Source organism: Impatiens glandulifera, chromosome 3 (assembly GCF_907164915.1).
Source record: "Impatiens glandulifera chromosome 3, dImpGla2.1, whole genome shotgun sequence".
Lineage (NCBI taxonomy): Eukaryota > Viridiplantae > Streptophyta > Magnoliopsida > Ericales > Balsaminaceae > Impatiens > Impatiens glandulifera.
The window spans coordinates 59,823,091-59,895,179 of NC_061864.1; the positions used below are offsets into that span (position 1 = coordinate 59,823,091).

General features: G+C 33.9%; 5 protein-coding genes across 5 annotated transcripts; 1 reads left to right on the forward strand and 4 right to left on the reverse strand.

Moving 5' to 3' along the window:
- Positions 1–345: 345 nt before the first annotated feature.
- LOC124929274 (polyprenol reductase 2-like) lies at positions 346–2,932 on the reverse strand. The gene is given in 8 exon segments (XM_047469598.1): positions 346–515; positions 602–673; positions 774–872; positions 952–1,189; positions 2,063–2,369; positions 2,372–2,408; positions 2,492–2,671; positions 2,915–2,932. Coding segments are annotated over 7 exon segments (1,014 nt in total). The 5' UTR covers positions 2,648–2,671; positions 2,915–2,932; the 3' UTR covers positions 346–410.
- Positions 2,933–19,865: 16,933 nt separating this feature from the next.
- On the reverse strand, positions 19,866–26,243 carry LOC124928796. The gene is made up of 7 exons (XM_047469040.1): positions 25,553–26,243; positions 22,832–23,206; positions 21,943–22,317; positions 21,044–21,418; positions 20,279–20,953; positions 20,093–20,172; positions 19,866–20,005 (listed from the first exon to the last, which is right to left on the reverse strand). Exons 1-6 carry the CDS (start codon positions 26,150–26,152, stop codon positions 20,110–20,112), a joined length of 2,463 nt encoding a protein of 820 aa, XP_047324996.1. The 5' UTR covers positions 26,153–26,243; the 3' UTR covers positions 19,866–20,005; positions 20,093–20,109.
- Positions 26,244–45,798: 19,555 nt separating this feature from the next.
- Positions 45,799–47,311, reverse strand: LOC124930525 (disease resistance protein At4g27190-like). The gene is made up of 3 exons (XM_047470860.1): positions 46,588–47,311; positions 46,042–46,153; positions 45,799–45,946 (listed from the first exon to the last, which is right to left on the reverse strand). Exons 1-3 carry the CDS (start codon positions 47,309–47,311, stop codon positions 45,799–45,801), a joined length of 984 nt encoding a protein of 327 aa, XP_047326816.1.
- Positions 47,312–59,378: 12,067 nt separating this feature from the next.
- Positions 59,379–59,942, forward strand: LOC124930526 (zinc finger MYM-type protein 5-like). The gene has a single exon (XM_047470861.1). The coding sequence runs from the start codon at positions 59,379–59,381 to the stop codon at positions 59,940–59,942; it is 564 nt and encodes a 187-aa protein (XP_047326817.1).
- A 5,605-nt stretch (positions 59,943–65,547) lies between these two features.
- LOC124930527 (F-box/kelch-repeat protein At3g23880-like) lies at positions 65,548–69,224 on the reverse strand. The gene is made up of 2 exons (XM_047470862.1): positions 68,991–69,224; positions 65,548–66,717 (listed from the first exon to the last, which is right to left on the reverse strand). Exons 1-2 carry the CDS (start codon positions 69,222–69,224, stop codon positions 65,548–65,550), a joined length of 1,404 nt encoding a protein of 467 aa, XP_047326818.1.
- Between the last annotated feature and the right edge of the window lie 2,865 nt (positions 69,225–72,089).

Genomic DNA, 72,089 nt, shown 5'->3' on the forward strand with positions numbered 1-72,089 from the left:
ACGCTCGAGTGTGCAAAATGTATGTTTTTGTTTAGGTTCGCCCAAATCTCGAGACGGATGGAGTTACTGAAATTTGGATGGAGATGGGAACTGAGAGTCACGCTCTTTGTGAGTATTTCGTCATCACGCTCCAAATCGCTGAAACTATATTCTGAATTATGATAAAAATCACATTTCATTTAAGGAATTTTTAACAAATTGTCATCCTATTATAGATTATGATAAAATATTATGTTCTTAAAACATCCTATTCTTAATTTTTTTTCTTATCTTTTGGCTAAGTTTTATTTTAGTTGCAAGAAACCTGTAAATAGCAACATGTGAAACTATTGAAGGTCACATTACACAAAACCTTAAAATATTAACATCTAACAAACAAACTTTTAAGGTTAATTACAACTCAACTTCAACTACCAAACATAGGGGATAATGGCGAACCGTTTACGAGGATAGTTATTAAACTTGCGGATGTACCATCTATGCGTTTCTGCCGCTGCAAATGCAAGATTCGCTACCTGCAAAAAGCCCTATAATTAAGACACTCGCAAAACAAAAATAAAAAAAAAGGAAAATAAGAAAAGCTCATTTCAGAAGAAAATACCACAAATGCGAGAAGGAGCCAAATAGTGAGATCCGATGAACCGCTAGCAACCACAATCCCAGCATATATGACCTTCATTAGAAATAACCACAGCATAAAATTACATGACTAACAAAACAAAATAAAAAACTTCAGAATTGAAAAAATATGCAGAAAGTGAAATGGGATTTACAATTTCAGACAGATAATGGGGAGATGAAACGTATTTGAACCAGTCTCCATGAGGAATTACATACTCGTCTTCTTGACCCGGTCTCTTCCTCAACGAACCCTGATTAAGAGATCAAACTTCTTTTGAGCACATTCTCTTCCAAATACGCTAATAATTATAAATGTCAAATGACACTTACAAGAATTTCGTGACAAGTGCGCTGATGAAGCCAACCCCAGAAGAAAATCACCATTCCAATCCAAGAATACCATTTTACAGTCAGAATTAGAATCAGGAGTTCCCATAAGTTAAATTCAGTTGTTGATGTGACATGGCTTTCTCTAACCATAATAAACTGAAACACTTGATTCTTCATAAACTTAAATACTTCTGGTGCAACTGAACAGCAAAGTGACAAAGGTGCAGCAATATAAAAACTAAACCAAGAAACAACCCCAAAAAAAGAGAAGATTAGTGAAGGTTTTTGACAACAACAATGCATATACGTTAGTGAAGACGACATTAGCTAAAAATACTTGTATAAGCCATTTAACTATAGGGCCTTGAAAACACTTTCTGGAGCTGGGTTTGAACCAGAAAACATCTAACAAATTTATCAATATATGTTATAAAGTGATGTTCCATAACATTATGTCATCTAAATAAAACATTTTCTAGTCCAAACCCAGCTCCAGATCCAGATGGGCATGTTCAACCTAAGGAGACTATAATGAAATATGAACGACACGTCACATATAGGCAAGAGAATCATTTCTCTATAGGATAACTCTGCATTACAACTGGAGGTTGATCTTATTGACTATATGGGAGATTAGAGAGGATTGAGGTTTTTATGTCTCCGGGGTCATCCTCATGAGTTGGGTCTTGATTCCGTTTTTTTGCATTCTATTTTTGTTATATGGATTCTACTTTGGAAGGGTAAAGATTTGTTCAATTATATAGATTTACCCTTTTTCATATCTCACTTTTGGAGGTCATGTGTTGTAATTGATCATACTAATTTCTTCCATAGATTCTTCTCAAAAAGCTATAGTCAACCTAAACCCTACAAAATGACTTGATTTGTAATGGTCTCTTATCAAGATACTTCTACTTCTGATTTCACTATCAGATTCTACAGTAACCCTGATTTTCAATAATAACAGATATCCTAAAAGAACTCTCACATGTGATAATATCTACACTCAATGATGAAAACAGAACTTTCTCCAAAATCAAACCACTAATCAAACAATTCTAATAAACTTCAAACCACTAATCAAACAATGTTTAACAAGAAAAAGACTCACAATATGCCGGCGAGGAATGCAAAGATGTGCATCCGAGCTTTAGGACTATAGTTGAACACATATATTGTTTCAATGAGACGTCTCACTACTTGAGTTTCCATCAATACAAGCAGGAATATAGACCGCACAACAATATCCCTATGATCAACCGAGGTTGCAGCATATACGTGGTGTTTAGAGCTGCTCGATCCAGTCAGATGGCTTGCAACAGAAGATAATTCCAATGGCTCATACAGAAACAGAATAGTCTGATATGCATAAAAGGAAGTGGTTGCAAGCAAGAAGGTAGTCCAAGTCACCCCCAAGTATAGAAAAGGCAGAAATGTTTTTGTGGCAAAGTGAAGCTCTGAAAAAACCCAACAATTGGAGTATGACAATGAATTAGCAAAATCATGAAAATCAAGTCATAAATGATCAAGAAAAACATACATATGAAGATGATTGCATGATCTTCCCCCTCTTAGCAAATCCGAGCAAGAGTTGGTGAAATGATTGAAGCTTAGATGATGGTAAGGATGCAACAAGGATAGGAAGTATGGCTGCAACCCATAATGCTCTCAATAAAAAGGTTAATCCAATCTCCATCACCAAATTAGAGAATTGTGTTTCCTGCAAATTGGGTTATTGGGTTAGGTCAAGTAGTGTAAGCCCTAGAATAGAAATATAGAGAATGGCCTGACATCATCTTCTTTATATGTAAACCTAACATCATTGACAATCCCAACATAAGAAGACCTAGACAAAAAAAGACAACTAATTCAAAGAACCCATAAAAATGAAGCAACTCAAACAGAGAGAGTGATATACCATACAGAAGGAAAAGGGAAATTTGTACAGATCTGTCTGGAGTACCTTAGTGATTGTTAGTGAGATTCAAATCATGGGGTTTCAGTATCATCGTCTTCAACAAGGTAGGGAAAAGAAATGAATAGTGATAGTGTTGTTAATTTCCGCAGCTGGGTAATAAAAAGGAGAAGGGGGGGTTGATTTTACTCTTCGCCATTGTCTGTTGAGGAAGAAATCAATACTGAGAGGGATGTGAACAAGACGGAAGACGATCGCCTTTAATATTTTTTATTTATTTATTTTTTCTGTAAACTTAATAAATATAATGTTTTTATTAAGCAGAAAACAAAATAAAACACGCGGCAGTGAATTAAAAATGACGTGTTACTTTTCAGTGTACTTCAAAACAGAGTATGAAAAGTCTAGTCAGATGGATTAGTTACACTTATTTTTTATTTTATTGGGTAGTGAAATAAAGAGCGGTGGTTAACCCATAGACGGGTTTGTCTATCAAAACCCATCGTTTGACGGGTCGACGGTGGGACGACCCACCATTCTGACGGGCTGAAAATCCCCAACTCGAACAGTTTTCCAAACTAACCTTGTTTGGCGTTCACTTTCCCAAACTAACCTAGTTTGTTCATTTATTCCCAAACTAACCTAGTTTACTATTCAAACTAATTTTTTTTTTTTTTTTTTTTTTTACATTTCAAATTTAAATTATTATTTATATAAACTAAATTATTTATATTTTGATATATATTTTAAATTATTATTTTTATAAATTTGATTATTTATATTTTGATATATAATTTAAATTATTTTTTTATAAATTTAATTATATATATTTTAATATAAATATATATATATATATATATATTTACATTTCAATTCTCATTTATATAGTGTAATAAATATTTTCTTTAATATTTTAATAAATAATTGATAAATACTAATAAATTTAAAATATTTTAACCATAATAATATAATAATTAAATATTCTTAAAAACTATTACAATCATCATTTATCTAAATTATTGACGATTTTGCTCAGGACAACGTTGGCTACGTCTCGTATGACCTTCTTGGCCACATCTCCCACAAATGATGGTTCTTCGTGGGTTATCCATTTCGGTTCGAATACGCTGGCTTTGATCTCGTTGGTTTTCTTCTTTCTCAAATTTTCATTGGGAACAAGATTACCATATTTCTACCAATCATGTGCTATTGGGAACGTCCAATATGATTCATTAGGTATGGGGTGAAAATCATACTGCCACATCTCAGAAAGTGTTGTTAGATTGTGATATGTATCGATGTATTTAACCCAATCGAGATTGCACACTATACAACCAGCAACTATATGTGAACATGGAGAGTGATACCGGCACCAGGGGCGGAGCCAGGATGAAAAATTACCCGGGGCTGACTCCAACTTTAATCTCAGATTTAACTTTTATGTTTTGCTTTTTTTTCAATAAAATTTCTACGATTATTAGAAGATGAAAACTCGTCATGCCCTCTCAATGCACACGTTTACAAAGTGAGCCACCAGGTACTTTCAATAGTTGCTGTAAGCCGTAATCTGTTATTTTGTTTCTCATATGAAGACTATGCATTTAGTACTTTGTCAATATGACAAGGATATTCATTAGATTATCAAGATATTCAACTTTCCTATTATGCGGTGAAATATTATATCCTATATGCATAACAAAAGAGCATCTATCCTCATCATTAACTCGCTTTCAATATTTGAATCCATCTATTGTAAATGTAGGTTTTTGGGGTTGCTTATGTTAAAACAAGAAATATGGGAAAGAAAAAGCAGCATCTTTCAAAGGAGAGTATTCTAACTAAGTAAATTTCTTAATCAATGACTTTGGAACCGTCGATTTTGATTTCCAAATTTGGTCGGCGGGTACTCATCCTTAATAGGTTGATATGACCCCATCTTGATATAAGCTCGTCTAATTTCATCCCTTTGATTAAAAGGATATTTCCATATCGGAATACGTAATGTTGGATCAAGTTTAAGAGAACTTACATCAACATCAATTTTAAGAGATTTGTTAAGTTCTTGAGTAGGGATATCAAATTCTTTATTTTAACTTGTTTATTTATTATATAAATATAATTTTAAAATAAATAATATTATTATATGATTTACAAAATATAAATAAATCTTATTTATATATTAATTAAAATAAAATAAATGTGAGGTCAGGGTTTGATCACTTGACCTCATATTCACATTTCAATAACATAGCCAACTGGACTAAGACTCACATGTCAAACACATATATAAAATTTTTCTTTTAGTATTTTAGGTGGGGCTGGAGCCCACCCTAGCCCATGGGTGGCTCCGCCCCTGACCGGCACCATTTTCCACAAGAACAAAAACCTGTACATAGGTCAATGATATGTTTGTTGCCACCTTTCCAAAAACCATTATTAGTTCTGTAACGTGCAGTAGTCACCTCAAAGATTCCAGTTTGCTCATTGTATGGAATAACTGTGTGTGATGATGCCTTACTTTCTATATTTTCAAATAATTTTCTTGACATATTGCAATAAGTATGTCCATTTTGAAGATCATTCAAAGTTTGAGTACGCCTTTCTGCAACAAGTTTTACAGAGCGATAATATATATATTCCACCATTGACGTGATCGGAAGAAAACGAGCAGACCTTAAGATACCATTGAAACTTTCGACCATATTTGTTGTTGCTTGACCGTAACGATATCCTCCATCGTGAAACATAGTCCACATCTCTAATGGAATATTTCGTAACCATTTTTCAGCATCGGGATTAAGCTCTTTGATTTGTCTCATCGCATCTTCGAATTTTTTCACTTGACTATTATTTCCGGCCACCCAACATAACATCTTCAAATGTGATCCAGGATAAGCTGAACTAAAATTACTACGGACATGGTAGAGACAAAAACGATGTATACCAATGTCTCCAGTGAAGCCATTTTGTTCTTTCTTCATTGCTTCAATGATTCCAGCATGACGGTCTGAAATTATGCACACTCCCGTTCTACTTCGACATATAAATCTACGAAGGCGACGTAGAAACCATGACCAGTTGGCAGTTGTTTCTTCATTGATTATAACATAAGCAAGTGGGTATTGATGGTTATTAGAATCAGATCCCATTACAATTAATAATTTCCTGTTATATCTTCCTTTCAAGAATGTACCATCAATACTGATAACTGGCCGAGCATGTTGCCACCCATCAGCTATCGGTTTGAATGCCCACCATACACGCTTAAACACCGACGTGTGGAGTTTTGTAACATCGACCACAGCTTCAATCGAAGCACTCGTTCCTGGATTAAAATGCATCAAAGCACTTAAAAATTTAGGAAGTTTAGAATAAGATCGTCCAATCACCATACACCTCCGATATTGCCTTTTGTTTTGCCAACCAAGCCTTCTTGTAGCTAACATGATATTTATACATTGCCAGTATTTGATTCCTTATGTTATTTACTTTCTAGTATGGCCCCTCCATTATCTAAATATGTAAATTTAAAATAATAAATAACAACTCAAAATATATAAAAGATCAACAATATTAAATATAAAAAATATTCTTACTTGTTGCTTTATAACACTTCCAATCATTTTTGAACTAAGTTTCTTGTGGCCTCTTTGGATTGTTCTCAAAAGGCAGTTATGTTGAGCAGGAAGTTTAGTGATTTGAAAGTATCCAGATCGCTTACTTTTTATAACTCGAATTTTCCACGGACATGTAACTATAGTACATTTTGCCTCATAAAGCACCGTAGTGCTCTTTAAAACATGATAATTTCTTGATTCTCTTATGTGGCTTGATTTTATTGCATCTATTGCAGTTTGTTTATCTACAAAACATTGACCTTCAAAAAGATCATTGTTAAGCGAATTAAAATTAGGAAAATGACCTGAATTATTCATGGCAACATTGTTGAGGATCTCCTCTATTGTAAACCATGGCACATTAGGAATATGTCCATCCATATTTGTTGGGTCATTAGTCTGAATATTCTCTTCTTCACCGTCACTATTACTTGTTGAATCCGAGTCCTCTGCATTGTAATCACTACCACTTTCATCGCTTTCCATCTCCGGGTTTGAATTAAATCCACCAGCTTCACTTAAATTGTAAAGTGCATTAGATATTGTCACTCCATCATTAATAATTTCTTCCATCTGAATTTGTTGTGACTCATGAAAACTTGTCGAGAAATCAATTCTTATTTCATTAGTTTGACTAGGACCAACATCAGTATATTGTGTTTGGAAAAGATTATAATCACCATAATTAGAGTAATTGCATCATTTGTTTGAATTTTCCATCTACAAAAATACAATAATAATCATTATTAGTAATAAGTATTAAATAAATTAAAAAAACACCAAAACAACTAAAAGTTAGAGAGAAGAACCTCTTTGTTTGCTTGCTTTCTTGTTTTCTTGTTTTTTCTTGTTTGCTTTTTTGTTAATATTTTTATGTAACGGTTTAATATTTCCATTGCACTACATTAATTACATAGCATATAACCACCACATTTAATGTTTTATTAACTTTCCTACTAACTACCCAATATATTTAATGATTCATTAACCTTCCTACTAACCAACTAACATATTTAATGATTCATTAACTTAACACATATTTTTTTACAACCTTTAAGTTAGGAAGACAACATATTAAAAATTGATAAAATTTTTATTGTAAAATTATATCACAATGAAAAGTTGTCAAAATTATTTTAATAAAAGACAGCCCAATAAATATAAATAATAATTTGAATAATAATAAAAAAATTTTATAGGGATGAAAATCATACTTCCACATATATATATATATGTAAATATATATATAATAAATTTGAAATTTAAATATATATATATATATTTATATTAAATTATAAATAATTAAATTTATAAAAAAATAATTTAAATTATATATCAAAATATAAATAATCAAATTTATAAAAATAATAATTTAAAATATATATCAAAATATAAATAATTTAGTTTATATAAATAATAATTTAAATTTGAAATGTAAAAAAAAAAAAAAAAAAACTGAGTTTGAATAGTAAACTCGGTTAGTTTGGGAATAAATGAACAAACTAGGTTAGTTTGGGAAAGTGAACGGTAAACAAGGTTAGTTTGGGAAACTGTTCCCCCAACTCAACCCAACTCAACTCAATCCAAGGTGAGTTGCGGGTTAAGCGGGCCTCTCACTACAAATAAAAATAAATAAAAATCATTAATAGTTTTAGAAAATAAGAGTTCAAGAACATGATTAAATAGTCAAAATACACACCAAACAAAATTTTTGTCTATCGTTACACATTAACTGACCAAATAATTCAACAAAGTAACTAAAATTTGAAAAATTCATAAAATAAAAATTTCAGTAAAGTCAACATTTTTTAAATATCATCAATCGAGATATAATCCATGTCAAATCCTTTTCCTTCACCGCATTTCTCTTCAATGTCTGCATCAACATCCTCTAGAACATTTGATCATTATTTGGACAATATTGATGTAACTATTACATATGAAATACACAAAATGAAGATAGTTAAAAATTCAAATCAAAATAAACTAATATATGAAGTCACAAGTCACAAATAAGTCAAGAACATAATTAAAATTTGTAAATAAAATTATCGTCCCGATGGACGAAGAATTGAGTATTGACTACTGCAGTGCTTCCTGGGAGAGAAAAAAATAGGGCTATGCGGCATATGCCTATAAGGCTATAAATGATAAATCATATTAGATTTTTTCGCCAACCTACGGGTCAACCCAAGCCCGACCCGCATAGGCCCACGACCCGAGCGGGCTGATCTGTGTAGGCTCACTTCCAAATGGGTTGCTAATATTTCAACCCAACCCGTCTAAATTGTTTGGCGGGGAGGCCAACCCAACGGGCCTAACAATTAACGGCTCTATTGAGATACAATATTTGGAGTGTGGAAGTCTTTTCGTGGATAATACAAATTTTCGGTTGGCGAAGACTCTTCAACTAGTTTTTTGGATGACGTATAGTGTAGTGTCATAAAGTCTTTCGCCCTTTCCTCGATTGCTATATGTAGAGATGTTATAATCAATGAAATGTTTGACGCGAATACTAATAGTTTAACAATGAGAATCAGGCATATAAGAAGACTAAATGTTGAAGAGTTAGCTTCACATGATAAAATGTTGATCTTGGTGCGCGGGGCATAAAGAAGTGAATAATTCTTTGTGTAATATTTTGCGATGACAAAATATTGATAATTTTAAGGTTAGTCAATGTTACTCTTTAATTGCGGAAAATGATCTTTACGATCTCATATGAGAGAAGTTGTGGGACTCTAAGTTCTTATCGAAAATCTCGTTCTTTAGATGGAGTGTCATGCATGGAGGGATTTTGACGGATGATAGATGCATGAAAAAAATGGTATATTATGGCAAGTTGTTGTAGAATGTGTCATAAAGAGGTGGAGTCGACGCATCACTTGCTCTTACATAGTGATGGAGTGATTGTGATTTGAAGCTTATTATGAAACATGACTGATATTCAGTGGGTTATGATAGAATTTATCGTTTGTTGTTGAGAAATGTGAATAGAGACGATGAACTCAATTGATCCGAGTCGTTGGGCCCCTATCCCCCTTATATTCTAGTGGATCATTTGACTTGAAAGGAACCGTAGAACGTTCAATGATTGTTATCGATCGACACTTTTAATTCATAATTCTATTATGTGGTTAAAAACTATCACAATGAAAACAAAATAATAGCAACCATAGTGCAATAAAGACCACAATATCGAAAAATAAGAAAGAACGAAATAACGACACGCGAATCTTACCGCGATTCAGACCAATAATGTCCTACGTTCTGTTTTCGAAGAATCGATTCAATAGAGTTATAATAGGGATTACAAATTCTAACTTTTTATGTTTGTTCTAGACTTTAGTCTCATTCCCTTCTCGTTTAATATATATATGATTTTAAAATCGACAATTTAGGGAAAAGATCATTTTATATCTTTGACATTTCTACCATGATATGATCTCGTGGCGATTAGTTGACATTTCTATAATAATACGATTTGATTGACATCTTTACCATTATATTATTTAATGTCTTTTTTGAATCCAACAGATAATCGTACAAAACCCTAGGTCTAATTCTACATATTATTATGACAATCGGTGAGATTTCATTGGGTAAACCAGTTGAGGCAACTGCGGAACTCATTAATTTTCTTGAAAATCTCTTTGCTTGTTAAAATTTGTTCTTTTTGTTTGATCATTGGTGAATTAGTGTTTTTTTTAAAATATTTTTCTTTCATTTTTTTAATGTTTTTGTCGTTAAGCTTAAACGACTCTAATTTATATTATTTTGCATTAACCATTTAAAAAAAAAATTAAGCTTTCAGAACAATTGAACTATTTAAAACATTTTAAAATATAATTTATTATCTTTAAATAATTAATTTAATTTATAATATGTTATTTTAAACTTTTATTTAAATTTAGATGATTATTGGATAAATTAAATAGAATTTTCTGTTATATTTATTTAAAGTCTTACACAATTAAAATTAAAATGTAAATTTTATTATCTTAATAAATATTATTGACACTTAAATTAATCTAGAAAGTTTTTTTTAATATTAATTATTATCTTAAAGGTTTTTATTAAATTTTACTTTGTTAATGTGAGATTTTTGAATCTTTAATTTATTTCTACAATTTCATTTATATTTGACCATATTTCAAATTTAAATTAGTATTAAATACTTTTTTTAATCCTTATTATATAAATATAATGATTAACAAAATGGTCTATTATTATACTGAATTTATCTATTTCAATAAATTTTATTGATCCATTTAATCGTGAAATATCAACCATATTGGTGACACTACAACAAAAAAGACATATGGCGACGCTTAAAAAGACTTTTGCCAACCCTTAATAGCATCGCTAAAATATTACCGACACTTATTTTTGCGTCGCCAGAAGCAGGGTGGGCGTAAGTTTTAACAACGCTTATTTAAGCGTCGGTACAACTAATTTAAGCGTTGCTAGAAGATAGGACTTTTAACCACGCTTATTAAGCATTGGCAATAGTAACTCAAACGTCACCAAAAGTCTAGGTTATTTTTAAACTATTCTTTTAACAATTCTTTTAAAATTTTATTTATTTACTTTATTTCTAATTTTTTTAAATATTTTGATTTTTTAATTTTTTTTTTATAAATTAAATAAAACACCAACATTTCATAGATAATAAAAAAAAAACTTAAATTATAAAATAAAAGAATATTAATAAGTTAACTTACATATTAATAAATAACATACATGCATTAATTTTTAAATAGTTAATTCCTTTGAGAAGACCTTTACTACTTTCTTTTTTACACTTTAAGACATTTAAGACAGAATCTTTAAGCGATTATCCATCTTTTACAGCATCAACAGGCGATTATTCATCTTTTATAGCATCAACAGTTTGATCAATCTTACACAATATTGCTTACTTGAGTGCTTATATAGTTGTCTCAACTTCTATTAATGCGTCCCCAATTGCTTACTTGAGTGCTTATATAGTTGTATCCTCAGCTTGCTTCTCAACTTCAACTTCTATTAATGTATCCACAATTCTCATTTTCAAGTCAAATAAGTACACAAAAAATGTTGGCAATGGTTTCTAAAAGTTCTATTAAAAAACAAAGTGACATGCATACCTTATTGCACACAAATGCTAGCAATGTTTTCAACTTTTGAACTACAAATGTTGGAAATAGTTTCAACTGTAACAAAAGCTATTTTTAAGTCACATGAGTACACAATAAAAACTTTGCTCTTCTTGGATAGATGATTAACTACCTTTAATAAGACAAGTTCTAATAAGATGAAATCTCAATACTTACTGCCTCAACTTGCTTTCTCCTAATATCATTCAACTCCAAATTAAGGTGTCCCCTGCATATATAAATAAAAATAAAAACTAATTTATGAAACAAAAATAAGGAGTTAATGTTTGCTACGTGTATGTGACAAATATAAGATTCTACCAGAAAACTTTCTATGAAAAATATTATATGACAGAAGCATATTTCACTAAGTTTTTCACTATTTACGTTATTTAGTTTTTTCTCAATTGGCATAACTGTAACCACCACTTGTTAGTATTTCTTTACACTATTAAGTTGAAGACACCTCTACAAATGCTTAGACATGACACTAAGAAATAGTAATAAGTTAACACACTAATTATTCAACAAACACTTATCAGTTCATTAATTATTTTCTTTTATTTAAGAGACTAAGGTTTTCTTCAAGAATCTTACGAATACGTCGTTCTCGATAATGACTTGTGTAAGGTTTACGATATTCGGATGGTTCATTTTTTGTAGTGACTACAAATATTAAGAGAACATTAGAATCAAACATCAATATAAATGAGAAGTAAGAACAAATCGAAGAATTACATACCTTAACTTCCTTCAAATCAAGACATTCTTCCTAAGAGTTATATTTTCTCTTCAATTTCTTGATAGAAATCTACACAAACATACACATCAGACTAATAACAAAAATAATTTTTTGTGTTTAAAGGCACAATGTTGTCAGTTCCTACACCTAGAACTATATGTCACTACACTTATTCATCATCATTGTTCAATATCCCAATTGATTACATTGCATTCTATTTATACTACTATTTTAACCAACTATACTAACTAAACTATCTACCACATACACGTGACATAACCCACCAACGTGATAGTTTTTTATGTTGTGGTTAAACACCAACGTGATAGTTTTTTATGTTATGGTTAAACACCAGTAAAAGAATTAAATAACACACGAAATATTATTTAAAATCAAACCTGGCATCAAATACTGGCCGGTAGTTTTTCTTTTTAAAGTAAAAATTTACATCATAAAAATTGTATGTGTCAAATAATGTAAGTTAGCATTGTGAAGGGGAACTGATAAAATAAGTCATTCTTTTAACCATTTGAAAGTTCAATTGAGTGAGGATTCAGAATAACCTGCGCTCTCATCTTGGACTGAGCATAAACATTCTCCGAGCAATTCAGCTTACTTAACATCGCTTTCCACGTCGTGTTCTTGTGCCCTTGTCTTGTTTCCATTTATTGACAATACCAATTGAGGTTCTATAGCAGGCTTATTATTATTATTATATCTGGTTTCCTATTCATAAATAAAAATTGGATGTTCATCATTAGTATATATGAAACAAAAATTAATTAACAATAAAATCTGATTGATTACCATAGCCTTGATTTTGATGGGTCTAATTGATTCTATCTCTAGTATGGCCCTTCGAACTTCTGGACTTTCTCTTACAAATATTGAATGTACTCAATTACTCAATAACCTGCTTATATATTTTAGATTTTTTTGGTCAATAAGTTTTTAGAGAATTATAATACATAGTCATGAATTTGTTGTTTTCATATACCTCTAATAAGCTCTAATAAGAACGATGCTTTATCTATCTTTTGATCATTTCTGGGGATTAGTTCTCTCAAACTCTGAAATCTGCATGATCCCTATTTCTGATATACTTTATTTGGTAAAAATAAATCGTTACTAAATGTTCTCAGTTAAGTGTTAGTTATACCTATCATTTATATTGCTTCTTCTACAATGCTCTGTTGCGAGATGCTTTGATCTTGGAGTGCTAAGTTTCTGATCATCTCGTTTAGTATCAACAATCACTGTTAAATCACATAATTTAATTAGGTGTATAAAAACAATAAACATAAAAAAATATGTACTTAGTTACTTGTGGGGTTAGAAAAAGGTTCTTCTTTAATGATGAACTCTTGTTCAGCTTCATCATCTTCATCATGGGAGATTTTTGCAGATTTTAACATATCCATGAAACTTTTATTCTTGTTTGCTGACAAGTGTCTGTTTAATATCATCATTACTAATTAATTAAAAAAGAGATTATGGCTAATATAATAAAGCAAGAGAGAAATATGGAAAATTGAGAATAATACATATAAGAAGAGAAAAAAACATATTTAACTGATATTTTACAAGTTCAGATTAACCTAAAATTATCTCTAGAATTTTGTAGAGGATGAAAATAAAAACAACTAATGAAATCTTTATCTTGAAGAAAATTATATGAATTTTGAAGTACAAATACTTGTTAATAAATAGAGTAGTCTGACCCTATTAAAGAATAATTAAAATTAAAATGAATCATTATCTTCTTATTCTCTTTTGTCATTATCTAGTTGTTGTTCTCATCTCTTTTATCCTTTTAAATTTTTATTTCTTGTGTTCTTACTTCTTAGTTAACATGAGACTTAGTAAGAACTTTTTCATTGAGCTACTCGGTTAGGTTCTAAATTATTTCATTTCTTCTTCACTATATACTATTATTCTTCCACAATTCCCCAACAGACCCTACTAGTCACTATATAATCTTCTATTTTTTCTTCTTGTATAATTATGGAAAAAGTTTCCCACTTATACTAAATATTTCAGAAAGTTTCTAATTTTAAGACAAACAAAGAGCACAATAAACAAGTAACACAGACCAAGTAAATCCAGCAATTTAATAAATCAATGTAAATTGGGGAACCAAATAGTTGGGTAAAATTACAGTTAGATATGTCAGCAATTTTAACATAAATTTGTGACTTTGTCAATTCCTAGCATAACTAGAACATACAATATTATGAACTTGTGACTTTCTTCAATTTTGATTTGAGTATAACAAATGATTAACAACTTATTTCAAGTAGACTAATGAAGGGACTAACCTTTTTAGTAGTAGAACCTGTTTTTCGTTGAATGTTCCGCAAAGGTAACTCATTCTTTTTGTGACACTTGTAATAAACGGTTACTGCTGGACACAAGACCCTGCAAAATCAAGCTCTCATATCTCATAACTAAACAACTCTGAAACTACAATATTAATACATCATCTGGCTGAATAATCACTAGGTTTAATTTTAGAACGGTAAGATTTTATTAGTATAATTTTTTGAAACTTCATATACAAGTATTGTGAAAACACTCTGTATAATCACTAAATCGGAACACTAGATAAATCTATAAGGTCTAGGAAAATAAGCATACTGATTATAAATTGAATATTAAGAAAAACTTTTATGTTTTTCACAATTTCTACTGAAGTTAAACCTGTAGTTCAATTTATCCCAATCAGTACGATTATACTAAATAAATCAAGATGTTACTCCAAAGAAGCATTGGAATTCATTTGCTTAAAATTAGTAAAAGCATTTGATGATTAATGAAAGATCCAGTAGAGAAGATGAGAAAATAAATAGCAAGAGAGGTAAGAAATATATGCCTTGGCATCACCGACGGGTAATAATGCACATAACTTCGCTCCTCATGAACTCCCTCAAGCAAGACTAAACCTGCTGAGAAGATTCAACATCCTTATAAACAAAAAAATTTACTCTGGGCTATAGCCCACCCTGGCCCCTTGTGTAGCTCTGCCCCTGGTAGTCATGAAGGTTAGATTAGGGCTTCGGAGATAGAAAGAAAACAAGTGGATAGGTAGCTGACCAGGAGAAGTTGTGATGATATAAATGCATGGACCACAACAGCAACGCATCCATCGAATTTTCAGTAAGGAAAGTAGGTATCGATTTTCAAGCTGCAACAACAGCAACACAACCAGCGATCAACAAAGAATGTGATCGATAAAGAGTGAGACATAATTGAAAAACTCAGAAACGTCCCAAGCAACAATACCTCTCTTCATATTTCTTCTAACATTATTCAAATTTCAATCCATAAACGATACACATACATACATACAAAAACAACAACAACCAAGAAATTTACTCCATAGAACAACAACAATGAAAGAAGAATATTCAGCTTATGAACAAACTATTTTATGCAGTGGCTTGATAATAAGCTTATTAAAATGTGGATCCTCCTAAATTGCATATTTGTCTTACTAGATTTACACAGGCCCTTCCTACTCTACAAACATAACTAAGAACAATTTAAAAAATTGATGAACCAGTTTCATCTAAACCCCTTCCTATCAAAATTTTTCTTCTATCTGCAATCAAACTCCTCTAGAAATAAACGCCAGAATGATCAAATCTAAACAAAGCGATTCCTTATGACACAATAATGAATGTTCAAACCTTTCAATCAATCGATTAAGAAGAAAGCATATGAAAAGAATAAATGAGATGCAAAAATGGACTGATGTAGGAATGGATTGAGATCATCTTAACGTTTCCTTCCTATCTTTGATCTTTCATCTTAACGTTTCCTTCCTATCTTTGATCTTACCATTGTTTATCCTTTCTTTTGTCAGCAATGCCGGTACCTTCGATCTCTGTCTTCGTTGTCTTTCCAGAAGCCTCCTTATAATGTGTTGTTGTTTGGCGATGGAATCTGCTTAGGTTTATGGAGAGAGAAAAGGGAATTGAGTTTTTCTACGAATAGGCTTCTACTTAGGTTTTATGGAGAGAAAAGGGAATTAGGCTTTTCTACTAATAAGCTGATACTCTATATTCCAATTTAAAAAATGGTATAAATTCAATTTTTATTGTTAAACATAATATAATATTTAATTAATTTAATTTTAGTTTATATTATTTTTACTTTTAATTAAAATTAAATAATAATTAATCTAAAGACATTTGTTATTAAAAAAATTAATAATATTATAAAAAAATAACAATTAAATTTTACCGTTAATAAAATTTTAAGTCAAATTTAATTTTAAAAATTTAAATAGTGAAATAAAATATTTATAAAATTAAAAAATGAAACATTAAAATAATAGTTAAATTATAAGGTTGTCAATAAATAGGTATAAAAAAATTAATAATAAAGGTAGTTGAATATGTATAAAGGTTGGCAAAAGTTTTTTTGTTTGACTTTTACCAACACTTAATATGGGTTGGCATATAAGGGTTGCCGAATGCATGTTTTGTTGTAGTGTGAACAAACCCATCAAAAAAAATTCAGTAATATTATGACACATAATTAAGAGACTCAGACAAGTGAATCGGAAGAGTATAAAATATCCGGTCTTTGGTCAGGTCGGTACCATTCATGTCACTATTTTACCGATTTTTGAGGGAGATTTGTTTCCGGTTCAGGGCGATTCTCATTCGAGTCCAGATGCCAGGAATTTTGGCATGGCTAGTGTTACAAGGGAGAATATAGCGAAAAGGATTTTTGCTTAATTTTTTAACCCTTGCACGACTTGTTTCGCGCACCAAAACAATCAACCAACTACCGAGGTTTATTTCTTGCACAGAAATAAACAACTAACTCACAATAATCAATAAGTATGCAAGAAAGAGAACACACAATTACGGCCGTGCCCAACTTTATACTTGTATTAAATCTCACTCAAGACAATATAAAGGGCTCTAAATGCTCAAGGATGCACACAAAATAGACACTCACTAGCTAGGCGGTATTTATCTATCAAAGTCTCTCATAATCGTCTTGTGCAGTTCAAGGGTTATATTTATAGCTAAAGAATAACAATCTGCCTAAGAAAATAACGAACTCAAGGTGTGGGGAATAACTGCTAGGCGGTTGCTGCTAAATCGTGGTTCCTAACTGCCAGTAGTGGCTGCCCACTACTCCAGTCTCACGTTCTTCCTCGGTTTAGTTGCGCCTCAAACTGATGGACATGGGTATAACTGCAAGTAGTGGGCTGTAACCATCCACTATACCCACGTTCTCCCTCGGTTCAACCGCTGCTGACTTTTTCCATCACATCTGCCTATTATGCCGACTTTTCCGGTCCTCAACCCATCATGCTGATATTTTCGGGTTCTCAACATCATGCCGACATTTCCGGGTCCCTCATCTGGTCGCCACCGGTCCTCATTTAACCATCACCAGTCGACTCCGTCTTTTCCGCACTCTATGCACGCATTCTCTCAATGCACTAGACATTGTCACTCTTATGCCCACGTCGCACGCACACGACTCCTCCTAGGCATTCCTTTGGTCATGACCTTCCGCAATCATGCCACGACAAACGCTTGGCTCCAACCTTGTGCCTATGTCGCACGCACACGACCACTCTTCGACACCCTTCTCTCGGTCCTAGCACTCCGCAATCATGCCACGACAGAAGGCTGGTTGCTTTTGCACTTCTCATTACCAGTGCCATGTCGCACATCCGCGACTCTTTTTAGGCACCTCTCGGTCCTGGCCATCCACAATCAAGCCAAGACCGATGCCATATATTTAAGGTTGTAACAGCTAGTACTAAAGCCTACATTCACAACACAAAAAACTACATTCTAGTTCTAGTAAAAACTTTTATAATCATTAAATTAAACAGATTATATTAATAATGCAAACTATCAATTACTCTTCTCATTTCATTAAGACAAATGATTTAAAAAAATAATACATATATCCTGTATAACTGTAGAAAAAATAAAAATTAACTTATGACAAGTAAAATGACGAATGCCACAAACATCCATTACAACAAATTATATGTTCGGCGACGAATAAAAAGATTTTTATCGACGCATAAAACCGTCGCTAGTGATTTTCCAACGTGTATTTTGCGTCAATAGTTGATGTAATTTTTAGCGACGCTTAATTATGCGTCGTCGGTAAATTTAAATTAATTGTCGCCAAATCTTTTTTATTTTAGAATTTTATTTAATCAAATCCAAGAATTGATTCAGCATTGTTTTAAAGCTTCATAATTTGTTTTTTACTTTCCAATAGGATGGTTTAGTCAAACCTAGAAAACAACCTTTTGTCTATTTCAAAAGATGAAAACTAATAAAAAAAACTCATAATCTAATTAAATGAAATTGAATAATTTTGACAATTTCTCACAAACTCATAATCTATTTACATTTTCTTTAGATAAATATAAACATAACACATTCCACATCCCAAATCAATAAACTCATAATCTGATTAAGGAGCAATGATGTTACTTTCTTTTTCAACGTCCCATTTGAATGTTCCATCTGCACTTACCTAACAATAAAACGAAAAATATGCAATTATTTTTCAATCAATTCCTATTATTTTACTCTAACAAGCTTCGTCTAGGAAAATTAACCATTAAATTGTTAAGCTTTTGTGAACTTGGAAGAAACAAAAAACAGAGGATACCGACATCTTCCATGGCGGATCCTTCTGACCTTCAAAGACGGACTCACTCATCCTAAATCATTGCAATGTTAGTGAAGAGATAAATATCGAAAGCCTCAAGTACAAATCCATAATAGTTAATATGGAATTATTTGACTTGATATTTCTCTTTAATTTGGCATGATGAAAATATGGATTGATATATTGTGTGTACTCCATTTACTATCATTTTCCATAATAAAAACATCATATTTATGTTATCTCTGTGATTTGATTCTCTTACAAAAATATATCCATTTGTTAAATTGGGATTATGACAAGGTAATGTGTGTTTTGAAATTCAATCATATCTAAAAATTGAAAAATAACAATAAATATATATATATACAAAAACCAAATGACTTAATGCTTTGATTAAAATTTTGACATTTGTGTTGAACTTGATGGTAGGCAATTATTTGATGAGCTTTGTTTTTAAAAAGGGATTGTTTGCATTTTAATTTGAAATCACACTGAAAAACGAACAAAACAGTAGGCTGCAGTTCATTTTCTGTTTCTGGGTAGGCTCTGTTTTGCAAGACTCAAAAACCAAACAATTTTTGTCATTTCGAGCTAAAAACCATAGTTTAGACAACAATGAAGGTCAAGTTAAAAGTTTACTGAGAATGGAAAGAAATGACTATTCCCGAGAGAAATAGTTCTTTCTCATCCTCCGGATTTTATCAAATAAACATAACGACAAGAATATTACGAACACAGAGTATCAAAACTATCACCAAACATAACAAAATTAAACGTTAAGAGAACAGAAGCAGTGAAACATAAACAAAAAAATATGCCTCTAGCAGAGAGCATTACTAATTATGATGATTATGTCTCTAGCTATTAATTGTAAGGATGTAAAGACATTAGTATTATTTAATAGACACGATCGAAGCTGCAACTTATTTGATGGTATCTGGCACGAAAACTATAATGTGTTGCAGATTAAGCAGCCCTGAAAAGGAGGAACACTTACACAGTAAGATGAGAAATCAGCCATATATACTTTTATCATTAGTAATCATAACAGAACAAATCATACTTCCTCATTAATATTCCTCAATCTTCTGATTCTTCATCTTCTTCATTCATGTTATCTAGTCTCTTTTCTTGTGTTTCTTTCTGTGTGTACAAATTAATAATAATGCAGTAAACTTAACTTAAAAAGCTTAATTTATAAGAAAGAAACCAACACAAAATAAAATAGAAATAGAGAGGGAGAGGGTACCTTGATAAATAAATGACGCAATGCAGCGTTAATGTCACCTTTCCAAGTATTCTTTACATTTACTTTTTCTCTAACAATATCATATTGGAGATCGTCCAGCATTGGAGAATCCAAATAGTCGGGAGAGAGTGCCTCTAGCTTGGGGCATTGATACACTGCTAGGTTTCTTAGTAATGGCAAGGCCCAAGTATAAGCAACCTCACTAAAGCTCCTCAAACCTGATAGTTCCCCGAGGTACAATGTCTCAAGGAGTGGAAAATTACTTCCTCCAGCTTTATCATCATCATCATCATGATCCTCAATTATTAATTCCTCCTTAATATTCTTCATCACCACTTCCATCATCCCACATTTACAGATTTCTAGAAAATCAAGGTGCTTGGCAGCGACTCTACCTATATTCTCCGAAAACAAATATCTCAATTTCCCACATCCACCAACTCTCAGGTATGTCAAGTTTTGAAATAAAAGCACTCCTAGGTCTGGCTGGTTGATTTCATACACATGTATTAAATTGCTTAATTCATACAACATCAATGAACTTAATACATGAAATATCTTATCAGGATGATGATGATGTCCTTCACCCTGTCTCCTTCCCTCTTTCCATCCTACTATATAATTTATCTTTGGCAATTCAAATATATACAACACATCTAAGCAAGGAAACGATACCTGCATACAATATAACTAAGAATTATACTAAGAACAATTTAATTAAACTACCCTAAAATTAACTAAGAACAATTATCCATTTACTATTACCTCATCATGATCAAATAGTGTTCTTTGCTGCAACTTTTCCTCTTCATCATCCAAATTGTTAATCTCCATGACAAAACTTGTTAATTTGTCTAAGGATGCGAGATCCAATCTCTTCAAATTAGAGAATTCAATTGATTTTTTCGACTCCTCTTCTACACACTTCGACACTCCTATTAGTCCCTTCAACATTTTGCATTTTTTAATGGATAATTTTTCAAGATCAGAAATACTCATCAAGAAGCTTTCCGTGAAGACGTATCTTAAGCTGTCACAACCATCAATATCCAACTTGTTTAGGGATGGAGCCATGATGTGCAAAGATTCAATATTTAGAAGAGATGAGATATTCAGAACCTCCAAGCAAAGTATTTTCACCTACAAAATAATAAATATAATAAAAAATTACTCATATTGATAGAATATGTAATTGTTTTCTTCTTGAATTAATTAGTTGATCATTTTCTTTTATAAGTAAAGGTAAAAGTTGGGTACGTTGTAATCATGAAATTTATATATGTTACTACCTTATTAGAAAGATAAATTGTTTCAATCTTTTTATCTTCAATGTTTGTAGTTATAAAAATAAATCTCGTTTATTCCCTTGCCAAAACATTTTAGTCTAGATAAGTCACGAATTTCTAAAGTTTCCAAAACATTGAACTCAATTTTCTTGATTTGTTCGTCTCATCACAAATATTAACTATCTCTTCCATCACTTCACATTTTTTAAGAACAATAATTTGAAGATTTTTGAGATGCCTCTTCCTATACACATATATAATCCTATAAATTATAATATATTATATTTATTCATCCAGTACTTTTTATTAATAAAGTTATTCCCAATTTAATTATACTACCATAAAATTAACAAAGAACAAATTTCCACTTACTATTACCTCATCATGACCAAATACTGTTTTTTGCTGCGACTTTTTCTCTTCATCATCCAAATTGTTGATGTCCATGACAAAACTCGTTAATTTGTCTAAGGATGCGAGATCCAATCTCTTCAAATTAGGGAATTCAATTGATTTTTTCGACTCATCTTCTACACCCTTCGACACTCCTATTAATCCCTTCAAAATTTTGCATTTTTTAATGGATAAACTTTCAAGATGAGAAATACTTATCAATAAGCTCTCTGAGAAGACATATCTTAAGCTGTCACAACTATTAATGTACAAATTGTTTAGGGATGGAGCCACGATGTGCAAAGTTTCAATATTTGGAATAGATAAGATATTCAGAATCTCCAAGCAAGGTATTTTCACCTACAAAATAATAAATATAATAAAAAATTACTCATAAATATATAATTGTTTTCTTCTTGAATTAATTAATTGATCATTTTCTTGCATAACTAAAAGTTGTGTACATTGTAATCATAAAATTTATATATGTTCCTACCTTGATAGGAAAGATAAATTGTTTAAATCCTTTAGCTTCAATGTTTTTAATTATGAAAATAAATCTTGTTTATTCTTTTGCAAAAATATTTAGGCCAAGACAAGTCAGGAATCTCTAGAGTTTTAGAGTTTTCAAAACATTGAACTCAATTTTCTTAATTTGTTTATCCTCATCACAAATATTAATAATCTCTTCCATTGTTTCACATTTTTTTAGAACAAGAATTTGAAGATTTTTGTTACGTCTTTTCCTATACACATATATAATCCTATATATTATATTATACTTATTCATCCAGTAATTTTTATTAATAAAGTTATTCCCAATTTAATTATACTACTATAAAATAACAAAGAACAAATTTCCACTTACTATTACCTCATCATGATCAAATAGTGTTTTTTGCTGCGACTTTTTCTCTTCAACGTCCAAATTGTTAATGTCCATGACAAAACTTGTTAATTTGTCTAAGGATGCGAGATCCAATCTCTTCAAATTGGGGAATTCAATTGATATTTTCGACTCCTCTTCTACACCCTTCGACACTCCTATTAGTCCCTTCAACATTTTGCAGTTTGTAATGGATAAATTTTCAAGATGAGAAATACTTATCAAGAAAATCTCCGAGAAGACATATCTTAAGCTTCCGCAACTATCAATGTGCAAGATGCTTAGGGATGGAGCCACTATAGGCAAAGTTTCAATATTTGGAATAAATAAGATATTCAGAAACTCCAAGCAAGGTATTTCCACCTACAAAATATTAAATATAATAAAAATTTACTCATATGGATAGAATATGTAATTGTTTTCTTCTTGAATTAATTAGTAGATCATTTTATTTTATAACTAAAAGTTGTACATAGTAATAATGAAATTTATATGTGCGCGTACCTTTGTATGAAATATAAAATTCTTCAGTCCTGTTAGCTGCAATGTTTTTAGTTTATGAAAATAACTTTCATTTATTCCTTTGCAAAAACTTTTCAGCCTAGACAAGTCACGTAGCACAAGAGTTTCCAAAGCATTGAACTCAACTTTATTGAGTTGTTCAGTCTTATCGCAAAAATTAACAACTTCTTCGATCATTTCACAGTCTCGGAGAACAAGAATTTTAAGATTTGTGAGATTCCTTGATATTGATGTAGAACATAAATACCTCATTTTATTGCATTTATATATTTCGATACGCCACAAATAACGCCCAAGTCCATTGATCTCTTCTATTTCCATCGATGATTGTGACGGTGGGAAAAGAGTAATTATTGATCCACAATTTGTAAGAACAACTTCTCTCAATGATAGAAAACCGTTTAAAGGCATTTTCTCCCACGTGCCAAGATCATTGCTTATACATAAATTGGTAATGCCCTTTTTTATTAAATCCCCAAGTTCATTTAAGAAACTGGTGGTACTGTCTCTAACATTCTCCAACCACAGTTGTCTTTTCCCACTTTCAAATCGAGTATCTCCCTTATATTCTCCTCCTATTCTTATCTTGAAATGTTCCAATAATGTTGAAGAAGAAAATAGTCTAACACCTCTCGGCACTGATTCAATGTTGGATATCTCCAGTTCCAATTTCCATAATTTAGGTAAACAATTTAACTCATCTAGTCCTCCTGCATGACTGTCTCCACCATTAACGTCTTCTTTGTGTATCCTCCAATCTTGAAAGCTATCCCACATGTACAACTCTTGCAAATTAGTAAGCTTCGAAAGAACACCATTGTTTATGAAACATTTGCACCGAGTCAAATCCAACAATCTTAAGTTTGTTAACTCACTTATTTCGTTTGGCAAATCTTTCATGGTTGAACCTCGAAGGCTAAGGATCTCCAAACACTTAATATGTCCAATGGTAGATACATTTGTTGTTATATTCAAATTCAATCCCTCTAGAGATAACATCTTCAACTTGGCTAAAGAAGAAAATAATGGAAACTCACTAATCTGGCCGAAAGTGCCAATTATATCCAGAACTTTGAGATAATCCCCTCCTTGAAATAAATTTCCTGACATTTTAATATTTGATCCGTGAAAATGTGAAGCATCCAACCGTAGTAGTTCCAATTTTGAGCCTCCAAGTTCCATTCTATCAGGGCTTTTCACATCTCTCTCCTGCAATAATATAGAAATAATCTTAATGTGTGGGCCGAAGACAATCTCTTGTTCATGCACACCATGGCACTCTAGAAAACTAAAACCGTTCTGTTCTTGTTTAGCAATTGAAATTCCCACATCTCTCACCACGTCATGCATCTTCACTACACTTTCTTTGTCGTCGCCATCTTCAACCTTTATCAGCAAATTTTTCAATATTAAGTTGTCAACAACAGTGTGCACACCAGCACATATTTCTTTTGGATCACTCGTATCTTTGAAGAGATTCAATCCCATTGCATAACGATACAGCGTTTCAACAAGAATATTTGCATCTTCTTGGAATAAGCAGCAGAGTAAAAACAAGAACCTTTCATTGTGTCCTTCTAAGAAGTCGTAACTTGTCTTCAAAATCTCATATATCACATGGTCATGTTCATGGTGTTTCTTCAACCGGTTTAGCATATTATCCCATTGATGTGTGCTTTTTTCGATGAGAGCGCCTCCTGCAACATTAAGCGCCAGGGGAAGTCCTTTACATTCATCAACAATTTTTGTCGCTATTTTATTCTTTTCTTGGAAATCACTATCAACAATCTTTAGATCAACTTTTTTCTGAAACAAATTCAAGGCTTCTTCAGGTGACAATACTTCAAGAGGGAATTCTTGTTTGATGCTTCGTTCACCTAACCATAAACCTTTGTTTCTAGATGTGTAAATAATTTTGCAGCAACACCCAACAAAATCTGATTTTGTTAATGGAAAACCAAACGCATTTAAATCAAACTCTTCCCAAACATCATCCAACAAGACAACAACTCTCGTGTTACTAAAAGCATCTCGTAAACGTTCTGCTCTTACAATCTCACTATCAACGTCCTTAAGGGAAAACCCTAACATCTCCGCGACTTCTTGTTGGATAGTATTGAAATTGGGACTACTAGAGACAGTAGTAATAACTTGAATAGTAAATAAAGGCTTAAGGAAGTCTTGTACCTTTTGGAGGACTTGCTTGGCCAATGTAGTCTTTCCAATGCCTCCCATCCCGCATATCCCAATTAACATTGTCTTTTCATCCCTTAACTTCTCAATGATGTCTTCCACAATCTGACCTCGGCTGTTGAAATCACGAGCATCTCCATTGTAATCGCGCATATTTATGGGTGGCATGGTTAAGGCGTGACCCGTCTGTGGCAACTGAGCACCAGCTTGAACAAGTTCAATGATAACGAGAGATAACTTCTTCCCCTTCCTGCCTAAAGAAAAGCGCAAGCTTATATTAGGACACCATTTGATGGAGAAACACCCTTTCTGAACCTTGGCCTTCTCATTGAGAAGGCTCTCTGCTTCTACAACTATTCCGTCTGCATTCACAATCCACAACTTGACGGATTCACCCAGGGTGTTACGCTTCCTCATTTCTGCATCTTCCCTTGTTTGTACATCGTTTTTCATTGCTATTAGTTTTTCTAGTTGAGTTTGGAGCTCTTGAAAGTTATTGTTGAAACAGAAGAGATAGCCAAGTTCTCGTTGAATTGGCTCAATCAGCAACTCCCCGATCTTTCCTAGTACACTCAAACCAACCTCTGCTGCCATTTGTATGCCTTGTTCTTTCTTTCTTTCTGTGTTCTTGTTTCTTAAAAAAGAATGCACATAATACAGAAGATCTAGAAATGATATACCAAGCAAGCATTATTAAAAATTATTATTAAAAACATAAAGTTATGTAACATCAACTAAAGATGAATGATTCGATTGTCATTAAAGTAATATGATTCGCTTGCTTTAGCCTTTTCTTTTCAAAATATGAAATTCTAATAATTGAATTACACTTCATTGAATTTATTCAGATCATTCTTGTCCTACCAAGAAAGCAATATTAAAAATTATTATTAAAAACATAAAGTTATGTAACATCAACTAAAGATAAAGATGAATGATTCGATTGTCATTAAAGTAATATGATTCGTTTGCTTTAGCTTTTTCTTTTCAAAATATGAAATTCTAATAATTGAATTTATTCAGATTATTCTTGTCCCAATTCCTAATCCTTATATTGTGTAAATTAATTTTTTGCCAAGTAGAAGAAAATATGGGTATTCAATTATTCATCATAAATTTTATCATCACCTTATCTTTATATGTCGAGGCCTTGGAATATGAATTATTTGATAAAAAAAAGGAGAGAAAAAGATTTTATGAATATATTTGTGGGGACATCGAATAGGAATTATTGTAAAAAGTAGAGAAAAATATTTTATGAATATATTTGCGGGACCTTGAATATGAACTATTGAAAAAAAGGAAAAATATTTTATAAATTTATTTATGGGGAATTAATAAGAATTATTGTTGAAAAAAAGGAAGGATTTTTTTTTTATGTATAGACAAATGTCATCAGCATTCTTTTCTTTTGCATTATAAATGAGTCTACATGTAACCACGACAATTAGCCAAGGTTGTAAAATACTGGTCGGATCGTATCAGGTGAATAACCTCTTCGGATTTTGACTTCAATACGTCTAACTTTCTAATCGGCCAAGATCCAACCGGAATATTCATCCAAAAATTTAACCCGGAAATTTCGGGTTGAAAATGTCTGTATTTCTTTTTCTCTCCCAATAAATTGGAGATTTTTATTGGGGTCAATTGGATTTTGATTTTTTTTAAACCTCACAAATTGGGGCATTTTAATGTTAAAGTTATACAAACAGGTGTTTTCTTTTAGCGGTTTTAAACGTCTTTAATCTAAATTACATGACATTTATAAATAAATTTTATTACCATTAATTTAACTGCTGAATTTTCTACGAATTAAGGGTTTTGAATACCAAATTTTAGAGAATCGGAAGTCAAAACACGTGTTCAAATTCGATAATTAAATTAGTGAAATGAATATTTTATTTATTTATTTATAAATTTCACATGCATAATAAATTAACAACATTTTAAATTGTTAAAACAAAACATCATCATATAAATTTAACAATAATGAGTCCAAATTGTAAGAATTAAAAGAAAATGTCCGAAATCTCAATTGATAATTCCCAATTTGACAATTCAAACTAAAAAAATATGGGTGCAGAAGTAAAATATGAACTACAAAAAAAGAAAATACAAGAATTACCGAATACTTAAGTTTTATGTAATGCGATGAGATCGCTAACAGATGCACTCACACTCTCAATCAAGCCTCAATTAACGATGCACCCACACTCTCAATCAAGCCTCAAAGTTCATTGGTATATGGCGCTATTGATAAAATTATTAGGTCGGTGATACCATTGATTTTTTTTAATATAGGAATCTAGCATGATTCCTATTGCCATGATCTTCATTTTAACTTAAAACGTTTGAAGTGGAAATCAAACTCATGATTTTTGTTCTCTTAAGAACGAGTCTAGACACTTTGAGCTACTTTATTGAATTCCTTAAAAGCCATATAATACACCAAAAAATAATATGAAGAATGAACCAATATTTCACGATGCCACACAATTTCACGGAGATCCATGCCTCATAACTAGTAGGCCACAATGGTTCCGGGCATAAATATCCAACTAATAATGATGACCAATTTCCAATGGAAGATCCAAATACAATTTATGTCTGGAAATTGAGCAAAAGGTCGCGACCAGACTCTACGTACCTTCTTACAATACATACTATCCAAAACGAACCCCTTACTCATACATCTGTTGTCGGGATGCTACTACAATGGATACCACTACAATGAGAAAATGAGATCTTAGAAGGAACATCCCACAAAACTTCACTATATGATTTTGGCCTTAAAAATGAAATGAATAATTAAAATGAGTTTTACCCTAAAAAAACATTAAAAAACTTAGTGCATTTTTTATGTGAACATGTACAGCATATATTGTGTGTTTATTAATGATTTTCAATGTAAGGTCCATATATAGTATTAGCATGAAGTCGTAAACTATCTTTGGAACATGTTTTAATATGAAATGCATTAATCTATTTAAGTCATTAATATCGGTACATCAAAACATACATGATATTTAAGTATATACATAATACCCTACAAACATAAGAATATGTTCCCAATATATATGGAACAGTACTGTACTAAAGAAGAGATAAGATATTGTGTGGTTTAGCATTGGCATTCCCATTGAATAATAATAAACAACTCAAAAGTTAATTATCACCTTTTCTTATACCATTTGTCTAAATTATTGAATGGTAGAAGATGAATTGTCTTTGCCACTGCAAGTTCTTAGGCAGCCATCTTGAATGATCTCTGTGTTAGTTTCCTTCAAGGCTTCTTACTGTCTTACAAACATCTTTTCCCTCATCCAAATGATCTAGTTTCTTTCTTTTCAAATTCCATAAAAAATGCTAAAAAGCACACATGAAAACACCATCTCTAAAATTGACTTTTTGAGCTTCCTTACAACTTAGTCTTTGATTTTGTGTCATTCTGTTGGCACCTTTCCAAAGATCATCGCTCAATCTAGTAAGAAAATTATTCCAGTTTCTGTTAGAAATGAACAAATAGAGAATACATGATCCAAAGTTTTTTGGATAGAAAACGCGAGCTCGGTTCAATTGAGTCGATGGACTCCTAACCCGATTACTTTCTTGTGAATTATTTGTTTCGAAATAAACAATAGGATATTCAGTGATCCCAGTCAACCGATGCGTTTACTCTACAATGCTGTTATTATGACGATATAAGAGATATTTTTTTCTGAAAAAATAGTTGCAGCGGTTGTTGAAATTATTTATTTCTTGAGGATCTACGAGCTCGTTAACGTTATATTTTATGTCGTGTTATTTTGTTGGTTAATTTTTCTGACTTATGTTTTAATTATTGCTCTCAAATAATTAATCACGTTTTGTTTCGGTTGTATATGCTTAAATAATTATCATATTTCATTCACTTTCAAATTCAAGTATTTGTAATGTTTTTCCCATTGTTGTTTATCCTCTTGATTTTTTTTTTAATCTCAAATTCAAGTTTAAGGCTTTTTAAGAATGATTTGTCCTTATGTAGTCTTATTTAACTCATCATTCCACAACACTGGCCAAATATCCTCAATTGTAACTTTTTAAATTCAAAGTCTATAAGTTTAATTCCTTAAGCTAATTAGTAATATTGAAAATGGGTCCAGTTTCTAGTGGTCTAACCAGAAGCATGTGTCCTTCTCATTGTCACTTTGGTATTCGATGAACTTCTAACGATCATTTCTTAACTCAAATAATCTTCCTTATAGAACATGCAACACTGGGATAGGGTTAGTTTGATCTACCTTTACAGTCACGGCCTGAAGCCACTCCGACAACACCACCTGTATACAAAGGGAAGCATTTTCTACGGGTGGCGCAGCTGTACCTATACACGCAAGATCGAATGAACCCTCATTTGGAAACATTTGAATTGCCAAAATTTCGACCTTTAATGAATACAGCTGACCCTAGGGTAAGGGCATGGGCTAGGGAAGACCAACCACAGGGGTCAACCCATCCAAAAATAATCACTATAGTTTATCAATTTACCCACAAGTCAAAAAATTCTTTTTAATAACAGTTAGAAGGATTTGGTCTCAAATGTTATTCTCAATCTTTGGCCCCGATAAGATCATATCACATCCGGAATTATTTGGATACAAGTTAAGCCATTTTAAAATGAAAAGGAACTTTTCTTTTTGAGATGTTTTGGATGAATGAAGATGAGTGCAGACCAGTTGTCAAAAATTCCTGGCAGAAATTAAATCATCTCAATGGCTGGATTGCAAACGTTAAAAATCTCTCAAATTGGAATCTGAATATTCTGAAAAATTCCAAAAGAGAAACTGATCGACTGAATGTTTTTTTTTTTAAAAACAACTTACCGTCATTTCATTAAAAACTCCCCAAAACGAAAAAAAAACCGCGAGTTTAAGAGATTATTCTAGAAAGACCTAGAATAATTTTGAAGTCGTATCATTTTAAATAAAAGCAAAAAAATAAATGAACTATCTGATTACAATGTTTTCGTTTATAATGATTTTAGTAAACGGTAAATCCAATTCCTACTGATATTCCAATTCTGCTCCGTACTTGGAACTTTTCTCCACGTTCCCGCCAAATGTTGTAAACTACTGCTCCACAGCCGCACTTGAATACGTTTGTTGTGAATCTATTTCCTTTGGCTTTGAGTAGTGCTTCTTCTTTGATTTCTTTTCATTCCTTCGGGAAACTGATAAGCTCCCGACTTTTAGAAAATATGTTCCAAATTTCCAATGCTATATTGCAACTCCCAAACAAGTGATGAATGGTTTCTTCACTTCCGTTGCATAGAAGACATCTCACGTTTGTTAAGATCGGGGACGCCCTTGGAGGACCGGGGTGTTTCCGGTTTCTGAAAGGGTGGCCGCTTACAACACACAACACTCTTTGGTGATAGTCCGGTTAGAGACTATAACCGTTCTCAGCACTACACAAACTGTCACAGACTCTTGAACCGAGTTCAAGGGCGGAAATGTCTGTTTCAGGTTGAAGCAACGTATGCGACTTTAGATGATGTTTTAGAAGGAGTCGGTTTTATGCATATGAGTGACTGGTTTACGGAGTACGATTAGATTGAGGTTAGGTTAAGTAAGTAATGAAAGCGAAAGAAAGAACACGAGACAAGGATTTTTATGGATGTTCGGAGCAAACCCTCCTACGTCACCCCTTCTTCTCAGGTTATGAGAAGGATCTCCACTAACTTTTATAGTTACAACAATACTGCCGGTCGAGCCCAACTTCGCTACTCGCCGGTTACACCAAACTCACTCTTTGATGTAATACAACAACTCAACACAACACAATATAGAAAGCTTCCGGTTTTAGACACACTGGTTTTGGAATATAGAAGTTTATCTCTCTAACTTAATGCTTTGATGATTTGTTTTTCGTAATCTGTAATTTCATAATTGTGTTGGTAACTTGCATTAAATGAAGACGTTTCGTCTTCCTTTTATAGCTGAGAAGAGCCAACGGTCATTTTCTTCTCTCTCTTCTGGATTGGTCGATCATTATCACGCCTGGTGCAGAGAGGTTGCTTGCACGCTTCATCTTCCTCAACACCTGGCAGTCATGCAGGCAGCTCTGAGCAGAAGATGACATAATCGGTTTTCAGATTTGGACACGTGTTGGACATCCACCTCAGGTTGTCAACTTCGGATCAATAAAGCATCATTGCTTTCCTCGCATGCTTCCGATCGGATCTGATCTTCTTTTATTCTTTTAAGACACGTTTCTTTCGTCATGGTACGTCACTCTTGAAGTTTGAATCTTCCAGTTTTGTGTCTTGTGCAGTATGATCCGGATGGTATGTAAGTTTTTGTCTTTGCGGACCGGTCGCTTGAGAAAGTAAAAACCGGTTCCTCTGATCTTTAACTTGATCACTTGAAACTGGTTTCTTTGAAGTATAGCAGCAACCGGTTTTGATACGCCAACCGGTTCATACGGTTTTGATCTGTATCTGCACATGAAAGTTAACAACTGTTTAGTTCGTCTGGCCGGTTCCAAAAATTAACTTAGTTAATTTTTCTATCAATTTCTCCCTTTTTGATTATTTAGAATAAATATTCAAAACTTGTAATGAGTGGCCGGTTTAAAAATTAACTTAAATTTTCTATCAATTTCTCCCTTTTTGATTATTTAGAATAAATATTCAAAACTTGTAATGAGTGGCCGGTTTGAAAATTAACTTACTTAATTTTTCTATCAATTTCTCCCTTTTTGATTATTTAAAATAAATATTCAAAACTTGCAATGTGTGGCCGGTTTGAAGAACTTTATTTAGAGACTTGAGTATTTATTATTATTGAGTTTGAAGAAAATGTTGCAAAGACGTGTGTTTGATTTTTGAAGAAGGTGTGTGAAAACTAGAGGAGAGAAATATGATAAAGTATCCGAGTTCAGAAACATAGTTAAACACAGACTGTTTTGAAGGATGAAAATAGAAAGATTAAGGCTTGGATGGTCCCCCCTTGTGAAGCTCTTTTTCCAGCTCTTTCTCAAGCCGTCTTCTTTCTTCCTCTTCTCTTGCCTTCCACTCCCTGTCGCGTCTTTCAGCGTCAATCAGCATTCCGGCCCATACACTTGAATGACCGGGAGTCTTTTTGCTGAACCCAAAATTGGCACAGACTGGTTTTGGTGGAGGAAGCGGTGGAGCAATAATTGGTCTGAAGCTTGGAGTTGCGGTTGAGCCTTCAATTGCCCTTCTCTTCCGCTGGTTAAGTTCCTTAGTGTCTTCTTCTTCTTCTTCATCAAGCGGTTGCACATTTAGCACGATTGGTACAACTGCTCTTTGTTCTGCCAGCTTGATTACTTTCGCAACTGCGCTCCGTTTCTTCTTATTCCTTGTGTTCATTGAATGGGACGGTTGAGCCGGTGAAGGTTCCTGTATATTTGCATGTTCCTCCTCGTTGCATTTCTGGGCAAACTCATAGTCTTTGTCCTCAATTTCCTTCTGCAACCGTTCCCTTTCTCTTTCTTCATCTTGCAGCCTCTTAGCGGTTTCAACATCAGACTCGATTTACTCTTGAGTTTTGCTGACTTGGAGTTTGGACATCTCCCCAATTTGAATGGCCATTTCCTGCAGCATGTCTAATAATGGAGCGGTTGCGGTTTGGATGGACTCGGCGATCATGGATTTTACGGAGGTCTGCACAGCCGCATCTATCATGGACCTTATAGTGTTTGACAGATTAGCTTCAGCCGTTGCAATCCTCTCATCGGTTGCGGTTTTATAACTTCCAAGGCATGAATCAATTGTATCGACCACCGCTTGCTTAATTTGATCGATTTCCGGAGCTTTAGCAGTTTGAGAAGAGTCTTGTTCCAGGTTTTCCGTTGTTCCGGATGTCTCACCGATCACATAGAATGGCTTACTTTGATGTAGGTCGGCATTATTGAGTTGGCTTCGGCAACCTTTCCTCCATTGTATATCAAAATGATCGAGATTTTGTACGAGTTTTTCTCGCACCGCAATGAACCGTTCGGCCATTCTCATTTCAATCGGAGTTAGCGTCGCTCCTTCAGTTTCTTGAAAAGCATTCTCCACTGCTTGTAACCGAGCGTTTTCAAGAATTACTACGGTTTTGATAAAGGCAGGTTGAATAAGGTTGGTGTGAGCTAACTGGAGGGCCCTCTCTTCCAGCCTGATGAGCCTGTCCCAATGTTTGTTGCCGCTCAATCCTGGAGCCATGTCGGATAACTTTGTTTCACACCTGAGCTTCACCCACATGAGGTATGGAGCTATCGCATCACTTGCACCCTTGTTCATGTCCTTGAGAAGTTCCTCGAAAACTTCATCTTCTTGCTCTGCGGTAAAGGGAACCTCGTCCCCGGTTATGACTTCTGGTTGAGAACCGGTCTGCAGCGTACCTTTTCCTATTACCGTCGAATCCTCGATGAGAACCCCTATTCCTTTGTTGACCTGAACAGAACCTTCAGGTATTGCGGCTGAGTCAGATGGCCCATCTTGAGCCGATTGGTTTTCTTGAGCTGTCTTTCCCCCTGCGGAACCGGATGGTTCCTGTTCTTCAAGATTACCCTCCTGAGCCGGAGGTGTAATTTCTGCTATTTTGGTCGTTTCTTCGACCGGTTGTACTTCACCCTGATCAGGTATTTCAACCTGATCAACTGATTTACGACGACTTGACACGTCGTCTTCTGTTTCCCTTGCAATGTCTTGGATAACATCCTCAATTGCTTCAAAGGTATTTAAGCCCACATTGGCTATTACCTCTTCGATTCGTTTGCTTGGAGACTTGGAGGTTTCAGAGTGAATACTGACCTCTACTTCCTCCTTGGACGCTGATTCGGTTTTCTGGCTCCCCGAGGATTCGGTTTTCCTTGGTGAGTTAGATGGAACGGGGGTAGGAATGACGGTGTTGATGGGAATGGGTTGAAAGACGTCTGCGGTTCTTTCTGGTGGATTATCCGAGGAAAGAGTTTTCTCGGAGTCCGCCGGTTTGTTGGAACTCTTCCTTGCAGCCGCCTTCTTCCTCCCCTTCGGTTCTTGCGGGGCTTCGGTTTCAACCGCTTTTCTTTTCGGTTTCTTTTGCTTGGTTACTTCTTCAGCGGAGCGGAAGAGCTGGTCCCTTTGGACGACTTTGTTCTAGATGACTTGGGTTTGATCGCCTTCTCCGGTTTCTCAATCATTGACTCTGAGTCAAGAATATTGATGATTGGGAGCGGTTTACCTTCACCCAGTTCCATATTAAGGAACTTAAGGATTTTGACGATCTGCATTGCGAAGGCCTGAACCCTGCTATCCTTCTTAATCACCATCTGGCAAAATTCTTCGAAAATGACGTATCCCCAATCCACCTTGTCACCGCGGATAATGGCCATCAGCATCTTGAGTTTAAGTTTCGTCAGGTTATCGAAGTTATCTCCTCTTCCCTAGAGTGAGCGGGCGATGACAGTCAGCAACCATCTGAATTCCGATTTTAGCTTATTCCTTCGGCTAGAGTGGATCACCAGATCCTGATCTGAGAAAGAAACCACCAACCGGACAGCGTTTGATTCTGCAGCGGTTAGGTCAATCTTTAGGTCCAGACCGGTGTTGGGCAGACCGAGAGCTTCAGCAAATAACTCTTCGGTGATTAGAATGTCCTTCCCGTTGACTGTGGTTGAGACCTTTCTCTTTGTGAGCGTCGCCGTCGCCAGAAACTCCGTCACGGCCGCCGGATAAATGATGAACGGACCAGATAGAAACTTCTCCAACCCAGAATCTCTTAAAGATTGAAGAACAACCTTGTTTTTGTCATCGGCGTGTTCATCAATGTCTGCGAAATCAACTTGCAACATCCATTGGAAAGGGGCTTTGCTTAGATCCATGATAGTTTTGAAAAGAGAGGAATAAAGAACGATGATGATCGGAGATAAGAAATCCTTTGAAGATCTGGAAATTTGTAGAGAGAGAAAGCACAAGTGTCGAATGAGATGATGTGAACTTATATAGATGGCGGTTTCGAACGGTTAGAAGATGAACCGTCGTTTGATGTTTTTGGCGCCAACTTTCCCTCCAAAAGTTACTGCAGTAACTTTCGGCGATAAATGCGGAAAACCCATGGGCGGTAAATTTTGGGAGGTAAAACCGTGGGCGGTTAAGTTTTTCAAACTTTTCTCTTTTGCTCGAAGTTCCGGTTTTACTTGAAGACTTGCTAACCGGAAGTTTTTAAGTTAACCTTAAGTGTTTTGTGTATAAGTTTAAGAAACCGGAAAGAAAGATATGAATGAAAAACCGGAGACTTTGAAGATTAAATATTTCATAAATAAGAATATTGAACATTGAGCGGTTTTGGTCGTACAACAAAATGACCAAAAACCGGAAAGGAAAGACAGATAACTTAGTCTTCTTTGAACCAATCCCCTTCCACCATCCTTTCGTACCACTTTTCCACGGTATTTTTGGGTGACCGTTCCTCAATTCTTGCTATCCACCTGTGCATCATGAGCATGGTGATGGTGTTGGACGGTCCAACCGGAATACCGGTTCCAAGGTTGCGGAGTTTAGACATCAGGAACCGGGTGATTTGAGGAGAGAAACTGGTCCTTCCCCTTGCAGCGGTCATGAGCCGCTTCAGTTTGTTGAAGAGGTAGGTTGCCTAGTTGATCGACGAGTTTCGAATGATGGCGATCATGATGTCGAAAGCCTCCCGGTTGTAGTTCTGGTTAGGCATTTGGCCCATGATAGACCTTTGAACCAAGTCATGCAAGACTTGGTAGTGAGGAGCGAGTGTTTCTTTCTTCCCAAAGTCCTTGATCGAAGTGTTGAAAGAAGAGAACATATGGAAAAAGTCTTCCTTAGCCGGCAGGAACAGCTTTGGGAAGTCCGAAAAACCTTCGGTTTGGAAGGTGAAAGAAGTTGGCGAATTCCTCTTCGGTAAACCGAAGGAATTGACCGTCGACGATGGTGCGAATGCTGCCATCATCTAGAACATGACCGTTGTTGAAAAATTCACATACCTCCTCCACGAGGATAGTGTCTGAACCTTTAAGAAAACCTTGAAGCCCCGAATCTATGATATGTTGAAAAATACATTCATAGTATGCCCTGTCTTTGATGTCTTCGAAATCGACGATAAGGGTATTTCTGAGTTCTGCCAACATTATGCGGAGGATTGAGGAAGATTTTGGAAGGATTTTCTGAACTTTCAAGTTTTAGAGAGAGGGAATGCTGGAAGCATGTTTTGAAAAATGGAGGAATGAATCCCCTTTTATAGCTTTGAACAGTTGAGATCATTTAATGAGGATATTTGAAAAATCTAGCCGTTTATGTCTAGTCATTAATGACTTTGTGATTTTTCAAGGGAATAAAGACATGTCTTGTCGAATCACGTCAGGCATGCTTATTGAGAATGAATATTTGTATTTCCAAGAGTGATCTGATTTTATTTTGATACGGCACATTAAATGTTTGATCATTTATGATTTTGGATTTTGGATTTTGGATTAAAAGAGGAAGGAAATATGTTTCATTAATTGAGGTGCAAAACCGGTAGTACATCAAAATTACCGGTTTTGGAAAGAAGATAAAATAGGACAGAGGAAAGGACAGGCTAGACGTTAGATGACTCAGCCGCTTGATTTCTTTTAGCCTTGACTGCTTCCCACCGGTCGATCATCTCTTGTACTCTTTCCTTGGTGAGCACATGCCTTGGATGGAGGGTTACGAACGGTCCGGAGTGGATGTCCAGACTTGCACAAAAACCGCTCAGCTGAGGGGCGTAGCCGGTTTTGTTGGAGAGGAGCATCTTCTTCGGGTTACTGAAGATGATCCAGGACCAGTTAACCAGTGTCCCAACCGTTACATCGATCATCATCTCGAAGAGCCTTTGGGTGTAGTAGTAACTTTTCTCTCTGCCCAAGACGGACTTTCCCAGAATCTCACAGAGAAGCTGGTACTTATGAGAAAGTTGGCTTTTAGCACCCCAGGGTTTAACCGGGATGTCAGATCCTGAGAACCGGCGACACATCTCTTCCATGGTCACCGGGGAGTATGTTAAGTCGGTTACCCCTTCATTGGGCAAACCGCAGTATACAGCGAAATCCGTCTCGCTGAATAAGAACTTCTGACCGTAGACTTGTGCAACGATTATATCTCGATGCACTTCTTTTCCGGTCTGGAAGAATTCTTCGACTACTAGGTAGTCAAGAATGAATCTGTTTTCGAGGAAGCTTCTTAGCCTGCTTCTTTCTACGGCTAAGAACATTTCTTTGACTTCGTGATCTTCATATTGGTAGATTGAATTAAAATCTGCCAATAGAATCTTCTTTGCTAGGGAGTTGGTGTTCATGTTCTTGAGAGAGAGGGTTTATCTCAAGAATGATACTTGTGAATAGTGATCTTGTGAAGTTTTGTGAATGTTTAAGGGTGGTTTATATAGCCAGGGGTTCGGCTAGATTAATGAGTTTTAAGCATGCTTGATGATGTCATCAGTCATTTAATAGACTTTAACTTGTTGAAGTAACTAATGTTTATTTCCAAGGTAAAATCTAATTATTACCAAGATAATAATGATGACAAATATCTATTGACAAGATGTGAGTCTCCCTCTCTTGATGATGGACACATGTCGTCATCTCGATTGTGGTAGACTTGTTTTTATTGATTACATGCTTCATTTTTCAAAATATGCATGAAAACTCAGTCAGTCATCCCAGGTTAGCCGGAGAAGTTCATTCCATTAGACCAGAATGCATTTGTACTAAGCGGTTTTCTATGACCGGTTTTAGTAGGATATTTTGTTCCGATTGTGAAGAAACGTTGATTTATGTCAACATTTGCTCAACTTTGGATTTATCATATCTACTCCAACCTGGTTATTTCAACCGTATAGTAAATATACATGTGATTTGAAATTATGAAGTAATCGGGCATAACCGGAGATTTCCTCCCGGTTAGCATTTTTGATTTATCAATGGCCTATTTGAATATAGTTTGAGAAGCGAGAGCTTCTCCCTGAACACATATCCCGGTTTTATGCAAGCATAATTATGATATGAGTTGACTAAGATTAGTAAGTCCCAAGATATTTCGAAAGTGAGAAAACTTAGCTTCCTGTAGCGGTTTTGTGAATATATCCGCTACTTGTTGCTCGGTCGAGACATATTCCAGCCGGATGTGTTTCTCCTGAACATGCTCCCGGATGAAATGGTGTCGGATATCGATATGCTTTGTTCTTGAGTGCAACACCGGATTGTATGTAATCGCTATAGCGCTGGTGTTGTCACAGAAGATTGGAGATTCCTTGGCTTCTATCCCGAAGTCTCTTAGTTTCTGTTGGATCCAGAGAAGTTGTGCACAGTAGCTTCCAGCCGCTAGGTACTCTGCCTCTGCAGTTGATGTTGCAACAGATGTTTGTTTCTTGCTGCTCCAAGTGACTAACCGGTCTCCTAGGAACTGACAGGTTCCACTTGTGCTCTTTCTATCGATTTTGCATCCTGCGTAATCGGCATCTGAGTAGCTTATGAGGTTGAAGCTTGAGTCTTTTGGGTACCAAAGTCCCACTTCTTGAGTTCCCTTCAGATATTTTAGAATTCTTTTGGCCGCCGTATAATGAGATTGCTTTGGATTTGCTTGGAACCTTCCGCTCACTCCAACCGCAAACAAAATGTCAGGTCGACTGGCTGTGAGATACAACAATGATCCGATCATTCCTCGATAGGCTGTGATGTCAACGGCTTGACCATCATCATCTTTGTCCAGTTTTACGGAAGGACTCATTGGCGTAGCCGCTTCGGCACATGTATCCATTCCAAATTTCTTCAGCAGTTCGGCTGTGTACTTCGTTTGACTTATGAAAGTTCCGGCTTCAATCTGCTTAACCTAGAGTCCTAGAAAGAAACTCAATTCTCCCATCATACTCATTTGAAATCTATCAGTCATCATTTTCGAAAACTTGTCACATAATTTTGGATCGGTTGATCCGAATATAATATCATCAACGTAAATCTGAACAAGTAATATTTGTTCCTTCCTTTCAAATTTGAAAAGTGTTTTGTCTACCGAACCTATTGTGAATTTGTGATCAAATAAAAATTGTGTCAAAGTATCATACCAAGCTCTTGGAGCTTGTTTTAGACCGTAAAGGGCTTTATTCAGCCGGTAAACATGATTTTCGTGTTCTGGATTTTTGAAACCTGGAGGTTGATTGACGTACACCTCTTCATTTACCTTACCATTTAGAAAAGCACTCTTCACATCCATTTGAAAAACTTTGAAGTTTTTAAAAGCTGCATATGCTAAAAATATTCTAATGGCCTCAAGTCTAGCTACAGGGGAAAATGATTCTTCAAAATCAACGCCTTCTTCCTGTTTATAGCCTTGAGCCACTAACCGGGCTTTGTTCCTCGTAACTAAATCGTCTTCATTGAGATTATTTCTAAATACCCATCGTGTTCCTATAACCGGTTTATTCTTCGGTCTAGGGACTAGGTACCAGACTTTATTTCTCTCAAACTCGTTTAATTCCTCTTGCATTGCTAAGATCCAATCTGGATTTGACAATGCTTCATCCACCTTTTTCGGCTCAATTTGTGATATGAAAGCTGAGTTTTCATAGTGATCCAAATTTTGTTGCCTAGTTCAGACGGGTGAGGATATGTTACCTATTACTAGTTCAAGAGGATGATTTTTGTTCCTTCTGAGGTTAATCCGAGACGTGTCTATCAAGCTTTCGGTTGGCTGATCAAGGTTAGACTGATCGGTAGGTTGAACAGAGTCAGACCGACCAATTTCTTCAGTAGAAACTGAAGCGTCAACTTTCTGCGATAAGGCAGCTTGATCAGGCTGAGGTTCAGCATCAACCGCTTGGTCCTTGACAAATCGTCTAAAAACCGGAACCTCGTCTTCATCATCAGAATAGATATTAAAATTTTCCATTCTGTTGTGAAGGTCGAAGGGTAATGCAGTGTTTCGTTCAACCGATTAATCGAAAACAACGTGTGCGGTTTCTTCAACTTTTAAAGTCCTAGTATTGTATATTCTGTAGGCTTTACTCACAGCTGAATATCCCAACATTATTCCCTCATCGGATTTAGCATCAAAAGCGGTCAAGTAATTCTTGCCGTTATTGTGAACAAAACATTTGCTACCAAAAATTCGAAAATACTGTACACTTGGAATTTGATCAAAGTAAATTTCAAAAGGAGATTTAGAAAACCGTTTAGTTACTAAAGATCGATTTTGTGTATAGCAAGCGGTGTTGATAGCTTCAACCCAAAACTTTTGAGCAATACCCGAATCAGCTATCATTGACCTTGCGGCTTCCTTGAGAGTTCGATTTCTTCTCTCAGCCAGGCCGTTTTGTTGAGGAGTTCTGGCACTAGACAACTCGTGTCTAATACCGGAATCATCAAGAAAAGTAGTTAAATTGCTGTTTATAAACTTAGTTCCTCTATCACTTCTGATTTTGTTCACTCGAATGAATTTTTCATTTTGTATTCTCAAAATCAGTTTAATCAGGTTTGGAGTTGCTTGGTTTTTAGAGGCTAGAAATGTAACCCAAGTAAATTTAGAATAATCATCAATAACTACCATAGTATAATGCATGCCTCCTAAACTAGTTACTTTGACCGGAACAAACAGATCCATATGCAGGAGTTCTAAGCATCGTTCAGATTGATAATTTCCTTTACTTTTGAAAGATGATTTTACTTGTTTGCCCATTTGACATGCAGCACATACTTTATCTTTTGAGAATTTAACGTTTGGAAAACCGTGAACTAGTTCCTTGGAACAAATGAAGTTAATCGTTTTGAAATTCAAATGGTTTAACCGTTTATGCCAAAGCCAGTTTGGATCATTTTCGGCTATCATGCACACAGGTTTTTCAAAATCAGTTTTCCAATCAACTTTGTAAATGTTTCCCATCCGGTTATCGGTTAATAGAATGTCATTATCTTGGTTTTTAACTAAACATGAGTTTTTATGAAATTTAACTTTGTAACCCACATCACACATTTGACTTATGCTTAACAAGTTAAAACGCAGTTCTTCTACTAAGAGTACATTACTTATAGATAGATTACCATGGACAATCTTACCCTTGCCCACGGTTTTACCTTTCGAGTTGTCCCCGAATGTGATGATTGCTCCGGTTTCGTACTTGATGTCGGTTAGTAGCTCTTTGTTTCCGGTCATATGCCTTGAGCATCCACTATCCAGGTACTATTCTGAATTTTTAGCCGGTTGCTCCTCCTAACCTGCAACAAATAATTATTTACACCTTTTTGGTACCCACATTCAGTTGGGTCCATGGTTGATTAGTCCCTTTGGGATCCAGACTTGAATAAGTCGGATCACTTTCCCGGTATCTGTTTTTATAATGTTTGGCTTAACTTCTTGGTTGTTGCTCAAGAATGTCTTATGTTGTGATGTGTTTCTTTGATGTCGAGTTTTATTGGTTTATTCGGTTTCCGGTTGACTTTCCTTCTCTCAGGATGAAGCCATTTTTCTGATTCGGTAGGGCTTACATATTTAAGCGTTTCTTCCGGTTTTAAGTCATTTTCGGTTTGTGAACTCTTGACAAATTTTATAAACGGAAGATTGTTCTTCGTGAGTTTTATCCCGTTAGGTTGTTTTGATTCGTTTTGTTTATTTGGTTCATAACCGATACCATACCTACACTTAGGGTGTCTTTTATAGTTACACATTTGTTTTACCGCTTGACGTGATCTCTCCCACGCAGCCGTGACGTACATTGCTCGTTCATCGGTTTCGGTTACCAGTTGAACTGTCTTCTCATTATCGGAGAATAGTTCATCCGGTTCATACATTTCGATTTCACATGTTTTATCATATACATTATTTATTTGTTCGGTTTTAGATTCTATTAGAGTTGGTATGTATGCAGATATGTTTCTGAACTCAGCAACCATTTGGTTGAGTGCAGAAATCAAATCTTCTTTGGTAAACTCGTCAGAAGAGAAATCAAATACCTCTTCGTCGTTTGCCATGAAGCATGTTACTTTTTCTTCACCGTCTTCATTATCGGAGTATGCCCACTCGCTTCCACCGTCGGATGCAATGAGTGTCTTTTGAATCTCCTTTCCTTCGTCTGCATGCTGATCATCGTTTCTCCGGTAGTCATTTCGTTGGTTGTTGTTTCCTCGGTAGTTGTTCCCTTGATAGTTGTTTCCCTGGTACCGGTTGCTTTGATAGTTGTTCCCCTGATAGTTGTTTCCATGATAGTTCCCTTCCGGTTTTCTATCGTCTCTCCTTGGTTTTCTACACTCTGACCTGAAATGTCCAAAGCCGTCACAGTTATAGCATCTTTTATTTGATTTGTCTACATAATTATAATTAAAATCATTGTTAGATGGTGGCTGACTCTTCTTCATGAATTTCCCGAATTTCTGAGCTAACATCGCCATCACATCTTCAGTAATTTGATCGGTGTTTTTGACTAGAGCCGGAACGGTTGATACTTGGACCGCCGGTTCCACCGATGTAACCAAAGCTCTGGTTACGGTTGATGTGGATGCTTCGTCTTCGATCCGAGACTTGATCTCGAACTCGTAGGCTTTTAGATCCTTGAACACATCATGCAACTTCATCTACCCAAGGGTGCTCGATTCCCTCATCACCATGGTCTTGATATCCCACGTGCTTGGTAGAGATCTTAGGGCTTTGATGATTACTTCTCGGTTGTCATACTTCTTTCCGAGTGTTTGAAGCTCGTTGACTACACTGGTGAACCGGTTGCTGAATTCCTTCATGTTTTCCCCCGGTTTCATCCTTATGTTTTCATATTTCTGTGTAGCCACTAAGATTTTGTTCTCCTTAGTTCTTTCGTTTCCCTCATGGATCTGAATGATCGTTTCCCAGGCTTCCTTTGCATTTTCACACTCTGATATTTTGTTCAAAGTGTTATCATCTATGGCCTTGTAGATGTGCCTCATGCAATGGTTGTCCAGGTTACTCCGTCTTCGATCTTCATTCGTCCATAGGTCTGCCTCCTTGTTGATCTTGATCGGTCCCTCTTTCAGGACTCGACTCATCTCATCATCTAACGTAATCAGATGTAGATACATCTGTTTCTTCCAACTGCTAAACGCTTCGCTGTTTAGCATTGGCGGCTTGTCGCTGTGGGTCATGCTTCCCATCTTCTTCGGTTGCTTGAGTGCTAAGAACCTCACTCTGATACCACTTGTTAGGATCGGGGACGCCCTTGGAGGACCGGGGTGTTTCCGGTTTCTGAAAGGATGGCCGCTTACAACACACAACACTCTTTGGTGATAGTCCGGTTAGAGACTATAACCGTTCTCAGCACTACACAAACTGTCACAGACTCTTGAACCGAGTTCAAGGGCGGAAATGTCTGTTTCAGGTTGAAGCAACGTATGCGACTTTAGATGATGTTTTAGAAAGAGTCGGTTTTATGGATATGAGTGACCGGTTTACGGAGTATGATTAGATTGAGGTTAGGTTAAGTAAGTAATGAAAGCGAAAGAAAGAACACGAGACAAGGATTTTTATGGATGTTCGGAGCAAACCCTCCTACGTCACCCCTTCTTCTCAGGTTATGAGAAGGATCTCCACTAACTTTTATAGTTACAACAATACTGCCGGTCGAGCCCAACTTCGCTCCTCGCCGGTTACACCAAACTCACTCTTTGATGTAATACAATAACTCAACACAACACAATATAGAAAGCTTCCGGTTTTAGACACACCGGTTTTGGAATATAGAAGTTTATCTCTCTAACTTAATGCTTTGATGATTTGTTTTTCGTAATCTGTAATTTCACAATTGTGTTGGTAACTTGCATTAAATGAAGACGTTTCGTCTTCCTTTTATAGTTGAGAAGAGCCAACGGTCATTTTCTTCTCTCTCTTCTGGATTGGTCGATCATTATCACGCCTGGTGCAGAGAGGTTGCTTGCACGCTTCATCTTCCTCAACACCTGGCAGTCATGCAGGAAGCTCTGAGCAGAAGATGACATAATCGGTTTTCTGATTTGGACACGTGTTGGACATCCACCTCAGGTTGTCAACTTCGGATCAATAAAGCATCATTGCTTTCCTCGCATGCTTCCGATCAGATCTGATCTTCTTTTATTCTTTCAAGACACGTTTCTTTCGTCATGGTACGTCACTCTTGAAGTTTGAATCTTCCGGTTTTGTGTCTTGTGCAGTATGATCCGGCTGGTATGTAAGTTTTTGTCTTTGCAGACCGGTCGCTTGAGAAAGTAAAAACCGGTTCCTCTGATCTTTAACTTGATCACTTGAAACTGGTTTCTTTGAAGTATAGTAGCAACCAGTTTTGATACGCCAACCGGTTCATACGGTTTTGATCTGTATCTGCACATGAAAGTTAACAACTGTTTAGTTTGTCTGGCCGGTTCCAAAAATTAACTTACTTAATTTTTCTATCACTTTTCATTCCTTCGGGAAACTGATAAGCTCCCGACTTTTAGAAAATATGTTCCAAATTTCCAATGCTATATTGCAACTCCCAAACAAGTGATCAATGGTTTCTTCACTTCCGTTGCATAGAAGACATCTCACGTCTGGGATGCTCATATACTTGTTGATACGGTCACGAGTGCTGAGTCTTTCCCAGAAGGCAAGCCATAAGATGAACTGGTGTTGAGGGATGATCTTGGTTGACCATACGAGAGGAGCCCATTCTACTTTCTGCTTTTTTTCTCGGATTACCTTCCATATTCTCTTTGAGACCAAGTTCCCATTGTCTTCTGCATTCCATTTATGAATGTCGAGTCTGTCTCGGAGTTGTATGTTACTGATGTGATCTAGTATCCCTTGTCCTTCTAGATTTCTTCTCAAAAGAGATTCTCAGTCCCCGTCTTTTACGTCTCTGATTTTCGCCACTACGTAGTCCCTTCTGATACGTGTAATTTTGAACTCCTCTTTGTGAATGATTGGTTGGTTTTCGATCCAGAGATCGTGCCAGAATAGAGTGCATTTCCCGTTCCTTAGCCAAATGTCATAAAGGTCTGCAATATCACTTCTCAATTTAAGAATTTTCTTTAGTGACCAGTTCATACCTTCATTGATTTTACACGTCTAGATACTGGTTTCCTGCTTCATAAATCACGTGTGTACCCATTTGATCTATAATGATTCCTGGTTGCGTTCCAATGCCCACAAATTCTTGAAGGTTAAAGTCTTGTTCCACTCGACACATTTCTTCAAGCTAATATCTCCCTCCTCTTTCAGCTTACAGAGATCAGTCCATTTGATTTTCTTTCCTCTCCCTCTACTGCCCTAGATGAATTTCCTCATTAGCGTGTTTAACTCCTTCATTACCTTCTTCGAAATGACCATCTACTGCGCTCGGTATCCAATTATGCCCATGACTACGGTTTTGATAAGCTCGATGCTTCCTACATGAGGAAGTTTCTTCGCTGCCCAACCAGATATCGTGTTTTTTACCTTTTCAATTAGTGACTTATAGTGTGAGATCTCGATCTGTTTCGCAGTTAACGGAATCCCCAAGTACCTTACGGGAAAGCTGCCTTCCGTAATACCAATGATGTTGAATATGTCATACTTTTTTTCGTCCTTCACTCCTCCATAAAATGCCACACTTTTGCTTTTATTAATTGTAAGACCTGTAACCTCAGAGAAAAATGTTAGTGTAGCCCTAATAGTTTTAATGGAATCGACGTCTGCATGCGCTAGAATGAACAATTCGTCAGCAAAGCATAAATGGGTTACCTTCTCTACCTCACAGAAAATGTGAAAGATGTATAGACGATTCTTTCGGAACATCGCAAAGATGCTCTCAAAGATTTCCATGATAGTTACGAAAAGGTAAGAAGAGAGGGGGTTCATTTGCCTTACCCCGTTTTCACCCTTGAAGTAGCCTCAGTGGACTCCATTGACGCTAACAACAAAACATGATGAAGAAACGATTACATAATCCAATCAATAAAAATCATAGAAAAGAAGATACAACCAGAAAATCCCGAATGGCTTCCCATCTAACAGAGTTGAAATCTTTCATGATATCTAATTTCTAATCGTTCTGCTCTTACAATCTCACTATCAACGTCCTTAAGGGAAAACCCTAACATCTCTTCGACTTCTTGTTGGATAGTATTGAAATTGGGACTACTAGAGACAGTAGTAATAACTTGAATAGTAAATAAAGGCTTATGGAAGTCTTGTACCTTTTGGAGAGCTTGCTTAGCGAGAGTGGTCTTTCCAATCCCTCCCATTCCGCATATCCCTATTAACATTGTCTTTTCGTTCCGTAACTTCTCAATGATGTCTTCCACGATCTGACTTCGGCTGTCGAAATCACAAGCATCTCCATTGTAATCGCGCATATTTATGGGTGGCATGGTTAAGACGTGACCCGTGTGTGGCAACTCACCACCGGATTGAAGAAGCTCGATGAGAACGAGAGATAACTTCTTCCCCTTCCTGCCCAAAGAAAAGCGCAAGATTATATTAGGACACCATTTGATAGAGAAACACCCTTTCTGAACCTCGGCCTTCTCATTGAGAAGGCTCTCTGTTTCTACAACTATTCCATCTGCATTCACAATCCACAACTTGACGGATTCACCCAGGGTGTTCCGCTTCCTTATTTCTGCATCTTCCCTTGCTTGTACATCGTTTTTCATTGCTATTAGTTTTTCTAGTTGAGTTTGGAGCTCTTGAAAGTTATTGTTGAAACAGAAGAGATAGCCAAGTTCTCGTTGAATTGGCTCCATCAGCAACTCTGCAATCTTTCCTAGTACACTCAAACCAACCTCTGCCATTTGTATGCCTTGTTCTTTCGTTCCTTCTTTCTTTCTGTGTTCTTGTTTCTTAAAAAATGAATGCACATAATACCGAAGATCAAGAAATGATATACCAAGCAAGCAATATTAAAAATTATTATTAAAAACATAAAGTTATGTAACATCAACTAAAGATGAATGATTCGATTGTCATTAAAGTAATATGATTCGCTTGCTTTAGCCTTTTCTTTTCAAAATATGAAATTCTAATAATTGAATTACACTTCATTGAATTCATTCAGATCATTCTTGTCCTACCAAGCAAGCAATATTAAAAATTATTATTAAAAACATAAAGTTATGTAACATCAACTAAAGATGAATGATTCGATTGTCATTAAAGTAATATGATTCGTTTGCTTTAGCTTTTTCTTTTCAAAATATGAAATTTTAATAATTGAATTACACTTCATTGAATTTATTCAGATCATTCTTGTCCCAATTCCTAATCCCTATATTATGTAAATCAATTTTTTGCCAAGTAGAAGAAAATATGGGTATTCAATTATTCATCATAAAAGTTATCATCACCATATCTTTATACGTCGAGGCCTTGGATTTTTTATTGGCTTAAACTACTTTCTTTGTGCTTTTTTTCACTGCTCATCTCATCCAATCAAATTGACCTGTGTATAATGTATTAAAGTATGCTTTTATTATGGAAATTTCACGAAATGACTTTAAAGATTCACATATTTGTATCCGTGGTCACCGCTTAATTTTAATTGCTCTAATGACCATTTTAGTTATTTTTAACGAAAAAACCTTCATCGCGTAACGCGAAGGGCCTTCGCGTCACGCGAAGTGGAAAATATAAAAAAATCCAGAATACTCTTACTATTTAATATAACTTCGGCATTTTTTTTTTCATTTCTCTTCTTCTCCTTCTCTCTTTCCGCTATTCTCCTTCTTCTCTCTAACCTTAAACAGCGGCGACGATCTTCGACGACGGCGGCGGAGATATTCGACGACGGACACCACAATGAGCACGACGAGCACGAGCACTATGGCAACTGGTACGTTTGTTATTTATTTACACCATCATGATGCTCGACTCATTTCTATTTCTCGATGGGAGTTCCCTTTACACGAAGGACTTCCTGTTACGCAAAGGACTTCACGTTACGCGAAAGACTTCCTTTTTCACTTAAAATAGTATTATTTATTCATTCATTCATTCATGTTTTCTATTGCAGCTGAAGTATTCGTTTTCTATAATGGAGAGTGAAAATTTGTTGTTGATGGTATAATGTATTTTCATGCAACTTTAATCAAAACATTGGATTTACCCCAAAATACTACGTTTGCCGAATTAGTTGCTATCATCTATGATAGACTTAACATGCAAAAATCTACATATGATTTAGTGCTGCAAGTCAAGTATGATATTACACGTATCACAAATCCTCCCCCTATTGTTATTGATCAAGATGAGAATGTGAGCACATATTTATCACGGTTGATTTCGGGTCAAACTGTGTCACTATTGTGTGTCTCTATAGTAGAGAAGTCACCACTTACTCAAGAAAAGATACCACTACTTACATATCCAACTCAAGAAAAGTATACTACCACCATCACTTACTCAAAAAATTGTACCAAAAGTTGTACCCTCGGATGTCTTTGAAAGTCAAAATGAAGCAAGAGAAAACTCTTTGCCTCATTATGGGATACTTACTCAGGACTTGCATGCTAGTGCAATATCTACACCATCTAGTGCAAGAGAATCAATTGTTACACCATCTAATGCAAGAGCATCAATACCTACACCATCTACTGCAAGAAGAGCATCAATGGGTACACCAACTAGTGCAAGAAAAGCATCAATGGGTACACCAACTAGTGCAAGAGCATCAATAGGGACAACACCATCTAGTGCAAGAAGAGCATCAATGGGTACACCATCGACATACCTGACAGACACATCACCGACAGACCCCTCATTTGCAATAGCATTAAGTAGTGAAACCTTATTGGAAGTCGGTGCGTTGTTTGATAATAAAAAAGAACTTCAATTGAGACTATATAAATATGCAATGACTAATCATTTTGATTTCAAAGTGGAGAAGTCAAGAAAACATCTTTGGTATGTGAAATGTTTGGATGAGAAATGCAAGTGGAGATTGCATGTTGTGAAAGGTAAATTATCTGATATGTTTGAGATCCGAAAATTCGACCAACAACACTCATTCTCAGTTTTGTCAAGGGTAGAGAAAAAAAATGCAAATACCAGCATGGGTTATTGGGCAGTGCATGAAGAGTAAGTATATGAACCATCACAATAACCACTTGCCTAAGAAAATAATTGAAGACATGCAGACAACTTATGTGATATATTTGACTTATAATAAGGTTTGAAGGACAAGGGAAAGGCTTTAATGACGGTGCGAGGAACGATAGAGAACTCCTATGGAAAATTGTCATCATACTTTTACATGTTGGAGAAGAATAATCTGAGTACCATACCAGACATCCAAACAGACGAGCTCGACCCACTAGTAAAAAAAGAACTTATAGCGATTGGTAAACCAATCACTATTAACCTCCAAAACAATTGCTATAAGCCTATAGCGATTGGTCATATACCAATCTCTCTCAATCGACAAAAGTCTTCTCGTTGTTACCTTAATTGGCAACGACGATTGGTATATAATCAATCGCTATAGGTCTACAGCGATTGGTTTATTAACCAATCGCCCTTCCTTTAGCAAAAATAAAATAGCGATTGGTTTATTAACCAATCGCCACTTCCTTTAGCGAAAACAAAAAAAATTAATTAATTATTTTATTTTATAATTTTATTTCTTTAACAAGAAAGTCTTTTATACATACATTTTACCTACTACCACATACACAAACAAGAAAATCTTGGTAACTTAATCAAGTTACCATACAATTTCTGCTTCACCGTAAACATGAAAATCGCCGCCATTCTAAACCCTGGGATGCTTCTGGTCGATGTTGCTGTAAATGCGATTAGCAATTTCTTGAGCCTTCTACTTTGCGAGCTCAACGCCATCGACGATTGGGAGAACAATGTTGTAAGAAGGCTGCAGTTGGTGAGTTACAAGCATGAATAGTTTAAATGTGTGGGCTGCTAACAGAAAATGAAGCCTATGGTCATTTAACATATAGGATAGAGATGAATAACATTTTCCCGTTTTCAACTAATTTTCCTTTGATTTCAAATCCTTCTGGTTGTCGCATATAAATCTCTTCATCTAAATCACCATGAAGAAAATAAGTTTTGACATCTATTTGTTGAAGATGAAGGTCTTCTTTTACAATCAAACTCAAAATAGTTCTGATTGTCATCAATTTAACTACTAGAGAGAAGATCTCATTGTAGTCAATACATTCTTTCTGTTGAAATCCTTTCACAACCAACCTTTCCTTGTACCTCATGGTTTTATCATGTTCTTCTTTAATCGTGAAGATCCATTTGTTGTGAAGTGCTTTATTTCCCTTTGGTATCTCAGTGAGCTCCTAAGTATGATTCAACGTTAAAAAGTCCATCTCATCTTTCATCGCAGACTCCCACTTAACCGATTCATCAGATTGTATAACTTCCTTATAGCATTCAGGTTCACCTCTATCTGTCAACAAGATATAGTTCAAAGATGGAGACCACCTCTCAACTAGTTTTCGATTCCTTGACGATCTTCTCAACTGTATAACTAGTGTTTGCTGATTTACCTCTAGGGTCACATTCTCAATGATTTCATCTTCAACAACACATTGTTCTTCTTCGACAGTTGGTATATATTTAGCTGAAAATTCTCTCAAATCGACTGTATCAGTTTCTTCCAACTTGGAATCACCATGTGATGTCTTTCCAACATAATCTTTGTAGAGAACATATTCATTGAAGATAACATTTCTGCTATGAATGATCTTCCTATTTTGATTATCCCAGAAACGATAACCAAACTCGATATCATCATAACCAATGAAAAAACATTTATTAGACTTTGGATCAAACTTTCTCCTATCACATTCATTAATATGAACATATGATAAACAACCAAACACTTTCAAATAAGAAATGTTTACCTTTTTATTGCTCCAGGTTTCTTCAGGAATTCTAAATTCAAGAGGAACAGAGGGTCCCCTATTTATCAAATAGGCAACAATATTGATAGCTTCTGCCTATAAGGTTTTAGGCAACCCTACATGCAATCTCATGCTTCTAGCACGCTTGTTCAATGTTCGATTCATTCATTCAGCTACTCCATTCTCTTGAGACATTCGGGGAATAGTCTTCACCATACTGATCTCATTCACATCACAAAACTATTTGAAATCTGAATTGATATATTCACCTCCGTTGTCGGATCTCTAGTACTTAACTTTCTGATTTGTTTCATTTTCAACCAAAGCCTTCCGTTTCTTGAAAATAGAAAATATTTCAGACTTGTGCTTCATAAAATATACCCATGCCTTTCTTGTCGAATCATCTATAAACGTCACGTAGTATTGTGATCCGCCAATAGAAGAAATAGGTGCAGGTCCCCACAAATCAGTGTGTACCAACTCTACCCTTTCTTTCTTGAGCTCCTTCCCAATCTTTAAGAAACTCACCTGTTTCTGTTTTCCAAGAATACAGTTTTCACATAACTAATATTTAACAGACTTCAATTCTGAAATCTGTCCATTCTTCAAAAGAGTTTTCATCCCTTTATCGCTCATATGGCCCAACCCGCAATGCCACAACTCACTGTTTTTCGAGTCATCAACTACAACAGTAACTATTTCTCTGCAAGTTGAAGTCGTGTATTACGTTCCAATTTTGTGACCTCGAGCAACAACTATTGCTCCTTTAGTCACCTTCCATGCACCATTTCCACAACTGAAATTATGACCTTCTTCATCAAGTTGTGTAACAGAAATCAGATTGCGCATTAAACTTGGAATGTGTCTCACCTTATTAATCTTCCAAACAAAAACATTTGCCATCTTCAATTTGATGTCCCCCATGCCAACAATATCTAGTGGCTCACCATCTGCGAGTTAAACTTTCCCACAGTTTCCAGCCACATAATTCTCCATTAATTCTTTGTGGAAAGACGTTCCCGAGTCCAAAACTCATGAATCTATCGTGCTATCAACAGACATAAGTAACGCATTAGTGATAGTTTCTGTAACAACGTTGGCTGAATCATTTTTATCATCATTGTTTCTCTTCGGTGATTTGTAGTTCCTTTTTAAATGACCATATTTACCACAATTTCAACACTCAAATGTCCGCCCAAACATTGACTGACTCCTCTTGCCCCTCAACGTAGATCTTCTCTTACCTAGGTTGAAATTTCTATCATTACCTTTGCCCCTGTTTTCTACATTCAGAGCAGAACCTTTAAACGTTTCACCAGAATCAATTTTACGAACCTCTTCAGCAAGAATACGATCTCTAACTTCAACAAATTTCAGTTTAGCATTTTCAACTGAATTAATAATTGCTTCCCTCACAGGTTCCCATCTATTTGGTAGAGATGCTAACAAAATTAGGGCACTAACTTCGTCCCCAAAATCAATCTCAACATATAATAGTTGATTCAATATTGTATTGAATTCGTTTAAATGAGTAGTGACATAAGTATCATCAACCATTCTTAAGTAAAAGAGTCTTTTCATTAGATGTACTTTATTGTTAGCAGATGGTTTCTCTTATATATCAGAAAGAGCTTTCATCAGACCCATGGTGGTCTTCTCCTTTGTGATATTGTGAGCAACCGTCTTGGCTAGCGTCAATCGAAAACTCCCAAAGTCTGTCTATCAAAGAGTTTCCATTCAGCTTCATCCATCTTCTCTAGTTTCTCAATCAAAGAAACATGAAGCTTCTTTCCATAGAGATAATCTTCAATCTGCATTTTCTAGAAGACATACTCTGTCCCATCGAATCTTCCAATCCCATGTCCTATACTGTTCTCGCTTGCCATCATTTCTGATGCTCAAAATCTAGCTACTCTGATACCAGTTCTTAGGATTTGTATTTCCCAAATCCAACCTGCTTGAAACTTTCTGTAAAAACGCAAGAAAGAAGAACACAACAAGACACATATTTATAGTGGTTCACTCAAATTGAGCTACGTCCAATTCTACCGCCACCATATTTCACTATGAAGAAGTAACTCTTGGTCAGGCTAAGCCCAAAACTAAATACAAACTCAATAAACTCTAATTAACAATGTAGAGTTTATTATTAGTGTATGCTCCATAACTCAACAATCACATTTACATCATATAGAAGGTGTTGGAGGTGATGCAGGACTTGACGTCACGGTGGGGGAACTATGAATGGCATTGGCAGGTTTGGAATAATGTCGGGGGACTTACATCATAAACAAGCTTTCTCTTCAGGTTGGCTGCTTCTTTGAGAGTAACTTTAGTTTTTCTCTTCCTGGTGGCAGGTTTGGGAGTAGGTTCTTCATCTTCTTCTTCGACTTCATCTTCATCTTCGACTTCATCTTTGCATATCTTCTCATTTATAAATCCCTTAAAAAATTCATCAGCTAACTCGTCTATTTTTTCAAAGTCCACACCACTATATAACCTCTTCTCCATGGAGGACTCTTCCATCTCAATCAGATTCGTGGTCTCAAGGGAAAATTTTATCTCGTTCAAGGTGTTCTTCCTATTGGAATGATAGACTAACAACCTTGGGCGTAGAGGCTCATTAAGCTCATTCATTTTGGCGAATTTAGGGATAAAGCTTTTGATGACCTCATATGTCCACACTTGAAATGCCAATATGAACTCATAAACGTTATAAGCAAAAGGAGCATAAGGATCATTAATCGTTTTCTTCTTGTTAAAATATAAGGAACTGAGACGTTTCATGTTCTTGTTCAAACCCTTGAGGGTGGCTCTAAAGGTGACATTCCTCCATGGAAATCGGAGGAAAGTTTCCTTGTCTTCCACCATGTGGAGGATTTTTCCAAACACAACCCTCCTTGTGTCAAATGCAAATAGGTGCTGGTAAATCACGCATACCAGCCCCATCTTACATGCATCTTCCTTATCATTGCATTTCATAAAAGTAGTCTCCAACTCGTTCATTCGTACACTCGTTTTCCCTTTAAAATATTTCATTGAGAGAGGTGGACAACCTCGACATTCATCTTCATTCACCATAGGAAATCTGTCGAAGTTTAGGCTTGTCACCAAAGCATACTCCTTCATACCAAAAATAAGTTATTGCTCATTGACCATGAATGTTATCTCCTTGGAGTTTGAGCTTACCCTCCTAAGCAACATATGATGTACAATAGTTCCTAAGAACTGCAAGACTGGGACTGTGAGTAAATATCTGAATTGGGTATTATAAACCCTCTTCAAAAGAGCCATTGTATCGAACTTGTTAGCAATCTTCTTGAGGTAGAGGGTGCTTTTCCAAGAAATCCTACTAGGAAACTTAGTAAATGTGGTTTATTCCATCTACAAAAGGAACAACAACAAAAATGTAAGAACAAATACAAATACCATCGAGAAACCTTAAGCGAAACCCTAAGATAAACGCGAAGTCCTTAGCGAAACCCTAAACCCATAGCGAGGGAATGTCCATTGAGAAACCATGAACATAAAAAATTAACATAAGACGAGCAAAAACCAAAACCTTAACATAAGACAGTTTAAACCAAAAACTAAACAAACCTAATTAATGACGGACAAGAAGACGAGCAGGAATAATCGTCAAGGAAGGGAACAGTTAAGATAACATAGGATAAAGAGAGACGAGGCCTTCACGAGGGAGAGAAGAAATGAAATGTTCTTCGCGTGCGCAAAAAAGAATTATAAATAAGGTATAGCGCGTGCAGAAATGCGCGCCTCTTCAACTTCCTTAGCATGACGTGAAGTCCATAGCGAGACGCGAAGTCCTTAGCGAAACACAAAGTCCTTAATGAGACATTAAATACAATTTTTATTTATTTATTTATAGGTAATATCTCTCGTTTGACAATGTATCAACAACAAAGTCATGGTCTTGAAGAGAAACTGTACGTGTTAGCAAAATAAATCTTAATATTCTTACATCGAAACATTTAGATTCTTCAGAAAATGCCTTTGAAGAAGCGATTATTGAGTTCCAGGTAAGAGAAGATTGTTTGAAATCGATTTCGTAAGTTGATTAAGATGGACTTATGAAATCGATTTCAAACCATCTTCTCTTACCTGGAGCTCAATGATCGCTTCTTCAAAGACATTTTCTAAAGAATCTAAATGTTTCCATGTAGGTATTATTAAGGTTTATTTTTCTAAGACATATTCTCTTCAAAACCATGAGTGATGTAGATACCTTGTCAGATGAAGTCATGATTAACTATATATAATAAAAAATCTTGACCCTTAGCGAAACGCGAAGTCCTTAGCGAAAAGTGAATCTTCCCTGAAACGAAACCCATATGATTATCGACAAGATTATCTGCAAATATCATCATCGACAATATGAAAAAAGAATATGAAAACCAATATGAACCAAATATGAACCAATATAAATCGATTTAGAGTTTGAAATGAAGATAATGGAAATAAGAACGTAAATTGATTTAGGGTTTTGAAATGAATATAATGGAAATAAGACATAAATCGATTCAGGGTTTGAAATGAAGATAATGGAAATAAGAACATAAATCGATTTAGGGTTTGAAATGAAGATAATGGAAATAATAACATAAATCGATTTAGGGTTTAAAATGAAGATAATGGAAATAATAACATAAATCGATTTAGGGTTTTGAAATGAAGATAATTGAAATAATAACATAAATCTATCTGATGAACACATGATATTAGAACGGGGGTTTTGGTATCGATCTTTATGATGTGTTCCGTCGTCGTCGCCGTCTAAGAGAGAACAAGGAGTAGAGAGAGAAAGGAAATTAAGGAAATGAAACAAATTGAGTATTTATATAAAGAAAATTTTCACTTCGCGTTACGCGATAAGGGTATTTTCGTCCAAAAAAAAAGTGGTCACCAGAGCAATAAAAATTATCGGGTGACCACGAATACAAATAAGTCATTCTTTATGGTCATTTCATCAAATTTCCCCTTTTATTAGGCTAGATTGTATGTAACAAATTATACTCAACAAAATAAAAATATTAGTTTGTCTCAATTATAATATATTTTGATATGTTGCAAGTAAAAAATATTTAATTATTAAATTAAATAAGGTGTATGGTGTAATTGAGTCTTCGGGACAAATTGAATTTTCTATGACTTTTTAGGGTTAAAGTTATATAAAATAAGGTTTTATCTTAACGGTTTCAAATCCTGTTAATTTATTATATAAGTGTCATTTATAAACAAATAAATTAAAGATTAATTTCACTAACTTAGAAATACGTATCACTATTAAATTTTTAATTATAAAGACCACGTAATACATTTTTTTAACGAACGTCCATGTCAGTTAGGTCAAAACCTCATTTTGTACAAACCTAACAATGTGAAACCACAAATTGTGAAGTTCGACTTCCAATAAGGAATCCTAAATTGTGAGATTCAAAAGAGGAGCTCTTAAATTGCAATTGACTCTTAATAAGAAGTTCCGTATTGTAAAATTAATAAAATAAAAGGTCTCAAATTACAATTGGCCTTAAATAATGAGCCATAATTTGATATTTGAATTATTTATATTAAGTATTATATGAATTTGTAATATTTAAATTTAATATATATATATAATTGAATATATATATTATATCATTTTTTTGTGAAATTCAGTCTAGGGTTTTGAGGCCTAATTTGACGTGCCTCAATGTTAGATACAAAAAAAGGAAGGAAGATATGTGCGATTATTTTTTGGATTAAAAAATAAATGAAATCAAATAATGGTGAAAATATCAATAAAATCGTATTATTATGAAAATGTCAACTAAATCGTCACGAGATCATATCATGGTGGAGATGTCAAAAAATACTACATGGTCTTTGGCCTAATTATGAATTCTAAAAGTCTATATATATAAATTTTTTTTATTAAGTTACTAGTCATCGCACCCAACATAAAGGTTGAGTTTTGAGCTCATATTTTATTAGAGTTTAAATATTGTAATGAGTTTTAAGTCTTTATTGGGATTAAGAGTAATAGTTTAGTTTTTTTCGCTTTTGATGTACTCCTATAAATAGATATATTGTACCATAAGGTTATTTGGACCATTATTCCGTGGAAAATTAATAGAATTGACGACTCCCCGAGTATCTAGGCATTTTTTGCCGAACCTCGTTTGTTATTTATTATTTTTCTCTTTATTTTTATAGATTTTTTTATCGTGTGTTTAAATTAATTTTTTCTCAACAAATGGTATTAAATCAATTTTTAGAATATTTAACATAATCTATTTATGAAGATATGATGGAAACTCTAACCACCATTGAAGAAGTTGTTGCAAATTTATGTTTTTTATTGAATATTGTTGTATGTTAAAGAATACGATATTGGTTGCAGAATAATTAACCGTTGTGAATATTTGAGTCAAAATCTTCAGTTGTTAAGAAGATGTTAACGATCGTTAAAATATTTCTTAATTTTGGGTAACGATGTCTTGAGAAGAAGAGAAAAGAAGACAATGGGTCTTTTGTTCTTCTCGAAGGCGCCAATGGGTGCAGGTGACGAAAAGTCGTCATGTAGACAGCGACACCAGAATGAAGAAGATGGGGTATATATACTTTTGACTTATTTTAATTTCGGACATATGGTTTATTAAAATATAAAAACGGAACAAATATATATTTATATATATATATATATTATATTATGATACAATATAATATATATAGAGAGAAGGAACCAATAATATATGAAGCGGTCAACAATTAAGACTTTTTCAACTAAGACATTTTCTTTAAGTCTCGTTTGATTTCAAAAAATATTTTTAAGGACTATTTGATTCCAATTTTCATCAGTAAAGTCTAGTTTGATTCCAATTTTCATCAGTAAAGCCTAAAGTTTGTTTGTAAGAGTGTGGTTTTGATATGTGTGTATAAAGGCCGAATTTGGATTTACATCAAACCTTATGAGTATGTTTTATTAAAATATAAAAACGGAACAAATATATATTTATATATATATATTATATTATGATAAAATATAATATATAGAGAGAGAAGGAACCAATAATCTATGAAGCGGTCAACAATTAAGACTTTTTCAGCTAAGACATTTTTTCTTTAAGTCTCGTTTGATTTCACAAAATATTTTTAAGGAATATTTGATTACAATTTTCATCAGTAAAGCCTAGTTTGATTCCAATTTTCATCAGTAAAGCCTAAAGTTTGTTTGTAAGAGTGTGGTTTTGATATGTGTGTATAAAGGCCGAATTTGGATTTGCATCAAACCTTATGGGTATGTTTTGTAAGTGCTGCTGCTAAGTTGTCAAGTGGGTGTTGATGACTCAAGGTTTCTACTAAGAATGATAATTTCTAAGGTATGAGTTGAAGGTGCACTAATCATATAAATGGTTTGTTAAATTTTTTATATGCAGGATTTGGCTAGAAGAATGTGAAGAATAAACGTAACATCTTCATGCTTGTTGAAAATTAGTTTGAGGTTTTATTATAACTAATTGTTGTCTTAACATACATGAGTGACTTTATTTGAATCTCTCTTATTGACATACTCTTAGAGACAGGCCCGAACCTGCTGTGTAATAAGTGAGGCAATTGTCTCAGGCCCAAATATTTTTGGGACACCAAAATCTTCAAAAAAATATTATAATGATATGTTCATGGACTTATTTTTAAAAAGCCTATAAATAATAATTGATAACCTATCAATGATAAGCCTAACTTAATTTGTATCCAAAAAAATAAAAATAAAAAACACTATCTTACTTGGAGAAAAGCATGGCACGATTCCCATTTATCAACAAAATCAAGGAAAAAAAAAGAACAAGTATTCTGGAAAAAGAAAAGGAAACACTTCCCCCCAAACCCAAACATTCAGAATGACATCGATGATAAGTTGAATGATCGATAACATGGTGAATTGAATGAACTTCGCAATGAAGACCCAAAACAGTCTGAAAATGAGAACGATGTAAGTATGCCTAAAAGTGACACTGATGGAGATATAAACCAAAGGATTTTGTTTTCTTTAAATGTTGATGATCTAGGAAATTGGGATAAATTGCAAAATATTAGGGACTTTTTGGTTAAAAGAGATCCTAAAAGATATGATGATATTTTGTTTCCTCTTGATAACATTGGAAGACATTTCAATCCATCACATTATAAGAGACAATTGACAAATGGTGAGAAAAGTGACAGAAGATGGTTAATGTACTCTATTTCTATGGACAAGATCTTATGTTTTTGTTGCAAGTTATGCAAAACTCAAAGAACCATGGAGAAACTTGGTTATCTGGCTGACGAAGGATACAAAGATTGGAAGAATATCAGCCGATGCCTCAATCTTCATGAAACTAGTAAAGATCATATTGATTGTATGACTAGTTGGATTGAATTAGAAAGAAGACTTCAAAAGAAAAAGACAATTGATGAAAGTGTGCAAGTAACAATTAACAAAGAGAGAGAAGATTGGAAACAAGTATTGAAGAGAATAATTGCAGTTGTGCAAAGAATTGCGAAAAATAACTTGGCACTTTGAGGAGATTGTGAAAAGCTTTATGTTGAGAATAATGGAATCTTTTTGCAGTTAATTGAAATGATTGTCGAATTTGATCCAATAATGGTGGAACATCTTCGACGTGTTCAAGAACGATAGATTCATTACACTTATCTTGGGCCCAAAATCCAAAATGAATTGATACAAATGTTGGCAGCTGGAGTAAGAAGTTTAATTGTTGCAAAAATTAAGCATGTAAAGTATTTCACTATGATACTTGATTGCACTCCAGATGCAAGTCACGAGGAACAAAGCTTTCTACACTCCATGTGGATGCCACAGTCTTAATCTCACACTGTGTGTTATGGTAAATTGTTGTCCTAAAGCGATGTCCTTTTTTGGTGTTATACAACGCATATATTCATTATTCTCTTCTTCTACCAAGCGATGAAAAATCTTCAAAGATCATGTACAAGGTCTTACGGTCAAGCCATTATCACAAACACGATGGGAAAGCCATGTTGAAAGTGTGAAGCCCATAAAAGACCAGACTTCAAAAATACGAGATGCTTTAATTGATTTGGCAAACACTTCTTATGACTCAAAAATAAAGAGTGAAGCTGAGGGCTTGACATCATTTGAACTTGAGAATTTTGAATTCTCAACCGGAATGATTATTTGGTACAAGTTATTATATGAGATTAACATTGTCAGTAAGTTTCTCCAATCAGAAAAAATAGATATTGATGTTGCTATCGGACAGTTAAAGAGGCTTATTTCTTTTCTCCAAGAGTTTAGAGAATTTGGATTTGATCAAGCCTTGGTTGAAGCCAAACATATTGCAAGTGAAATGGGAATTGAACCTATTTTCCAAGAAAAACGCATCATTCGGAGAAAGAGACAATTTGGTGATATCAACAGTGAAGAGGTAACTCAATCTCCTAAAGAATCTTTTCGAGTTAATTACTTCTTATTTATAATTGATCAAGCTCTTTCTTCACTTCAAACTCGGTTTGAGCAATTTCAAAAGTACGAAGAAACCTTTGGATTTTTATTTAATTTGGAGAAGTTAAAGTCTATTGATGATGATGGTCTCTTGAGCTCATGTGTCAATCTTCAAAATTCTTTAACACATGATGGACACTCTGATGTTAATGGATCCGATTTATTTCTAGAACTAAAATTGTTAAGACATTCATTACCCAAAGAAGTAAAAAGAGCGATTGATGTGTTGAATTATTTGAAAACAATGGATGGTTGTTATCCAAATTCCTATATCGCATATCGAGTTTTGCTAACTATACTAGTTACTGTTGCATCCGTGGAAATGAGTTTTTCTAAATTGAAGTTGATTAAAACTTATCTTCGATCAGCTATGTCGCAAGAAAGACTAAATGGGTTAGCTATGTTATCTATCGTGAAAAAAATTATTGAAAGTTGATTATGCAAACTTGATCAATACTTTAGTTTCAAAAAATGCGAGACGAGTAATATTCAAGTGACTATGTACTAGTTCGGAATATGAATTTTATATTTTGTTTGGATTTTCTTTGTTTTTTTAGTATTTACTTATGACATATTGTTTTGATGATATTTTATTTCTAGAATTCATGTTACAAATATTATTATATTTAAATGGATAAAAAAATATATGTATGGATATTAAGCTTTAAGGGCACCAAGTTTTGTGATCGCCTCAGGCCTCGAAATCACAGGTCCGACACTGCTTAGAGATAGTCAAAAAAGTAGCAAAAAATAAATTGCACTATGTCGAGGGCTTTGAATTGAAGAAATTCTCGGCTAAAATGAGTTTGGAGAGATTTTTTTTTTGGAAAAGTTATTGAAAAAGTCAAAATTAAAAGAGAGGAAGAGAGACAAAATCTAAGAGAAGATTTTCGTCTATAGTTGCACAGGGCTCATCAAACAGATTATCGGAGATTCAAATGGAGTCCGATTGAGCTGAGATTTTGTCGAGAGGTTGGTAACTCATTTCTCTATATATTCAATGGTCGGATTAAGATTTTGATGTCTCAAAATTTGAGTTTATGGGGTTTAAAGTTTCTGCCTAGTTTGTGTTTTATTTGACTTGTTTGGGAACAAAAAGTTTGTATCTTTTTGGTTATGACCTTTTATCTTTTTGAAGAAATATATTTGTAGAGCTAATGAAGATGAAGACGGTGGTGAGATTATGTGTTTTACACTTGACAAAAACATGATCAAGTATGAAAAGTTATCAAAATAGTGTTTGCCGATAACAATATTGTCGACATGTTGATAGGGCAATACTTCGGGTCAAATTGCAACATTGCATTGAGTTGACGGATGATTAAGGATTGACACAATTCATGTTAACACACAATATGAATAAAATACCAGGAAGAATAAGACTAATGAAAAACACTTATAAGTTGAGGTGGAGATATCTTGAGAGCAACTCTCAAATGAGCCAAGAAGAAATCATTGCATTATCTTCTAATGTGAGAAGATAAAAAAAACCTTGAGTGATCATAGTCATAAAAATGAGGCTAGATGGGAGACTCGGTTAATTCGAAGGTGATGATTTTGTTACTCTTTTTTCTATCTTAATTGTTTATGCATTGTGGATCATAGTTTAAATGAATGAGATAATTAATTTGTCATCTTATTGATGAGAATATTGAGACATTGAATGAGATTCTTAATCATGAAAAATGTCTAGATGGGAAGTTCGATCAATTCAAATGGAAGGATATACGTGATTTCTTTTGGAGAAACTATAGATTATTATTTGAAACATTTGTGAAGACAATTGAAGAAAGATAGTGAATCTTGAATTCTTGAATTGCTAATCGTTTTTGGATTAAAAAACTAGCAGTTTGCTAGTTAATTTGTTCAAGGAGAAGTATGAGATTCAAGTTGGTTGAGTATGCAACGTTTAAGACAAGATGAGTGACATATGCTTTGTCAGATCTTGAGCTTGAGAAAAAAGATGTTGAGATAACCTAATTGATTTGTTATGAAGTAGATGATAAAAGTTTGTGTTAGGTCTTATCGCTTTCGATCGATATCTTATTTTGAGAAAGTAGACGATGAAAGTTCGTTTTAGGTGTCCATAGTTTTTGATAAATATTTGATTTTGAAAAAGTAGATGATACAAGTTCATCGTGGGTCTAATCAGTATTTTGATTTCTGTCGATTGTTGGACTTGAAAAATAAGACACTCAGTTTGTGGCAAACAAATGTAAAGATTATTTTGACATAATAAAGAATTGTTAATTCTAGTTCCGCATATATCAACGAGTATGAACAAAGATTGGGAAGAGATGTTGAATGTCTTTCGTCATTAAAATAACATGGTTACCCAAATTTACTTACCGGTGTTATAAACTTTATGATTTTATCTTCTAAAGGCTTTTGAACGGAAGTGGAGGTATAATGATTTATCTCGTAAATGACTCGAGGAGTGAAGATTGATGTGTGACTCATAACCTTTTGATGGCACGATATATGTGATGGTGGAGATTGTTATTTTTCTAAGGGCTCTTGAGTGGAAGTGGATGTACGAAAAGTTATCTCATTAATGGATCGAGCAAATGTGAAGATTGAAGTGTTGAACTCACTTATTTCTTTATGGATTGACTTTTGTCAAAGTGGAAATTGAAGGGTACGACTTGTGTATTTTCTAAGGCACATAAAATTCGTCAAGTTGGGGATTGTTAAAATTGTAATTTATTCATCTCATCTCTGTAAGCACGGTATTCGCCCAAGGTGGAGATTATTGAGTTTTTGACTCATATTTTATTAGAGTCTATATACTGTAATGGACAATAAGTCTTTAGTAGTTTAGTATTTTTGACTTTTGATGTACTTCTCGAGGATTATGTTGGTCGAACCTCGTTATATCTTGTGTTCTTTATTATTCTTTACCCCTTTATTTTTATATCTTATTTTATCGTGTGTTTAAATTAGATGTTTTCTTAACTAGACACTAACTCATTTTGCGATTTTTTTTGTTAGTGAGTTGATTGATAACTTTATAATAAGCATTATTATATAATCAAAAACAGATTTAACCAAACACATTTTGTATGAATTGAAAGACTTAAGGCAAATGTCAACTTCAATGATTCACATCTTCATTTTTATTCCTTAACCATTCCACAACATCGAACAAAGACTATTCAACAACAAAATTCTCTACTCTATCCACGAGATCAAAAGAAAAGGAGATACAAATAAAACACACTATTAGAATCAAACCTTTGTTTACATGATATGTAGCCAAAACCTTAGAATGTGCCCCCTTTTTTTTTATAGAAAGTGGTGAAAATGAAATCATTTACAATATGAAACACACTTGATTGAGAAATATGCAGCAAAACATTTTATTGAATAGTCTTGCCCCCACTTCTCATAATCTCTTCAACCTTAGAAAATCACCTCTTGATGTCAATTGTAGAACAATGGGTAATCAATTGAGAGCGGCATGTTTGGATGTAAATGTATTTATGTAAGAAAATTGTCAAATTAGTTTTTCCGGCCTGAAAAACAAGCAAACTATCGTAAAGGTAAATAGTGGTTTCAAACTTTGGAAAGACGGTAATAAGTCTTAATTTAAAAATATATTGTCCAGATATACAATTTGAGATGTTCTAAGAAAAATCATAAATTCACGTAACTTTAGATTTACCTGAAATCAATTTATTATTTAATTAAGATAAAACAAGCATATACTAGAAAAAAATGAATAAAAAACATGATATTTTTAAGTAGCTTAAGAATCACAAACAATATTCATGATGAGAATCAAGATAACTAGATTTAGACTACAACAAACAAATCAGTTTCTTTTAAGCTAATCTGTAACTCATGAAATGCAAAGATGGAGAGCTCATGAACAAAAGAAAAGGAGTGTCATCTTTCTGCCATAAGCTAAGTCTTCTAGCATAATACAATTAGATAGAAAATAATCCAAATAAAAATGATTGTTTATTACCATCATTTCATCATCATCATCACTTGTCTTCTTCATTCAAAGAATGGAGACTATCCTGACCGCAAAATTCACTCCTCTGTGTGATCAAAAGATAGAAAGTAAATCAATCATCATTACTTACAGCCTGCAGGTAAATAGTTTTTCATCAATTATAAAAATATAGAAACTAAAAGAATCCTGATAAATCACATTATTTATCAAACAAATCACTATTAATGAATAGATGATAGATGTACACAACAAACCAATCAAACTTTGATTAAATCAACTGATATATATGAGCTATAAAACCGTGAAAAAAGCATAGAATGAGATTTTTTTCATCTGAGCGAATTACCCAAAGTAAGTGAATGAAATCATTTGTAAAATACAATTGATAAGAAATATGAGGCAAACCATTTTGTGAGTAGCTGAAAAAAAATCAATGAATGAACATATGAATAGAGTTCTGAGATGATGTCTCTTTGTTTATGATAAAGTTTCTAGGATCTACATGATTCATTTATCTTTAATAGAAACTTTTCATTCAAAGAAATTCCCTACCACAATCTAATCACATTTTCCAAATTAACACTCCAGCCAGCAACAACATGAAAATGAAATAACAAATAATCTAAATAAAAGTAAATTTTTACCATTTCATCAATCACCTATTCGGATCTGTAGGGAGCATCATTCAGGAAAAGGTGTGACTAGACTCTCACAATAAGTGACCGCTTCTAGGACATAGTAGAACTTGTCAATGAGGGAATGCCTGACCGTTTTAGTCTCCAGATTATACACCACCAAATGCGGTCCATTAACCAAAAACACTTCATTTCTCTTGGAAATACACAAGGGTGTAGAACAAAAGCAAAATATTGGAACATATAAAGTGGGTAATGAAAACAATTTAGACCAAGACTCTATTTTTCCATGCTCCTTCATCACCCATACATCAATTTTTTTCCCAACAAAGTTACTAAACAAAGCGAGGCATCCACCTAAAACCCCTATCTTTAAATTCAAATTACCCTCCTGCCTAGAACAGGGTGATGAGATTACAGAAAAAGTTTCTTTCGACAAATCTAAAGAGATGATACTATGATAATTATTAATCCCGCTTTTGATATCTGAATCCCAGTGAAGTGACCCACTGACAAAAACGCCCATAGTACTCATAGTATAGCATTTAGGGTAATTTTCAACAGTCTTCCATGAATCACTCTTTAACCCATAAATCTTAACGTTGGTATCGAATGAGAATTCAAGATAATTGAATACAGTGTAAATATAAACCACCTTATACTCGGAACTACCTTCATCATAGCCAAACCCATATCTTACATCTTGACGTCGATGATGTGTAGTGTTACTATGAAGAAGCCTCTTTGATATCCTTGTAGATGGGTTCCATAAAAATATAAAAGACTGATCTATAGAAATACAAACCAACCCATTCAAGGAACCAATTAAGCCAACCCAGTCGCATGGGTGCTTCATTGGATAATCGAGGGCATGTGTTCCAATAGGAGATTCTTCACGCAGAACAGATAAGAGAGAACTCCATTCTACATCAGCACAAAAGGATTTCGTAATGAGTCTATGGTGTTCATAATTCTCGTCTTCGGTTACAGCTCTCAGATGCTTCTTGACAAATATAGGATTAGAGATCAAAGCACACCAGGATCTGCAGACACACATAAATTGGAGGAGGGATTTGACGGGTAGTTTGATTAGGATTTCTATAATAATTTCTGATGGCAGGGAGGCAGCGAGATGGTCGGAATCGAAGTGATCTTCAGTAGGATCGTCACTCTCTATATCCATGGAATTGAAAGCGGCTAGGGTTTGGAGAAGAGTCTGAAAGTGAGAGACGAGAAAATAAAGTAACAAAGTAGGGTAATATATTTAATGGATTTGTATCCCTCTTCAATGAAATCTAATTGAACATACATGCTCATTGATAATTCAGATGAGAAAATATTAAGTTTCAAAAAAAAGAAAGATTAGTTGTTGTTGTTGATAAGTTTTACTATTTCTCAATAAAGTTGTCATAAACTTGATCCTGTTTGTTAAACAATTATTGAGAATATTTATTCAAAATTTAGGTAATCATATATACTAATATTTAGATTTTAAGATTAAAATGAGTTGTTTTAAACTTTTAAAATGAAATATTAATATCTTGTAATTAATGCACTAGTTAAAATATAAATAAAATAGTTTTGCTAAAAAAACAAATTTTATATTTAATGTGTATAAATTACAAACAAATTCATAAATATATAGATTAAAAAAATAACTTAAATAGATAAATTGATATATATATATATATATAATAATAATAATAATAATAAAACTATTTTTAATAATTTAGTACTAAAATGTGAAAAAAAAATATGGAGCTCTAACTAAATGTGATATAAATAAATAAAGTTTTGATACAACATTCTCCAGTCTTTTTAATTATAATTTTTTAATAATAGAAATGTATGTCTGGGTAATTATTAAATAAAAGGAGAGGAAATTAATTAATATAAAAATATATATTTTAATTCTTATTTTTACTCAATTAATGGTGATGCATTCAAATTTATTAGCTACACATTTCCCTATGACACGATGATCCACGTGTCTTTTCTGTGCATGGCCAATACATGCATGCTTCCACGTGTTAAAAAATTACAGTGTAATAATTATTATATATTTAATATGTATAAATTAAAAATAAAAATAGAAAAAATACATGTTATCGATTAAACACAAATAACTTTAAGTAAATAAATTTAGATATAATAATAATAAGACTATTTTTAATAATTTACCACTAATATGTGAAAGAAAATAATTACGGTGCTTTAATTAAATGTGTTATAAATAAGTAAAATTTTGATAAAATATTCACCTCTTTTTATTTATAAATTTTATAATAATAAAAATATATATTTTACTAAACAAACTTTTTAATTTGTTAAAATATTATATTTGTGTAAATGATCATTCGTTTTGATCATCATAAAAGTGGAGATAATAAGAAAGTGATTATATTTTTAATGTTTAAAATAATATTTTTTTTATACACTAAATACATTCTCAACCTAAAATATTTTAAGACAATAAATAAATAAAATTGATCCCAAAATCTTATGACATTATTATTTAAGGTGGCAAATTGGATTAATATAATAAATAAATGATTTAAACATCGTATATGTTGGATGGTTATATTAATAATAGTGGGTTAATAAGTATTGGGATATAACTATATTTTTATTATTAATATATATTAATATTTGTATTCCATTTACAGAAACTAATATCAAGGCAAATATGATAAATTACCATCAATGGCGATGATTTTCTTTTTTTAGTGTTAATTTCAATTTAGATCACCAATACCTGTCTCGAGGAGTTCATCTCCATTTCCACCTCTCTAGAAGCCTTTTTGGTAATGTAACTTAATAATGATATTTGTTTTCATAAATCATTATATGTCACATTTATTTTTAATTAATTCTCAAGTTTCGAAAATTGTGAATTTATATATGGAAACCGACTATATTCATATTTATTATTGAATAATAAATTTTAAATTTTGAAATAAGTAAATTCTAGAATCGCCCTTCCATATAAAGGGAATTCAAATAGACTAACATACATATTTATTATTGAATAATAAATTTTATTTTTTAAAATAAATAAGTTAGAAAACGTGGGCTCTCTATTAGAATTCAATTTGAATTTTGGATTTTTTTTTATTTTAAACCTTACCGTTTAGGCTCCTTATTGTTAAATATATAAAAAATAAGGTTTGTTTTAACGATTTTCAATACTGAAAACATGTTAATATGAAGTAGTTTTTTTCCCTTGGTATATGCACTTTTGTCCGCTATCCTATGTCTCCATCAAATATTTTGACATATTTCACTTTTCAATTCTCCGTCCATTCTTCATCATTCATTCATATCTTGCCCCCAACAACTCTACTATTTTAATTCGCGATTCTCCGATCATTCTATCTCTTTAGGTTTTGGTATTGTGGGGGTGATAGTGATTTAAGTTCTTTCAATACTGATAATAATGTGTTGAATGTTGTACCATTTTTTAAGAGTTATCTAAAGGTTACTATTTACCTTAACATTTATGATGCAATAAACCAACATCTCATTATGTTCCTCCTCCTTCTCAAACAACCCCATCGAATCCAACTTATCATGTTCCTCCTCGGACATCACTGTTGAATCTCGCTTCTCATGTTCCTTCTCCACTTTGAACAATCCTATCAAATTCAATTGCTCGTGTTTCTCCCCGAACAACACCATCGATTCTTGCTCATTGTGTTTTTCCTCCTCCTCGAATAGTCCCATCGAATCTAACTACTCGTGTTCACCCTCCTCCTCGGACAACACTATCAAATCCAAATACTAGTGTTCTTTTATATCCAAGTCAATTCAATAGAAAATCAATTTAAATAACAAGTAATGTTACAAGTTCAATATTTTCATCAAACAAATTACATATTGGTGTCACTTAATTAGGTCACAAAATCAAATCACATGTACTAATGCTCAACTAAATTTACAATAACAAGTAACAAATTATAATAGATAGTTGTAAAGAAGAAAATATGTATTACTAGGAAGAAATCAATGTTTTTGTCACAAGAGGGACATGAACAATAAAAAATATTTTTTTTTTTTTACTTTTGACTTGTGTTTTACTTGAACTAACTTGTTTACAGTTTATATTTTTTTTATGGATAATTATTCTTGTTTATGATTTATATCTTAATAAGTTTATGAATAATAGTTCTTCTTTATGATTTATGTTTCTAGTTTGTTTATAATGGTTATCAAATGTTATTTGTTTATGAATAATTGTTATTTAAAATATTAAATCTTAAATCAAATTTCTTATAAAATTTTAGAAAGAAATCCTATTTTCAGTTTGAAAAGAACAAAGAACTTTTATTTAAATTTTAAAAATATTAAAAATCTTAAATCGGATTTAAAAATCAAAATTATAAACTCTAAATTAACAATTTAAGAAAACATAATGTTAGAAGAGTTGAGTTATATATATATATATATATATATATATATATATATAAGCACAGTCTTTAGGCTGAAGACTACAATGACATTTCATTTAACCTCTTCAAGACTGGAATCTATATAATGACATTTCAATTTTTTTATAAAATTTAAAGATTACAATTCAACTCAACATTCACTATCTTTAAGACTGAAATCTGCTGAAAAAAAAATATGAAAAAGTTGTTCAATAGTCAGTTGCTACAATGAATGAGCTGATGGAGGCTCCCAAATCTAAGTCATATACTATCAGGAGTAACTCGACATAGAAAACTAATTAAGTCTGAAAAAACAACAATGCAAATAATTCAGTAGATCATGTCTATAAAGGAAAATCTACTTGGGTAATACACAAACAAAAGTGGAGGTATTGAATTCTCAATTTGAATTTAAATTGCATACTGAAGTAGAAGAAAATTGTATAAATGAATGAGAAAATGTACTTATGGGAAACTACATAGGGAAAAACAGAGTATCCTTTCCAAATACTAAAGATGCACTATTGAAGCAATGGAAAGGAAAAGGGCCGAAGAAGATTTCAGCAAATGTCCATGATTTATATTTCCTTAAATTTCAAGAAGAGATCTAATCTGGAGGAAATTCTAGAAAATGGGCATACATATATAAGATCCAACTGTATGAAATTGGAAAAATGGTCTGAAGACTTGAACATATTGAGTAAGCCAAAAGAAACTGCACAGATATGGTTCAAGCTCTAGAATATACTTGTACATATGTACAATTCTAAAGCACTTAGTCATTTTGTAAGTTTATTGGGTAGACCATTATTCATGGATCCAATTACTGAAAGAGGAAAGCACTTATGATTTGCTAGAATTAGCATTGAGGTGCATCATAGACACACACTGCCGAAAAGTATGACCTTAGTAGACAGAAAAGGAAAACCTACTGTCATGGAAATCACTTATGAGTGGAGACCAGACAAATGCTCTTTTTGCAATACCTTCCAACATGCAAGCCCAAAATGTGATTTAGATAAGGAAGAAGATCAGAAAATTCATAAAGGTTAGAAAGTAAAGATGCAAGAAAATGAAACAGATGTGCCTATTTTTAAAGAGCAAAATGTGGTTAAAGAACATGAAACAGAAGATAAAGAAAATTATGTACAAGAAGAAAGTAGTACGAAGAAGGAGGTGAAATCTCAACCTAATCATATTGAAGAGATATTTGAGGATTCTCAATCAAATCAAGTTGAAGTGGTTGCTGATGAAAATAGAGAGGAAGATACTCAAGTTAATCAAGAGGAAGAAAAAATTCCAAGGTTGATACAGAGGAATCCAAAGTTGCCGAGAATTCCAAAGTTGAAGTTGAAAGAAATAAAGACAATGATCTCAAAATTCAAGTTGAGAACAACAAGGTGAAGAGCCCAGAAATCCTAAATAATAAATCTTTCTATCAAATCAGAACGAGTTCATATAAAGAAAGAAATCAAAATAAGAATATGCAGTATTCATCAACCTCTTCAGTTCATCCATTTTCATTGTAAAGGGAATGGGAAGGGGAAGAGTAAGACAAAATGTTGAAGCATCATGTTGGTATAGAAATAAAAATTCTAATTGGGATAATTAGAATTTGATACAATTTGTAATCTTTGTTTGTAATCTCTGTTTTTTGTATGTTTGATTGTTACTAATCAGGTTCTTTAAGGTCGTTTGATTGTCATCATTTAATCATAGCTAAAATTTGTCTAGCTTTGATTCTTGACCCTCCCACTTTTGGGATTTTAATGAAATGGTTTTAACCATTTTTCCAAAAAACAAATTCATGTATAGAATAAGTTAACGGTGTTAAAAAACTGTTAAAACAAAATCTCGTTTGACATAAATTAAAAAATCCCAAATTATTAGGTTTAAAAGAAGAAATTCAAAATCCAAACTGCCCTAAAAAGAGTCTCAACTTGATAATTTGACAGAAGATATTGTTAAAATGAAAATATTTTCATATTTAAAATCATTTATTCCAACACACTAGTAAAAAAGGGTCATTATCGAGAGTACAATCTCTCGGTAATGTCCCTATATCTTTCGGTATAGACATAATATCGAGAGTTAGAGTAATTCTCGGCATTCGTCGGTATTACCGCTTTTGATAAATCTAATTGGGTGTTTATCGAGAGAT

Bases quoted from the DNA above. Each gene is read 5' to 3' on its own strand.
- LOC124930527 (XM_047470862.1), bottom strand. From the start codon at position 69,224: ATGGGACTATTCGAGGAGGAGGAAAAACACAATGAGCAAGAATCGATG. The intron at 66,718-68,990 runs GTAAATAGTAAC...TCTCACTTTCAG, and splicing joins ATTGCATCATAAATGTTAAG to ACTCTTCTCCAAACCCTAGC.
- LOC124930526 (XM_047470861.1), top strand. From the start codon at position 59,379: ATGCCTAAAAGTGACACTGATGGAGATATAAACCAAAGGATTTTGTTT.
- LOC124928796 (XM_047469040.1), bottom strand. From the start codon at position 26,152: ATGGCAGCAGAGGTTGGTTTGAGTGTACTAGGAAAGATCGGGGAGTTG. The intron at 21,419-21,942 runs GTAATAGTAAGT...ATTATTTTGTAG, and splicing joins CAGTATTTGGTCATGATGAG to GTGAAAATACTTTGCTTGGA. The intron at 20,954-21,043 runs GTAATAGTAAAT...TATTGTATGCAG, and splicing joins CACTATTTGATCATGATGAG to GTATCGTTTCCTTGCTTAGA.
- LOC124930525 (XM_047470860.1), bottom strand. From the start codon at position 47,311: ATGGCAGAGGTTGGTTTGAGTGTACTAGGAAAGATTGCAGAGTTGCTG. The intron at 46,154-46,587 runs GTGAGATTGTAA...CTGAGGTTACAG, and splicing joins TTCCCTTAAGGACGTTGATA to GTCTTACAATTAATAAAAGC. The intron at 45,947-46,041 runs GTACTTGGGGAT...CTGGTTGGGCAG, and splicing joins GAAGGCAGCTTTCCCGTAAG to CGAAGAAACTTCCTCATGTA.